Source organism: Anopheles nili, chromosome 3, assembly GCF_943737925.1.
Source record: "Anopheles nili chromosome 3, idAnoNiliSN_F5_01, whole genome shotgun sequence".
Taxonomy (NCBI): Eukaryota; Metazoa; Arthropoda; class Insecta; order Diptera; family Culicidae; genus Anopheles; species Anopheles nili.
The window spans coordinates 36149319-36220377 of record NC_071292.1 but is presented as its reverse complement, the minus strand read 5'-3'; the positions used below and the strand labels follow the sequence as shown (position 1 = coordinate 36220377).

The 71059-nt window shown below is 46.9% G+C and overlaps 5 protein-coding genes across 5 annotated transcripts; 2 read left to right on the top strand and 3 right to left on the bottom strand.

The window, feature by feature from the left end:
* Positions 1-34304: 34304 nt before the first annotated feature.
* LOC128724163 (protein gustavus) lies at positions 34305-36117 on the top strand. The gene is made up of 3 exons (XM_053817928.1): positions 34305-34393; positions 34979-35892; positions 35978-36117. The coding sequence occupies exons 1-3, from the start codon at positions 34305-34307 to the stop codon at positions 36115-36117; spliced, it is 1143 nt and encodes a 380-aa protein (XP_053673903.1).
* Positions 36118-40003: 3886 nt separating this feature from the next.
* On the bottom strand, positions 40004-46892 carry LOC128727227 (uncharacterized). The gene is made up of 3 exons (XM_053821114.1): positions 46850-46892; positions 41046-41164; positions 40004-40969 (listed from the first exon to the last, which is right to left on the bottom strand). Exons 2-3 carry the CDS (start codon positions 41143-41145, stop codon positions 40410-40412), a joined length of 660 nt encoding a protein of 219 aa, XP_053677089.1. The 5' UTR covers positions 41146-41164; positions 46850-46892; the 3' UTR covers positions 40004-40409.
* Positions 46893-55460: 8568 nt separating this feature from the next.
* LOC128724162 (putative gustatory receptor 28b) lies at positions 55461-56871 on the top strand. The gene is made up of 2 exons (XM_053817927.1): positions 55461-56681; positions 56758-56871. The coding sequence occupies exons 1-2, from the start codon at positions 55461-55463 to the stop codon at positions 56869-56871; spliced, it is 1335 nt and encodes a 444-aa protein (XP_053673902.1).
* An 862-nt stretch (positions 56872-57733) lies between these two features.
* LOC128725365 (U2 small nuclear ribonucleoprotein auxiliary factor 35 kDa subunit-related protein 2) lies at positions 57734-59906 on the bottom strand. The gene is made up of 6 exons (XM_053819106.1): positions 59698-59906; positions 59069-59645; positions 58748-58986; positions 58586-58689; positions 58258-58414; positions 57734-58178 (listed from the first exon to the last, which is right to left on the bottom strand). Exons 1-6 carry the CDS (start codon positions 59721-59723, stop codon positions 57758-57760), a joined length of 1524 nt encoding a protein of 507 aa, XP_053675081.1. The 5' UTR covers positions 59724-59906; the 3' UTR covers positions 57734-57757.
* A 1762-nt stretch (positions 59907-61668) lies between these two features.
* Positions 61669-68778, bottom strand: LOC128727222 (uncharacterized). The gene is made up of 3 exons (XM_053821109.1): positions 68653-68778; positions 65193-65340; positions 61669-62763 (listed from the first exon to the last, which is right to left on the bottom strand). The coding sequence occupies exons 2-3, from the start codon at positions 65338-65340 to the stop codon at positions 62201-62203; spliced, it is 711 nt and encodes a 236-aa protein (XP_053677084.1). The 5' UTR covers positions 68653-68778; the 3' UTR covers positions 61669-62200.
* Between the last annotated feature and the right edge of the window lie 2281 nt (positions 68779-71059).

The following is a 71059-nucleotide window of genomic DNA, read 5'->3' as shown; positions in this document are numbered from 1 at the left end:
AGCGACACCAGCCAGCATACATTGGGTTGGAAGAACTTTACCTCTATGCCACAGTTTGTCCCGCAGACAGTGGGCCCCATGCAGACTGTTCTTTGGAATCGAAATTGATCCTCAATTTTTTCAATGTGATGTTTTTTATTTGCCAAATTTTCATGTGATACCAAATTTTAGTTATCGAAAATACATCTATTCCATGAAATATAGTAAAATTATGACAATATACATTTTTATCCTCTAGATATGAACGTTTTAATACTTTCGATAAAATCGCATTTCTGTAAATTATAATTCTAAAAAAGTTGGAAATAATAAAGATACTAAAGTATCTTTCGTGTCATTTAGATAAGTGATGTTTCATAACCTATCATGTCATGTTTTATTTGATGATTGTGATCAGCATAGAATATTAGCACAAACTTATTAGAGCTTCCTCAATTTAGTTTGCTTTTATTATTTACGATGTGCAATTTACTGTCATCATATTTTCCTTTTTTTCCATCAAGCTGCTTGCACTAGATAAAGTTGTTTTGTTTTTTGTTTTATATTCTGTCCAACAAATCTTCGGACATTTTGCCCGGCGCAGGTTCACTGTGCCCTGTTAGAACGTATCCTCGAGCTATCATCGAGTGCTGAGGAGCCCCGCAGAGAACATGGGAGACGAGATGAGGAACGGTTAAAGCATTCCGGTTAGAAACCGGTTTTTTAGTCAAAGCTCAAGCGACGTTCGAGCGGCGAGCGTCATAAATCTGGCGCTCGTAGCGAAAGCCCAACGACTCCGGCTGGCTCCAGAACTGGTTCCAAGAGCCCAGTCCAGGATCGCTCCGTACCGGGACGCTCGGGAAGTAGGGAACGATGATGGGAAAGCCCTCGGCCACGAAAGGGGCTTGAACTAATCAGCCTTCACTCAAATGCTCAATGTTCTTCATGCGATCAACAAAGAGCTGAAGTCGCGCACGCCGTCTTTGCCATTACTGCTCCATCTCCATCCCTTCCCGATCCCCTTTTTTGCTCGGTTAGTCTGATCTTGTCCCTTCTCGGCCGCTTGAGTTTATGTTGCTTAGTCACCCCTTTCATCATCTGCTCCTTTCCTTTCGATCGCCGTTCTGAAAAGCTTGATGTGTTTGATTGTAAATTTTCTCTCAAGCTCCCCGCAGCTCCATCGTTGCGTGATCCACGTGAGATGCAGCTTTTGTACCGTCATTACAACTGTCCACCAGCGTAGCTCCCTGAAGGATCGCTCAAATTCTATCCCGGCTTATAGCTCATAAGGGAAATCGTGTGTAAACAAACAATGGCCCAGCAAAGCCAGTTCCCTCTACAAGTCAAAACAAGTCTTACATTTCGGAAAGAATTTCACCTCACCATAGCCTGAGTGAGCCTGCATGAATGGTGACGTTTGAGAGCCCGTCACAAAAGAGCCTTCTGCAGTGGTATTTTCAGTCGCAGAAGAAGTAAAACGCTGAAATATGCTAATAAAGCATAAATAGGTGAGAAATATTACACATTGCTGCACATGCAGCGTAACACAAGCGGGGTTAAAGCTCCGAAACCTTGTGTGACTGGTCGCTAGAGATCGCAAGAAGTTAGAAACGCTTGGTGAATGGCGCCGCTGATTGTCTCCCAGAAGGAGTTAGGAAACGGCCTTTTCTTTGGGTGGTTTACTGTGCCGGCTCGAAGGAAATGAAAGAAAAATAATCCGTCCCCAGAACCCTGGCAATGGTGCAGCATTTTATTAATAAACATGCTTATTTTTACCATCCAAAATTGTTACTCCATGGTGTTTATGTTTTGGTTGCTTTGGTTGTTCTTCTCCAAATGGGATCCGCCCGTTCGTTCCAGTGAATCTCCGCCGAAGAACACAGTGCCGTCTATTCCCGGCACCGGCGGTTACTAAGCGAGACCTCTTCGGAGAACCTCGACATGGACGGTGGTCCAAGGGCCTGGTGCTCCTAGGCAACTATCCTACACATTGTTAGCGTAAAGACGCGAATTACTTAAATCAATCTATTAGCTAGCGTGGAGATGCATCTCCCTTGTGACCATGATCAGGTGACGCAACATCACCTCGATTGGCGGAAGCGAAAACCGGAAGTTGTAGCTCATTTTCTATTCTTACTCGTGTCAGAATTTCCCAGGAATTTTTGTTCAAACTCGCCATACCTACAACTACAAAACTCGGGTATTCGATTTATCATATGAGATCGAGAACAAATCATGTGTCAAAGTTACTAGAGTTTTTACACTTAACCTAATAGTGGCCTAAAACTGGCGTGTTTAATAGTTATATAAGACATTCGCAAAGATCCAAAATGAAGTTGGTTATGAAGCAAACAGAGTACATTATTTAGATAGATTTAGTAGGATTCTTCTTATTTAAACCTTACAAATGAAACAATAAAACGACCTAGAATATCACTTTATTCAAACTGCAGATCCACGTCCCTTTCTACCGAAGGTCCCTTTCGTCGTGTCAATGTCAAAGTGATGCCATATGCTGAGCTCATTTTCATTCTCGTCGGTGTGGCTCTTATTTTGTTTTACTCAATTCCCGTTTCTTTTTGTTACTGCCTTCATCTCTTGTATTGTGCACCGCAAGAGGAATCTGCAGGAGGCCACGCTTTCGCGAGCCTTTGTCTTTGCCATTGGAGCTGCACCCCAATGCGGTATCCTTCGAAATGCACCCGGGCTTGAACCGCAGAGCTCGCCTTCCATGCGGGACTGAAGTGCAACACCACAGCAGGGTAAGCCAGTCTCGCGAAACCCCGCGTGTGTAATATAGCGCTTGATAAAACATCCATCCCAAAGGGGTCTCCGCCTCTCTTCAATGGTGGTGGTGTCGGTGTTTGTGTACTTTGGGTGCGTCCCCTCAAAACGGTTTATCAACAGTGCGTACGCTCCCACATGGCGGATGGTGTGGGACAATATGGCCGATGGTGTCAACGATGCCGGCGTTGACAACGGCGCTCGGTGAATCGGTCGCTTCCTTGTTGTCTGGGTCTCGTTGTTTGCAATGACTAATTAACCACCATTACGGCCATGCTGCCCGTTGGAGCGTGGAGAGCGCTTGTTTTGTTGCCATCGTTCCCTACAGCCGACTGCCGATTCATGGACGAAGAAAGTCTCTTTAATTATACCACAAATTTGCGTGAGCGTGCTCGTTACTCCTAGGTCAATAAGCGAACTGAGGGACAGGGATCTTCACACTTAGTCAAAGTTGAACGTTCGCAGGCAGTACCGATCGCGAGTCACAGGAGCAGCTTGTCGAGTCTTCCAGAGCCAAAAAGAACGTGTCGTTGGGTGGTCGAAATCACTGGATCCATTATGGTGTTATGGCGTTATGTCACCACTACAAGTTTGCGTTAGTTCGGGGTGACCATGAGTGCAAAAATCTTCCCGACGTCCGGTCAGCAACAGCTCTGGCCATAACGTGATCAAATACCCATGCTCCGGCGGCAGTCGTACGATCGATTACGTCCTTGAGCTTCCGCCGGCAAAAACTAAAATCAAAAACAAAAAATAGCCTAACGTACCGGCGCGTTTGAATGCCACTTTTTATGTGTCTCGGTCGGATTTTTCTTTTGGTTCATTTGTCTACCAGCCATTAAGGGGCTCGATGGCTGACGTCGGAGACGAACCTTCGCGCCGAGCCACTTCCTTGCAATAGTTGTTGTGGGTCCGCTGGTATGAGATTGATGTCTTTCTTTTTTGTTTGCATGCTAAAATGATGCGACCGTTTGGTCGCCTATTTTCGCCACATGTGCTCAAGCCCGACTTTACCGCCTGTGTCAGGTTTAACGCTGGTTGATCTTCCTCGAAACAAAACAAAACCCGACGCAACAAAAAAAAACTATCGAATTTCGCAACATGGAGTGCTCTCGCGAATTCCCACCGCGAATCTAACGCGGGAAATATTTTTTTATCTTTTACGAGCCTGTAGGATGAGTTTTTTTGTGCTAAGTCCGTACCGTTTTAGTTGGGTGTGTCTGTGGGGCCACATTATTAGTTCACAATGTGTTTTTTTGTTTGTTTCATAATCCAATTCATAGAACAGTGTTTTTTTTTTGTGTTTCTTCATCATTTCTTGTGCAATGCTTTGCTGGTTGATCCTTCATCTGCAGTTAGCAATAGTTCATGTTTATGAAGAGCCTTCGAAAGGATGCATCTACCACAACCAGAACTTAACGAGAATTGGCAATTTCAATGTCTTGAAACTATAGTTCTTGCAGCATTCTCGCCAAAAAAAAAGGTGCCATATTCCAGCAAATCCTTCGGTTCTCATTCGATTCTGACCGGGCGTAAAAGCTCATTCCACCTAATTCACTTGCACCAACAGGACAACTGGATTTCTGTTCGTGTGACAGTGCGAACCGTGCAGCAGCCCCAGAATAGGGGATGGAGTTGCATTAACGTCTATCCGTCCGTCAATAATTTCCACCCGATTTCTAGCGATGCCCTGCTCTTTGGCCTGGTGTGCAATGACATGGCTTTTAGTTGGAAATTCGCTACCCTCTGCGTTCGATGCTGGAAATCGAAACGCACACAGCCTTATCTCTGACCGATAGGATGCAATAACAGTGTGATGCTTTGGGTGGGTGTGTGTGTGTGTGCCATCCATCGAAAGGATTTGCACGGTCGGTTGCAGTGTTGAGCAGTGTTGAATTAATCACCACAGTACAGTCGGTATGAACATCAGCAACTAGGCTCGCGCACACACACACACACACTCACGATGGTAGGATACGACACACTCAAACATACACACTGACAGTGCACGTGTAGCTTTCGCGATCCTTCCGTAAGGCTGTGTGAAGTGTGTGTATTGTGCAGGCATACGGCCGGCGCAACCCTCTGCCTCAGTGAGAGGATGCATTTTATTGGATTATGCTCTGGATGCTGGCCGTGCCGTATACGGCCTTTTGCTAAAGAACGACGCAGGATAGTGAGTGCGGCGTATCGTTCACGCGAAGCCACTCATGCAACGTTGCCACGTCGAGCAGGGCATGCTCGTGCACTTTGAGCCGCACAAGCCTTCGATGCTGCTCCGGTGCATCGATGCACGGTCGTCGGCAGAACATAATCGCATGTGCTCTCTCCTTGTCTGCCCCGGCGCGTCATCATCATCATCGTCATCAGTGGGAGCAGCATCACCGGGACGAAGCATTAAGTGAAGGCAAAGATGCATTCTAAATGGGATCTCCACTTAATTCAATGTGCACGGCTGATTCGTTCCGACCGGCGTTGAACGCGTCCACTCAGGGTCGGCCGGGCGAGCGAAAAAGTGCATCTGCAGCGCTTGATAAATTAAAGCCAACGGAGAAGTGCACCACCACCGTTGCAACGCGCTGGTCGAGCCACGCAATTCTCACCGATTTCGTACCGCATTCGCGTCCCGGCTGCAGACGGCTTTGGTCCTTGTTTTGTCCCATGCTCCATTCAAACGTGCACTGCACATGTGTGCCCGAACGCGAACGCCAGCACGGCTCCATCCGCAGGCCGCACATGCTGCAGCAGGTTAGGCGGTCTGTAATTTTCATCGCTTCCTTTTGTGGCTCCGCTTCGCTCGACCGGGCGCCCGCGTCGGGAAAAAGAGATCCTTTCTATTTCCAGACGCAACGTTGCCATGTTTTACTGCAACCGCAGCACGACGAGGCAGCACGAGGCGGCAGCACTTGCTCGCTGCGACAAATTAAGCAACGAGGAAACAAACCATCAACTCCCCGGACCAATCAACACAGCATCGCCGTGCGCATCGCATGCTGCACTCACACACTCAAGCGAAAGCGCGGTTTAGATACGATCTTCTCTTTTTCTAAACACTGCTCCTCTGCACGGGGCTCGCCATCGAGGTGGCCATGATTTATTTTTTATTTACATTTCTTTGTCTCTCTTTCCATTTGGCCTTAGATTTTTTTTCGGCCCTGTTGTTAGCATTTCCCTTCAAGAGTTCTATTCCTGGATCGAGTTCTCATGCTTGGATTCTCTCCTGCTTTCTTTCTCTCTCGCTCACTCACTTACCCACACACACACACACATACACATGCTTTATACCTCACACACCAACAAAGCCCCATTGCGGCGTGATTTTGTACAGCTTTCTTCTAGTCGGATGGTTGCAGTACCAAGGAGCCAAATGGAGTTTTTTTTATGTCCAACTTTACATCCATTTCGTTCCTGCGTTCCTGCGTCGAAGTATCGACATCATTAGAGCCTGTGGAAAAACGCACGAACAAGGGTATTCCTTTTTTTGTTGTTGCTGGTTACCATGCCCGTTTTCGATTCACCATTGTGTGCCCAGGATTCCGGTTCGGGTTTCAGGTCCCGGCGTGGATACGCTGGGTAAGGCTTTCTCGGTCTCTTAATCGACATCCGGAGCGGTCTGTCGGGATTTCGATGCCAGGCTCAGCAGGCACCGGAGAATCAGCAGGCTTCTACATCGGGCTGGATGGTAGAGCGACCGTTTAACCAACACTCGAAAACTTGTCCCACAACGATGGCTCTAAAATCGATTCCACTGGTGGCAGTGGCTCCTGGAAGCGGTACAAGGAGCAAGTTTTTCAAGACCTCATCCTGCATGGAACAGCTGTTCTGTTACCCGTGGCCCTGTTGGAGTTCTTTTCTCGTTGGTCCGCACTCTCTCTCTCTCACTCTATCTCTGAGCCTGTGTGAATGCCCGTGGCATAAGAAACTCGAGAAAATGCGCCAGGACCTCTTTCAGCAGGATGCGGGCAATGGGACTTGTGTTCACAACATTTGGCATCCATTCCGAATAGCAAGCACTTCCAGTTCAAGTTCATCGAGAAAAGATGTACTTGTACGAGTTCTTGGCCGCTTCGACGTCGGAACGCTATTTTGTAGTTTTCTTTTCCATTTCTTATTTCTTTTTCTGGCTATGACAACCAATAAAATTGATGTGTATTCTTTGAACGTGTATTCGTTCTATTTCAAACAAATATCGAAGAATGTTCACTATTGGTCACGAACGAGAAACTACCTAGAACACGCTACATTTGTGCTAAACACATTCCGAAATAGCTAATGTGGGTTTAGTTTTGTCCAAATATAACTCGAATATGTGTACCGTGCGCATAAAAACCCCGCAGTCATTCAATGTACATAACGAAACAGAGGGCCCCTGTTATCGAGCCGTGTTGTTACTGGAAATGCCAGATATTGCGAGCAGTCTGCATTAGTGCTATCTGCTCGTTCCTCTTGCATTTCAAACCCATCATAGCTCTTCACTTATTCAACCCTAACTTTCCATGATCCGAGTCGATCCAAGCTCAGCCTCATCCTTCGCAGAGTTCTACCACCGTTGAATAATTAAGTTTGCCGTCGCTCCCAAAAATACGCAACGAGGGTAACTTCTCATTTTAACGTATTGTCTGGTTGCCATGTAAGATACTTGTGTACCATCTCAGAATTGCCAATTCTCTACACGACCAACCCAAATCCCAGTACAGTACAGAAGCGAAATGGGCCGTCACGAAAATACGTCTTTGCCGGAATTTCGGGAAAAACGCAGCGTCCCATTTTGTGCCCATTAGCCTCAAGAGGCCTCAGCCGATGCTTGGCAATAATTCTTGTCGTTGAATGTCCATTTTTACCATCCCCACCCACCCATTGAGTGGTAGTTACCCTGTGTTTACTAGTGCGAGATGAAAAGAGCCGTCAAATGAAACATATACCGCTCGCAGGATCGATAGGACTCGCTACGACTTAGCAGTGTTCATCTTTGTAGCATGTTGTCTCAATCGATTTTTAGCGTCCGAGAGGTGCTTAGAAAGGAGTTCGCCAACGCTAGAATCAATATGCCATGCATCTATCGCTACGGATGTGCTACCTTTCGGATGAGATGGAGGATGATTTTTAGTGGTTTGCTTGGAATGAAACGTACGCAAAGCACAAAATGAGGAATGAAGCTATACCGAACGTCATACGTTCTATGGAGAAACCAATGTATTGGGGTGATAATGGGATGGAGATTCTTATTTATATATTCTTATATTCATAAATTTATTGGCTTCATAAAATATAATTACTAACAACTGTCTTTTGTTTATTTTATTTCAATTGCAGGTGAGTGTGTCAAATGGCATGAGGGCTCGAGGAGATTCATGCTCAAAGTAAAATCTCAAATAGTCAATTAGAAACCAAACTGTATAGTGAGTTCAAAAATTCCGGGTGAGTTTTACGAAACATATATTTTGTGATTCTCCTTCTTGTACTCGTACTTAATCTTAATCATGGCAACTGCTGCTTAGACGTCGAAACATTAGTGTACTTCATCGAGACCAATGTATTGGTCTTTGTTTTCCAATTTAAGATAAAATCATATACTAAACCCCCTGCGCTGTTTAAAGAGATAACACAAAATGCCATTTGCTTTTGCTACACAAAGCGAAAGCTCTTCTAAACGATGACGAAATTTTCACACGACAACCGACACATATGCTTCTTCAGACGAGAACCATAGAGCTCGCTGGGAAGGGGTTTTTGACTGCCGTGCCGACCACCTTCACAGAACCGACTTACTTATGGTTGACGACAACGTCAGTGTCAAAACAGCTCGACACAGATAACCAGTTCTCGCTTCGGGTAAGATGATTTTGATATCGGAAGAACGAGCCATAAAAATTTGAAAGTCTTTCCTGTCGGAGCCTTCTTCATGCTCATTCTTTTTCAACTCAACGACCCAGTCTCAGCTTACGCCAGCACACTGCTCCAGAGCAAAATCCGGCAAAACACCTTTCGCTAACTTATGAAAATTAGCTTCTCATACAAAACACTAATGATCATAATCGCGCAGCAAAGAATACGAGCGTACGAATGTGAAACGAAAGAACTCCACACGTACGGTGCTTGCTTGCTCCCCATCCCGGAATCTTGCCCAAAATTTGTGCAGTGCGTTGATGATGGTCCAGCAATAATTCCAGCGAAAGGAAATTATACGAATCTTGGTGTGTTTTTTTTTTCGTCTGTTTTTTTTTCTCGACCACGCATCCTTGTCTGCCACACACGCATCTCTCGTACAGTCTTTGTTTCTCATTCTTCTCGATTCTCGCTCAAATCAGTCGTGTCTGGGTTCTTAATTTGGTTCTTTAGCTGCTTGCATCAATTTGGTCATTCTTCTTACTGTTCCAAGCGTTGCCTTGGCAGCCCGGTTTGAACGTTTCCTTTATACCTTTTCCAAACGATTTTAATCGAGTATTAGACTGAAAGGCAGATGCTGCAGCGGTGCGTGCAAGGGAGCGAGGGATACGGAGCAGCATCAGCAGCAGCAGCAGCAGCAGCAACATAACGAAATATAAAACGAAATACAGGAATGGAAATGGAATGGAAAGTAAAAACTCACCTTGTGCCTGCCCGCAGCCACTCGCAGGCAGCAACAGGCCGGTGAGCAGCAGCATCCATTCTTGATTCAGGAAAGTTTTATGAACTTCGTTTTCAGAACCATTCTCTTTCACTGAACTGGCTGGAGGCTGGAGAATAAAAAAGCACACAACCCTAGCCCCCCATGCTCACACACCATGCACTGCTGGCAGTCTTTGGCCAGCGAGTGGTTGACCAGCGAACCCACCGCAGCATATGTGTTAAGCGTTTTTTTTTTGTGGAGAAACACACACACACACACCAAAAAAAACATCCAGCTCAAAGTTCTTTCCCCTTTCATCTTCGATATTTTTACCGGTGGGGTTCGGTTTGGGATCGACTTTCTAAAACAGGCAGTATCAAATTCGATACCTCCGTTCTGGAGACCATTCTTTCCGAGGTCAGGCGACGGTTGGTTAGATGGAGGACATATGAAAAAAACGAGTTGTTTGACGTGCCGTTTTTTTTCTATTTCAAACCAATTTCATCATGCTCTCGGAGCAGGATGTGCGCAACATTTGATTTTGTAAACTCTTCCGCAGCTTTCCACTTGCTATACCACGGGATCGTGCTCGGTTTGAATGCGACGACAGTCAGTTGAAATAACGAACAGTCTTAATGTTTGCAAAATGCCTTTTGGATTATCAGCCCCAAAAGCAGCAGCTCTTGATCCCAGGATATCCCAGAATAGCCATGACGAAACGACAGAAGTCAGAACGAGAAGTGTGCCTTGAACGTCTAAAGACACGGGCGTCCCGAAACATCGCCGTTTCCTTGGTTTTCTCGCGAAGCTGCTTCTCATGGCTCCAATCACCTTCCACCTTTCGCTTGCTTGGATTGCTGAAATAGCTTCCCAGCTCGGTCCGATGAACCAAAATCAAGCAGCACGAACCGAGCGCGCGAGTCGAGAAATAGAGACGCGAATAAAATGTTCTTCGCGGCGCGATAGTATTTTCTAGCCACGGACTGGATATGCTATTTATCCTCGTTTCACTCGCCCAGTCGCCCGTTCGGTTCTCTTTGTTATTGATGGTTGAACTTGAGGCAAGGCCTAGGCCTAGGCCTAGGTATAACGTAAGGTTACACAAAAAAACCTCATTAGGCGAGCAAAAGTCGCGGCGTGCTCAGGGCAACGGTCCCAGCAGCCAGCATCCGATCCGCGCTGTCCAGCACGTTCCCTCAGCACAGGATGACACGTAGAAGAAGCGAATCGAATCTCACGCAGAGACGGATGAGCCAGCAGCTCCTAGAACGCTCGACCGCAGCAAATCATTCTACGGACTGTGAGGAGATTTTTTTCCCGGTTGTATGGCCATTTAGGTGCTGCTCAAACATGACAAACGCCTCGGGGGGGAGAGAATGAACGCCTTCCAGGCTTCGAGATGCAAAACGTGGCCTTTGGCGCATAGTGGTTAGTGATCGTTGCTCTCCAGCTAGGGCCAAGGTGCGGTCAGCGCCCGAGAAGTCCACCCCGACTCCCAGCAACCGCCACCGTAACTCTCGATTGACCGTTGCGGTTTGTCCATGTGGTGTTGTGTGATGGCGAGTGCTTGTTGCGAGCGGTTAAACCATTCCCTTGGCAAATTGGACAAGCTTCTTGTCGCGCTCCGGAACGCCGTTCTAAAGCTCGTCTCCTCTAGAGTGGGATCGTTAATCGTTTCTGCTTTCTCCTGTTCTGCCTTGCGGACCAGTAATCCCGGGTATCACGTTTCTAGGAGCCATTTGGAGAAGGGTTTATCATCAATGGCCGCATATCGTTTCCACGCAAATGGGATGGAAGGAAAGCGACCACAGATTGGTTTTGATCGAAAACCTCAAAATCCATCACCACTCAGATGGCTGTAACTGAGAAGTTTTCATTGTAGCTTCATCGATTCGCTTGTCCAGCTGCTCGGTGGGTCAAACCTAGAACACTTTTTTGATATCGTGCTAAGGTAGGCAACAGGATTAAAACCTAATAGTTTGCGAATCACTCGGTGATACATTTTCGCAGGATGGATTTTTCCTCGCCTTACGTGCCATCGCAGCGGCTATTACGCCGTTGGGTAAATTTAGTGGATTCAGGCGAATGCTTCAGGTACAAGCTGAATAACCCATCGCTAGCCAGTTGCAACCTCACGTCCTTTTCGATCTACCTGAGCTTACGTATACACACACCCGAGATTCGAATCTTTCCGCACCTGGTGCATGGGCGGCCATCAATGCATTCGTCAAACCTGGAGGATCATTCCTGGGTTCGTTTCGAAAATAGGCAGGATTTTACGATTTTTACGGCCGATCGTTTCGGGTGATTCAAAAGGATCAAGCCCGCACGTTCTTACGCGAAGGAACGTTTGCTCTATGCTTTTGTTGGTCGAAAGGATACAGGTAGAAACGACCATGACGTACAATAGTGACCAAGTGCAAGGGTACATGCACCCATGCACGGTTGACCTGCGCGGGATAGTGCAGTTCGCATGCACCGACCCAGTCTCGGGATTTGAGGTCTTTTTCGTTCGAACCAAATGTAGAGCTTTATCGCAAGCTACGTGGTCCAGGTGGCACAGTCGCTAGTGACTCAACTTCTTCCTGCACATTCTGTGTAAGTGATTCAGCCGACTTATTGGCAGGATTTGCATGATGATTCACAAAATGTTGCCGGCTCACGGCTCGCAAAAAATGAAAGGAAGAATGTGTTTGTTCAACACGATCTTCGATTCGATCGTGCATCGAGAGTTTCTACCTTTCCAATGTACGCTTCAGAAGAATCTTGCTCGGCTGTGGTAGATCCACGCATTCCAGCAGAGTTCAAGTTCAAGAGAATCACCCGCACGACATCCTCGGAACGTCCAGTATCATTAAAGCCGATCTCCATCCCAGTCGATCGAAGCAGGGCAGAAACCATTTACTCCGGACAAAGAGCCTAGCTGAAGTAACTGCTTGGAACGGCACGCATTGACTCTTTCGAGGGAAAGGCTGTTTCAACAGCAGCCTGACTCGCGTGGAGGTCCGTGAAGCAGTCGATGCCTTGTTAAATAAAAATCCCGTCAGCGGATCCAGCAAGAATAGAAGCAAGCAGAAACCTGTTTTTTCTCTTGCCCTTCACGAATACATCCTGCCAGGTTCTCGACCCCCTGTTACCCAGCCAGTACCGGTGGTGGCACAGGATCCTGCGGTGAGCGAGATATGAGCCCTCCACGCCGTAACGAAGGAGACCCAAGCCAAGGAAAAAAACACATTCACCTCCGAAGATTCAGAATATTTGTTGTTGTGTTCTGGTACGTGGAAAAGGCGTTTTTTTGTGCTGTTCTTGGCCTTCTTCGGGAGAACTTTGCTTACGGCAAGGAAGCAGACCCGATGTTGCGGGATATGCAGCTCAGGGGCTCAAGAACCTAGGGCCCAACACACACGCACACGGAAAAAAGAGAAAGCAAAATCTTCTCTATCACGACTTGGGAAAGATCTGCCCCAACGTTGTTGAGACGGGCGAGAAGCCGGGAAAAAAGTTACACCTTCGAAATACAGGTATTTCTCATAATGAATCAAAGACCTACCCTAAGACATGGCAACTGGTGCTGCAGTCCTAGTAGGCTGTAAATTTTTTGTTCCTTTTTCGTGTAGGACGACACGACACCATGGAAGAAGCTAGAAATCCATTGCCGGTGGATGGTGGCTTGGATCTTGCCAGCGAGGGCTACAGATGAGCTTTTGATGCACATTCTCCTTTTGAGGGTGTGTGCGTGTACATTCGGAATCTTATCGAATGTGTGCCATTAGATCACAAAGCAAAGAGAAATCGCCCTTTTTTACCTGCAACAAGGAATGCTCTACAGGCTAGAAAACGAATGCGCTTAGGCAAACGCCTGACAGAATAGGCCCAAAGAACAGAATGACAATAAAAACTTCTACCTACACCGTCCCTAAAATTCGAAAGGATGCAACAAGGTTTTGATATTAGTACGAGCAAGATGTGTGCCTATTAATGGTATTTATTATCCTTCAACAAGTTTATACTCTGATAAACGTAAACGTATTTGAGTGGAATGTATTCGCTTTAATACAATGAGCTAAACAGATTTTGTATCATAGTTTATTGTAAAAAAATAAAACAAACAAAAACGTATGTTGAGCATCAGTTAAAACTGCTATTTAATGTGTACGTTGATTAAATTCCAATATTACGACGAGCATCGTAGCTCTTACAAAAAATAGTAATGAAATAAAATGGTTAGTAATACAACATCGATAGAGAGGCTCGACAGTCTCATGTATCTCAAATGATGTTAGATTATCGTAAACGAAAGTATAATAATTAAATCATGTTTTCTAAACGCGCTTCTTGTGTAGAACACAATGTGCGTCAATGTATTCTATTTCTTTTGGATACAAACTATTTGTCTATTATTATATGTTTGCTATGTATAATGTGAATAAGTGTATGTAGCACGTTTTGAGCAAAGAACAGTATGGCTTTTTATTCTTAGTTTGCAAGCGATTGCTCTGTAGATTGCTTTTATACATGATTTCGATTCATTTGTCAAGGATATTCATCAGGATACATTTTTCCGCGTGGTGAGTAAATGGCTAAAACTGAGAGAGCAAGATAAATGTTCGATTGAAAGGCAAACTGGAGCCTTATGTATGGCAGACAGAGATAGAATGTAAGTGAGAGAAAAATAGACTTCTGAACGTTGAAAGCCAGAGCGTAACCACTGAAGGTGTACAAGAGAGTGAGTCAAGAGCGAAAAGTTCGAGCTAACGACCGCTCGATGAGACGGTGTTCTGCTTAACACACTGTTTCGCTGAATTTTCCAAAAATCTATTGGTACATCTTCCCCACCTCTCTGAATTTAATTTTTACTGATTCAAAGGAAGACATTGAACAAATACATTAGGTGTTTGTAGAGTCGATGATCCTGCGTATCCTCGGGCAACAAATGAACGCAGCCTCAGCGCCTCCACGGGTAGCAAGAGATGGAGTCAAAGCTAGAGAATGAGAGTATGCAGAGAGTAAAAGAGAAGGGTAAGAGACAGAATTGAGAAAAATCCACCATCGGATGCTCAAATTCGCGTGTCTCTCTCATTGCGCCGATCTCTCTTCGCTGAAGCCCTGCCAGCCTTGTACCAACGCACTCATGTCAAGCCAACTTCGAACCAACGCACTCATTTCGAATTTGTAAGTTCCGAGTAAACGAGCGGGAAACTCGTGTTTCATCGCAGCAGGCATTCACCAGTTGGTCGAAGTCCCCGTTGCCGGAAAATCGGAAAAAACGAGGAAAAGTTGCTCTCGTCAAAAATATTCCTCATTTGTTCCTTCGTTTCGCGTTGTTCGTTTGTTTTGTTAACGTTTCGTTTCCCGTGAGCAGATTTGGGAATGAAATAGTCCGACCGTGTGTTTGCTTTAAGTGTGCTGATTTTTCGAATCCATCGCTGCTAACGACAATCTTTCGACTCAGCGACGAGCCGATCAATCGAATCGAGCAGGAAACGTTCGCAAAGCTCCGATTTGCCTGCTAGTTAACGAAACCGCAGCAAAAGATTAGCAGCGGACTGCCGACCGCACGTGTACGCGTTATCGGTCGTTTAGTACGTGCATTTGAGTGTTGTTTGTGCATGTGTATCATTGTGCATTGCGGGGAAAATATGTATCTTTGTAAAAACGCAGTGAAACGAAAGGGCTTTGTGAAGCCTTAGAGAAGAAGAGCAGATACAACGACTCCCAGCTAGTAGAAATAAATAATAAAAAAATGGTATCTACTACTAACAATTGCACGCCATCTTTTTTGCCCACATGGAAGAAGTGTCGTAACGCGTGAGCATCAACAAAGAATCCGATCAACAGCGGGCTACGTAGTGAAAACCAAGGCATACTCAGAACAAAGTCGACGAACCAACCTGCGCTTGTGTGTGAGAAGAATGATCAGCTATTATCTACTCAATTGGTGCTAAATAGTAGGCTGCGTCGTTGCCAGCGATGTGTTTCTGCAGTTTTGTTTCACTTCGTTGATATCAAAACGCGCTTCCTAATCTCTACCGTCACGTGTTTAGTGGAATGCTCGGCTCGAAGAAGGAAAATATAGTACAAAAGTAATAATTTTGTTCGTAAGCGCGTAAACACGAAGCGATTATAAAGGAAAAGTTGATCAAAAACACAAAAGAGTAACGTGTGATAATTTTCTAGTGCAAACGTTCAATTTTGATCCGACACGGTCAAGACACCAGTCGAATGAGTCGCAATAGAAAACCCTCTGTTTTGCCTGTCCAAGAAGGAAAAAGTTGCATGTGAAGTTCCGCACTTTACAAACACGTACCGCCTGCAGTATTTCGCCGTATTTCTCTGGATTTTCGGCCAGCATCTCCGGGGATACAGCCAGTCGTTATCCCTATTATCTAAGCGAAGGCATCGAACAGAAGCGAGAGCAAAGCAACAGATCTAAAAACCATCTAAATGGAAGTAGCACGAAAAAGGTAAATCATTTTGATCTTTTCTGATCCAATGATATGTGTGGCTCTGTTCGTATTAATCATATTAATCAAGACAGAGGCTAACAAATCTTATTCTTGTGTCTGTAATAATAGTCAAAAGAGGTTTAAACAACCATCTTCATGGGATTTACTTGTGAAAATAATTTCAACTTAAATGCAAATCAGCATTTTAATCCCGACGAAATGTTAACCGTGGAAAGTGTAGCTGTGTTTCGATGATTTGTTCTTCTTTAACCTTGCTTAGAAATTGATATATAGCTATGACAAAAGTCCTTATTCGTAGTTGTAGAAAGTTTAAATGCTAGGATGCCCCACGAACACACGGTCGATATTCAATTCACACATCTTAACAAATATGTGTTGGTTCGATCTTTTATTTATCCATTGGATATTTATAACGTTCTGACCATCTTTAAAAGAAGTTAAAATGAAAGGTTCTTCAGAAATGGAAAAGAAAATGGCACATTGATATGTGTATAACATTCTTTACATTTCTAACAATCTCGATGTCAAGTCTATCAAAGAATATTGAAATTTTTATTGAACTGGTAGCTAGCGTAATTATCTAACTAAAATAAGGAGAGATTGCATTTAATATGGGCGTTTTCGAAACGCTAACCGTCTTCCATGCGGGAAAAAATCGGAGTAACGATCGCTATGAATGATGGATCGTTGGTTTTCATCGCGGCATTTTGTTCAGCCTCTCCGATTGGGACCTAGCCTTGTTTGCCGTACTGGCGATAAAGCGAGATAATGTCAAACAACCAGAACAAACCAAGCTCACCTTGGCAGTTAATTGTGCGCACAAGCACGGACATGTACGTTCGCCGCGTTCTAACTTCTATCAGAGACACGATAAGATACAGAACAGTTATCGTAGTGAACCTTTTCCTGGAGAATCAAACGTCACAGGTATTTGCCAGCTCAAAGCCCCTAGAATCAATGTTGTTGGGCAAGGAGACTGATAAGATGGAGGAAACCGTAAGTCCGCAGGGCTGGTGATGCAAATTGTTAGCTCGTCGAAGCGCTCTAAGTTTACTTTTCCCACAAGATTCACCCAGGTGCTGGGAACAGGCATGAAATGCCACAAATAGCGATACGATTCCGAACTAAACTCCGATTCTAAATGTTAAAAGTTGTTCTTTTCAACTATGGAAGGGTGTTTCAACTATGGAAGCGTCTATGAAAGTGTCTGTTATAACTGGAAATGTTTCATAAATCATCACTCCACAATGAATTAATTTCAATATTCGATAAACAACTTGTGTAATCTCATTCTGTGTCATGCATTTTAATAGTTGAGAAAATAGAAGCTTCAAAGCAGCTGCCTGTACTATATATGTAGCTTTTTGTAACTGCATAGTGTCTTAAAATCTTTATTTCATTTTATACGTAACAAATCGGACTCACGCGTTTTGAGTCCCATCCTTCATCCTAGAAAATAAAACACAAAGCAAACAAGTCAAACTAGTTTGATAGTAAAGCATCTTGGTGGAATTATTGTTCCGCAGCTGCGATGATCACGAGTCTCCAGATATTAATCGTTGATTTTGTCAATTTAAATATTAGTCAAAAGACACGGTTAACGATCAAACCAAAGACCGCTTCGATGCACATAGCGATAAATATCAAGGCCAACAGTGAGAAAGAATGTTTCACCATCGATCCTTCCTACTCATTATGAATCAAAGTTTTGCGTGGGGTCCATTGGGGCGTAGAACGGCACTCTTTGCGAATGCTTTTGTGTGTTTAATACGAACCACGTGGCGTTGCGAACCAACTGGCAATCGTTTAATCAATTATAGAAATATTGGAACTTCGATAAACGAACATTGGGTTGGTCCTAGTCCTCGTCTAGCGACTATTGAGCAAGCCTCAACAGTCTCGATCCCTTCATGTTCGCCGTTAGTGTTACTATATTGCGGGTTATTGGTGGCACCGATAAGTCCGCCGAACGTGGCACGGTAAAACCCCTCAAGTGTAAATATGACAGCTGTTGTGTCGTCGCCCTTTCCTGCCGGGTTCTCCGGTTGACCGGATCCCGGGGGTTTGTGTCGAAGCTGCTGCTACTCGAATGACAACAGCAGCAGCAGGAGCAGCAAAGTCACCATCAACAAGAATTCGCGGTGATGCGTATGCATCTAGGACGACGCATTGGCTTTGGGAAGGGGAAAACGAGGACACGAAACAAATGCATCGGGGTGACCATAAACTGCTGCTGGCACACATAATACCCAACTCTATGCTGGCTGCACAAGTCGTGCTTTGCCGTTGCCAGGGTTCGGAAGGATTTTTTTACGTTATTCGCCATCTGAGTCAGAGCGGTACGGAACGAGTTTTCCGATTTGCTGCGCATGCAACTGATATGACGCTGTAGTTCCAAGCTAAAATGGATACACCGACCCCGGTATGCTCTGTACCCTATCCCTATCCCACCATAAATCGGTCAATGGCCCTCCGTGCATCGTATTTATGTCCCTAAAAGCGTGTGGCAGGCTACCTATCGACCAAGCAGGCGAAAGGATTAGCTAATTAGAGTGCCGTAAACCCGTACGAATGCGTATTCTTGCAGCACGCGGCCGTACCCGTGTCCCGTAACACTAGGCATATTTGTGTCTGGTGAAAAATACGGCTTGCCATGTACGTCATCACTTGGCAGCACGTGGAATCGAGACAGTTCACGAGAAGTGAGCTGCCGGAAAGTGTCAGGCTGGCTTCTCGGAAACGGCCTCATGCAAACGCCGGCGCCATGAGTCAAGGGTTTTTTGGTTTTTCGTCCGTCAAGCGCCATGGAGATAATTTAGTTTCATGATCAATCTTCTTTTCATTTCCGGGAAGCGTTGTGAGACCGCCTGCAGGCGCAGGATTTTTGGTGGAAAATTTCCCCACGCCATTGCATTGGCGGCTCCCCAATGGGCCAAAGTGAGGGAAAAGTCAGCCGGATGAGTCACGCCAACCGACCAGCGAACCGGTTTCACAACCCACGGGGCTGGCAAGCTGGGCACAAAGCAAGGGTGCAACCATTTGCAAAAATAAAATAACCCAAACAGGCGCAGCTAGACATCGGTCGTGGTTGACGGGCGAACCGAGCAAATGGTAACGAGGTAACGCGACAACTGACGCGTATCCCGAATTCATCGATGGAAAGGCCAGGCGCTGGTGCTGGCGCTGGCGTTGACTAGCGAGCGTGGACCACGTGCTTTTCGCGCTTTCTCGAGCGCGAGTGCAGCATGATGCAGCCCACCAGCGTAAGCCCCCGGCCCCGGTTCCCTGGGAAAGGGAAGTGAAGTTTACTACGCGAGTTTATGATTTTTCGCGCACGATCGATAGACAAAGAAATTTATTTTGAAACTGTGAAACCGGTGATAGCAGCAGCCGGCGAACCAGCAGCAAACTGCACTCCACTCATGCGCAGGAACTGACCACCCAACCAAACGAAATCAAACCCAACAAATCCACCCAGCCATAGTACGCTACCACGAGGGCGATTTCCTTATATATCCTATCCCCCCCGTACTGGCTGACTGGCTGACTGGCCATGTCCACCGTGAGCTGGGGGGTTTCGCGCGAATCATTCAAGTGTGCGGGCTTTTCGGTGCGCGAATTTCAGCCCGCACCGTGAGCAAGCGTTGAAAGGGAAATATTGCACTCAGGCTTGCGGTTTCCGATTCGGTCCACGGTCCGGGTGGAGCATATTTTTACAGCAGCACATTTTTGCGCATCCCTCGCCGTGAGCGCAAATGCGTGTGTCGAAAGCAAAACGCCTGCGAAGCAAAACAAAAACAACTTTCCAATAAAGAGTCGCATCTTCTTTCCAATGCAACGGATGAATGGATGGGTGAGCGTTTGCTCGAGCGGCATCGATTGGGTCGATGGCTGCGAAGATGCTCCTTGGCCCATCCAACAAAGAACGGCGCTTATGCTGGGCTGTGGACCCGCATACGCGAAAAAAAAGGCGAAGCGAACGAACCACCAAGCACGCATAGCTCATCCCTTCCAGAGCGGACTTCTTGCATGCTCTTGAACCCGCCCGAAAAGACGGGGCACTGTTGTGTACTACAATGTGTACTGTTTTACTGCTCGTGTACCAGCCGGTTCTTGCCATCATGGCAGTCGAGTGTGAGCTCATCTCCCGCGGGGCAATGAACGAATATAGCCCTTCACGAACCCCGCATGGTTGTGTGGTGGCATTAACGAGCAGAAGTGGGAGATCTCAAGCCTTGTGGGAGTGTGTCGCGCGTTGGCTCGTTGATGCTGCCACTACCCACCCTAGCGCGGTTAAATTTGATCCATCCGGGCGGCCAAACGCTGGATAGGACAGACGAACAATTCTGTTCTTTTGCGTTAATTTCTTGCCGCAAGATACAAGCGAACGAACCTCCTACGCATGGGATCTACAGAAGACGCTCATTGATGCCTGGGAAAAGAACCTGCCGTAATCGTATCCGCGCACCATCGAGGGGCTTAGGGTTTAGGGCTTAGGAACGTGGATCTCGAACGTACTGCATCTTGATCATCCAGTCTTCCACGCGTGGGGGTCGACGCTTCGCTTTGCTGTCATCGGAGCCAAAGACACCGCCGTGAATTGCTTCTAAATTTGGAAATCAGTTTCTTCCTGTGTCGCTTTGGTCCGCGTGATCTACGGGGGCGCTCTCTTATTGGAAGGTGTTGTGGCTCGTGGAGTGGATTTGGAAATACCCCCCACCTGCAGCAGCTGGAGATTGTTGGAACCGCTGCGCAAACCACGTGGTAGTCATTAAAAGTACCTCGCGACGAAACAAGGCCATGACCGGACATTGCTGGGAAATGTGACGTAGTCCGGGGGTTGACGATTGGCATTCATTACGATGACGCAATGATTGTAGCGAGAATTAGCGCGAACGATGATGGGGAGGACCTGCTCATTTAATAGGTCGGCTCAAATTCTCGCAACGCTGGGGTGAGTGGTTTCGTTTGTTCTCCCCCGTTTAACCCTGATGATGTCTTCTTGATTGATTCCGATCACTGTTCGTGCAGGCAGTGCCATCAGGCATCATCATATCTCGCGGGTCATCATGTCGTCTACCCTCGCGTCAGTTCATCGTGAAGGTCTCTTCAGCCGAATGGAGCGTGGAAACGACGGTTTCATCTCTTACTGAGCAAACTCAAGGTGAACAAGCACCACTACGACTGCGAGGGCCACCGACAGACACAACACTATTCAGGTGGTCATTGTCTGGCGATCTGTCGCCTCTTTTTGTGTGTGCCGTAGTGCCGTAGCCGTTCGTACTCCTTGGCGGCTGTTTGAAGTATCAGGGCCACCATCAGTAGCAGCTCAGGGCTACTGCTGGTTGATGGTGAGGATGACGATGGCGGACAGTCATTTTATCACTTCCGTGCTCGTGGACTACCAAAATGGTCACCTCATGGGCTACTACTCTAACACATGGAGCAAGATGTTCGATGAGGTTGGTTCATTTTTCTTTTTACCAAATTCAATTAACGTCACAGAATTACATGAGACCCAGGCCAGGCCACACGTGTGTCAAGATTGATTCGGTGTTACAGCATGCAGAACGGTTTGATTTCAGTGAAACGGATGCATACGACGCAAACTGGTCTGGTGATCATTCGGACGACCTAAAACCCCGCTTTTCTGGACTGTAAAGGTCCGTTGGCCCACCCTCGCACCCACACACACGCACACACACGCAGGTTACCGGCGTAGCGGGGGTGGGCTAGCCAGCCGTGGTGGTGGTGGTATATAGGTTTCACAATTGAACAAAAGTTTCCAATGAATAATTTGAGATAATGTGTGATTATCGTATTTTCAGACGTCGAAACGCAACCAGCAGATCCGTGTGCCTCTTTTGCCTGTCCCGCTTTACGCGGTGTGTGCATTGGTGTGCGTTGTTCCGGACTCATGATGCTACATCGTGGTTGCCGATGCGCTACCGGTTGCTTTCTGCGGGTTTGCGGCTTCGGTAGCTCCGGCGTAAATGGTATCGAAAATAATATGCGTTACACATGTTGCCTCTTTTGATGCCATTTTGGATGGTTTTTGCACTCGCAGCGCGGTGTAGAAGAACGATGGGGTCGGTCGTTCGGGTCGGTTCGATCCCCTCGGCTGAGTTCAATCCCCGGCTGGGTGAGGGAAATCGACCCCGTCCAGGCTGGCGCTGGTGTGGCAGAAGACGGTCACGATCACGATCACGATCGCTAGAACGGAACCGATCCGTGCCAGTGAGAAAAAGGTGAGCCTAGCAAAGGCTCCACCACGCCACAACTACTTGCTTCGGCGGTTTTTTTTTCTTCTACCGCTTCCGCTTGCTGCGTTTTCGTGTGCTTTTTTTTCCTGCGGCAAAGTTTTGTAACTTTTTTTGTGTAACCCATCGAGGGAAACGTTCTGAATGGTGTTCCACACCGTGAACTTCGCCGCGGTTGGAGGCTCGAATTTGGCTTTCCGCCACACCACGTGTGGACTTGGCGCCAACCAACAACCGTCAGGCCAAGTGGCTAGCCTGATGCTGTCCCGAGGCTGAAACGTCGTTGCCTTTCGATGCGAGCGAGAGAGCGCGTCAGTGTTCCGTGTGGTTTCAGTTCACTAGCATGGAGCGAAAACTGAACGACTGAACGAATGAACGTACTGAACGTGAAACACACCAAAAAAATAAAAAACTCCCCGGATGATGCAGCCCAAGGCTCTACCAGCCTCACAGTGCCAGCCAACCGGAGGGATACCCGAATAATAGACGGCAAGACGGCTCAATTCAGCCGGGCAGGCTTAGCCAAGCGGCCAAGGCGAGGCACATGGCTAGCCACCGGAGTCACTGAGCCGGTCCTTGGGAGCGGAGCGAGAGAAGGCAACAACAGATCGCGAGCTGCCCGAGGCTGGCCAGCAGGGCTGCGCTGCTGGCATGGAAAATAGTCAAGGTTCGGTGTTCAGTTCACGTTTCACTGCTTTGAAAACAATATACATAAAACCGTAAGCGGGCCTCGGTGGGTGTGTGTGCATGCTTCGGATCGATTGATCCCTCGAATGGATTTTTATGCTACGACAACCGGCTCTTGTTTTTCACCGCTCTGCCGGAACCGGAGACAGACCATGGCGCGCGATGCTGATGCCGCCAGCCTCTGAATCGTGTCGAAATGCGCAACGACCACAGCAGCAGTAGCAACAGCAGCAATCCGATGCTCATATGTCCGTGCTGGTCAGCTGGCCATCGGGAATTGAGCTCACGACACTCCGTTGCGTCGTCGTGCGTTTTACACGTGTGTCAGTGTGTGTCAGTGTGTGTTTGTTCATCCCGCAGGTTGGCTCAAGCGGCAGGTGTGAACGTTCCGTCAGCTGGTCATCCCCATCTGTCTGTTTTGCGCGATGCTCGCAAAGAAAAGATGCGTGAAAAGAGCACAAACTCTCGACCGCGTGACGAAGGAGACGGTGTTGAGTTGCCTTATGCTCCGTTTCCTCCATTAACCAAACACTGAAGGTCAACTGGGATGGCCTGGCCCCCCCTGGTGTCCTCGTCGACGGATGATTTGGTGTCTCGAAGAGATATCTTTTCACCGCTTGCCTCTATGGTGGAGTGTTAAATATTCGAAACGGCGTATTCAAATGGCAGTGACGTGATCGCTCGTCATTTTGTCGCTACACCGTTGAATAAACATGACGACACCCCTTTCTTGCCATGGCGCTGTTACGGTAGCAACAATCTCAAAAGCGTTAGCCCTCCTCAAGTCGCCAATAATAATGAGAAGAGACAACTTTTGAGACACCTCTTCATCAGTGTGTCGGTGTGCGTTTCGCCTTGATCGATGATGATCGCGTTAATTCCTCGACGAGACCACCTCTGCCGGGTCGCGCTCTGAGGAAGGTCAGATCGGAATTAAGGCGTGCGGAAGACACACAAAAAAAAAGAAACACCACACGATCTTTGAGGAAACCACGTGAAGACAGAAACAAGCTGGACGATGCTAATCAATTTTGGCCTTAAACCCACCTCAGAAGCGCTCGAGGGGAAATCCCGGAAGCGTTGTCAGTCCGTCCGTCGAACTCCAGCTTCGTTGACCAGCTCGACTTGCTAGGGCGAAGATGGTGCCTTCACGTGCGTGGTGCCAGGCGTAAGCGTAGGCAAGTTCAATGGACTGTAATGGCCGGCATGACCAGCTGCGCGACTCTCAGAATCGCGAGTTTGTTTGAACTTCCTCGTACACGCGAAGGAAATGCCACGTTTCGTACGACGATGCGAGATGCAGCTTCCGCTTGGAACACATGCTAAAATTAGCCTTTTTCCCCGTGCTTGTTCGGTAAACGCGCATCGGAGTTCTCCTTTCGGAATCTCTCCTCTGCAGGGTGCAGCACTCGGTCTGAACGCTGGCAGATGCGAACTCATCTGACATTTGCACGCGGTAAAATATCACGCCGCCCGGTGGGGCTTTTCTCGCAACAAATCCGTTCACTGGTGGTGAACGCTGACTACGGCAGTACGCATCTGGTTTCATTAACATTCCTCCGTGCACGAGTGCTCGAGTCCTACCAAAGGGCGGAAGAAGAGATTCGACGTTTACACTGGTGTGACTTTTTTGGGCGAATGCACTTTCGTGTGGCGGTGTTATGGAAATCGTTCCGCAAAGACTGGCAGCTTCCGCGTGCTCGGGCCGGATGAAAATTTTGTGCTGACTTAACATCGTCCACTTGCTTCTGGACACTCCAAGAAGCACGTGCGTTTGCGCTATTTTCGGCGGACGGTCCTTGGACGATGTGTGTCACCTTCGCGGACCTAGCAGTTCCGACAGGGCCGTGGACCGTGTTCTTGGCACCTCGAACACCAGAGCTCGAGCAGGCGGATGGAACAGAGAGCGTAGCAGGCAACCGACCTGCATGACCGAGTAAACAGTTCAGCTGCGTTTGACAATGGATTTCCGTCGGTTTCGCTTGGCCGTTTTTACATAGCGAAGCGGCACGGCTCCGCGGTCAGCTAGCCAAGCGACGATGCTAAGCGATGCGATCAGTTGGAAACGCGTTCTCCACGGTTTGAGCGCGGTTTTGCCGCTGCGTGCGAGTATTGGTGAGTGCCTCTTGCGCCAATTCGGGGCTTATTCGGGTCGAAAATGGAACGCAATTCGACGCTGGTCTGGACGCATGCTTGGTGTTGTTGAGAACCACCAAGTCATCTTCTCGCGCACTACGCCGACGTCAACTACCGGCGAAAAATCGATTTGTCGTCAGTGCAACGACTTGACGCAACCAATCACGGAAGCGGCCATCGATCGCGGAGATCCGCTCCTTGCATACGAAATGAAGCGCTAGAACCTCCCGGTGAAGCCTCATGCCGTGGCTGCACGGTTTGTTCGTTTTTTCGGTTGCACACATCGCTGGGTATCTTTATCGCTTCGCCAAGCACGTTCGTCATGCCGGGCACACACTGCCCATCGTTCCACACCGTAGAGTCCCTTCGATTGCCGGATCCTTCTTCCTGTTAGCAAGACCAAACACCAAAAGGCGCACAAAGAAGTTCGACGCGTTCATGTGTGCCGGTGTCGGTGGGTTGCATACCAAGCAGCCCTGCGTAAGGGCCACCATTCGATGGCAGGATGAATCGTCGGTCCTTCGGCGGCATGTCCGAAGCCAGAACGACCAGCTTTTTGGCCGCACGCCCAAACGAAAGATGTCTGACCCCCAGGAACTGCTTGGTGTGGTTGTGAGTGGCATTTTGCTTAATAATTTATAAGCGCGTGTTGGCTGGCAGGGCGATATTTAATGAGGTCGCTTTCGGTCACAGTCCCGAGTCGAGAGATTATTTTACGTTTGACAATGACACGACCCGTCGTGCAGCAGAGTGTCTAGGCCGGCGTTCGTCCATGAATGTGATCTCTTTTTTTCAGCTCATTAGGATGATCATTCAACATCGTCCGAAGTCGGTTGGAATCGTGTGTAGGGGGTTTGAAGCTAACATTGGCATAGAAGTAACGTCTTAAAGGTGCTGATCATCATTCGAGTGACCGTACAGCGTGTGAAGGCCTTGTTCTCAGGTCGCAATAGATGGAGAGACGTGATCTTCAGCTTGTGCAGTTGATGCATACGTCCCTTGACCTCTTCCGAGTCCACGGCAGTGTCCTCGTGAGCGTTGATTGCGTGTGATGTACCGTGCCGAGTGCAGCTCATCGCCATACTACAGTATTTTTTTTTGACGATTTCAAATGGAACGATGGGGTCTTCCTCGTGCCTCGAAGGTTAATGCATACACGCACGAACACATACACACACTCAGCTTAACTGGGAGGGAAGGGATGTCCTTTGTAGGTTGTTGATTCGCTTCGGCTAAGCGTCTGAGAGGTGCATGCACGCGGGCGAACGTATCGATTACACAAATAATAATGTTTTAGAAGGCACAAAAAGGTACATGCCAGTTGAGGCTTCTAGCAGGTGGGCTTTGAAGGCCGTTTGGTCGATCGTTCTTTATCGTTCACGGCAGGTTTGTCAATTTATATGGGTGCTGCTGACCTTCTTACGTTGTTCCTACTTGCCCGAACTGAGGCGCGAATACAAGAGTGCTGTGCTGGGACCGAACTTCTCGGCATATCAAGCCCCGCATCATTACTGACATCTAATAACTGGACATTTTGACTCACTTCGCAGTCATTTGAGCTTGACAAATTCGGATAAGCAAAATCGTTGATCAGTGCATAGCGGGAGAAGTCATTATAAGTTGCTTGTGTGTTTGCGGGTCCGATTGTTGCTTCACACATTCGAATGTATTATTGTGCGAAGCTGGTACGATCGGGAATGATAAAGTCGTTGGCGAAAAAGGAACTGTGTCCACCTCCGCGCGATCGTCACTCGAACGGTCGTCAGACGTTGAGTTTGTCATTACATCGCACCGCCATTGCTACTGTAAATGGTGTTGCAAATAATAGAAGCAATAATACCGACCTTGGCCACATTCACATTAGCAACCAACCAAGCACACGGCAGACCGTTTTTCTCCCTTGGAATAATCGAAACCTTCATTTTGCATGCGTGCCTACCAAACTCAGGCGGTTTCTCTTTGGGTGACTGATGTTGGCGCGGCTGGATGGCTGGGGGGAGGATTTCCACTTAAGTTTTGTAGGTTCCAAAGAGCGACGAGCGAGTGGGTGTTAGACAGGCGCTTAGTCGTGTGTTAACTGTAACTTAGCACGATCTCGCTCTCGTTGGAATTTCGTCTGTTCCATTTTAGCATCGTTTTATCGTGTGTTACGCTTCCATTCGTACCTATCGCCAGCGAGTTGGACTGCGCCAAGATGTTACCAAGATGCCTCCTTCACGTCTCCACGAGCGCTGTGGTTGCTAGGAAATGGATCTGCATGAAGCACGCGTTTTCCCACCATAGCTCGCAGCATTGTTTCTCCAATCGACCGTTGTCGGCCCCTGTCTACGTCTCGTGTTATACAACGCGCTGCTGTTGCTGCAGCGTTGAGACGCGGGCACACGTGTGAGGCCAAGGTCCAACCAACAAATGTGGAAACGTGTCACAAGGAAGGAAAGAAAAACCACACGCCGGGGAGATAACGCATAATTGCGCCAATGTACCTCTTTTGCCTACCGCTACCACCGGCTTCTTTGCCGATTTCCGTTGAAGCTACACACGCTGGAGAAGCGTTGTGAAAAACAGCGTTCAGCTGGAGGCAAATAAAAGAAACTTCCACTCACGACGCTGGTGGCTGGGATGCATGCCGTTGTGTGTTTAATTTCCATAAAGCAAAAGAGCGTTAAATTGCTGCTAATTGTGGAGTGTGCCTCATCGCCGGCTGGTGAGACAACGCTGATGGTCGTAAAAGGCGAAGGACGGTGGACTATGGCTCGGAAACGAGCGCCATCGGTTCATTGATGAAGGAGGAAAAAAGGCATCACTAAAATCACCTCCGTTGCGATGGGATGGGACCAAACTGTCACCTGATGGTGGTGCAAACATCGATACCGTAACGTCACTTGAGGACGAGGCCAACCCTGTGGTTTTATGTAAAACGTGTCAACCAAGACCAAAGCATCTTCACCCCACGAGAGCCCGAGGACGACAGCAACACACGCCGACGAGTGCCGCCACTGAAACAGGTTTGCGTTTTCGTTGGTTTGCTCACGAATCCGCTAAGGTCGCTGTGAGTAGATCGAGCACGCGGCGCCTCCATCGTGGTGATGTCACAGTGAGACGAGCGGTTTTTTCGGTTTTGCGAGCATACGACACCTTCGGAGCTGTTTATTAGATTTGCATCGAGCTGTTCGCTCCATTCCGGGCTCGGAAGGTGTTTGCAATGGCCAATGCCAATCGGCTGAAGCTCTAATGCGAGTGGAGTGGAGATGAAACCGTCAGCTGGGCAGCTGGCAGTGGATGTCCTCGATAGGCAAATGTCAATATCTGTAGCAATAGCCAACTGCTGCTGCCCTGCTTGTAGCAAGCGAAAAAGGACTTCCTCGCGCATGCTATTGCGTTAATATGCCGATGCCGCACTAGCCAGGGGTTGGCCGTTGTTGCGTGGTTTGCTCAACCCCCTCACAGAGGTTCGCCTTCCCCAAGGTCGTCTCATTATGTTCAATCTGCATAAATTTTTTAATGGCCATTGTTTTCGGTAAAAGGTCAATCGCGAGCGGCGAACGCGATCGAGTGCCGATCTTTGTGCTTCGAGGGGCATAGACGCACAGAGGCACAGAGGCACAGAGGCACAGACGCATGGCCACACACGTTCGCACGTACGAGGTCATCTTAATGGCTCACGACACGCACCGACACACACTGAAACGGCCGGGCACAAAATGGTCGGTCGAAGTGATATGACGGTCATCGAAGTTGCCGCCATGCACGAGCCAAGGCAGACTCGAGGCTTGGCTAGGACGAACGAATGAGACTGTATAGGCCAAAACCACCACCGAGTGGCGCACGATCAACCGGTCCTTGTCTCAATGACTTTGTACGGGGTGCAGCCTCAACTGCGCGATCGTTGTGCAATGTTTGTAACTGTGACCATTCGTGCTGTCGCCTATCGTTTACCCGATTTTGTGAGGCTTACCGTAATTTCTGCACCACCATGAGTGACTGGCTGCGGGCCCTTCCTTCTCACTGCGTTTGTGCGTGCATTTTTCCGCACTTTTCTCCAACAGAAAAGGAGGCCCCATAAGCATTTTCTATGGATTCTCGCTAGTTTGAAGGTGCCATAATTTTAGTCTCAGTTCGGCTATTCGATTAGAACAAGTTCGGCTATTCGTGACACTCCTACGCCAATGTCTTTAAGCCTCTAATTTCTAGCGTTCGCCTTGGCAACACCTTGACGTTTAATTTCCCGATACGCACCTAGCAAAACTCACCACTCACTCACCGAATTCGTATCCAATGCCGGTCGACGGATTAAGTGAAGAAAATAGATGCATCGTGCAGCACCACACGCGCCACACGCAGTATCGGTGTCAGCAATGCTCGACTGCAGCTTTGGCTGCATTATGTAAAGCTACAAAAATGCGAAACCCGGCTGAAGTCAGTTGGGCGAGCTCGTCGCGGTACAGATGCTGTGCGAACCGCGTGCACAAGAGGACAGTGGTGGCAACCATGTCAACCAAGAGGAGAGGGTACGCAGCATAACCAGCAGCATGGCCACACTCATTGCGTTTGCCTTTTTGTGCGAGGCACGCATGACTTTTCCTGCTGCACGGCGCCATCACGCAGCGCAACATAAATGCGCGCGGTGGGCGCACTTATATCCGAGCTTGGCAAGGGTTTCCATCCACTACCACAGCCCAATTCAGAATGGTCCGCAGACTGCGCCACGATTTCGTTCGCAGATTGAAGGTTAACGCGTTCGGCGTCTGTCGCTGCGCCGCGCGGCTTTTGCATTTCAATCATAATGTTCGGACCTTACATAACCGTTGTGCTGCCAGCAGAGCAATGCGGTGCGGGTCGGGCAAACCTTCGCTAGCGTCGAATTGCTTCCCAAGGTCTGTGAGCTCGAGAGCTGGGGACCCAAGCCTGAGAGAGTCCGTGCGAGCGTGCTGCACATTGCGAACAATCGATCTTTGTCGCCTTCGCGCATGTTTTAGAATCGCTTTTTATTGTCGTTGCTATGCTGGAGCGTTTTTTTTTGTTGGTTTTTGCACATCACACAGCAGTTTCGCACTCCGTGGATTTAGAATTGTGAACGCCAACGGCCGAGGTCCGGTCTATTCATGTGAATTCGCACTGTAACATTAGTCATTCACCGAAGGGATTGATTGGCCTTTTATGAAGTCGTATTCGCTTATCCGTACTGCATGCATCCGTGTGCGGTTATCGTCATCCTTCCATGTTGCAAAGAACACATCGTTTCGTTCAGCCGATAAGCAAAAAATGCTTTTTCTTGTGTGTGCTGATGCAAACGAGTACATCGATTGACAAGGACAAACTTCATCACACAAAGCTTGTCATCGTTCGTCCGCACCATCGGATGCTGATCATGCCGAGTCGACGGCTAATAGGAGTTAATAATTAAATGATTCATAATTCGTGAGCAGCTGCATCGGATCTTTGAATGAAGCCGCTACACTATCGATACAATGATTCAACTATACGCCGTTTCAAAATGTTAAAGCGCATCAATAACACGTTTATCGCATGAGAATCGAGCGATATGCTTCTTGAATCATAAAACAACGTGGGCATTCACTAAATCACTCCCTGGGTCAACGGAAACCGGATATATTCGATCGCTCAAAAATCGCTGCTTTCAAACTTATTAACGGATGTGGTAAATGAATACGATCACACGATGGTGTGAGATCGAAATGTGTACTAGCTCGTTCTATTAGGTTGGTGTGTCTCCTTAAACACTGGCTTGATGACGAGATCCTTGATCGGTCGTTCCCAGGGTATCTCTCTTTCTGCTCTAGTGTAGGTAAACTGATTCCAATCGTATGTAGTCGATGGTCGAAAATTTTGGTTAAAGTGTCACATTACCATCCGCAGCAGTGTAGACCTTCGCATTAAGTGGAACGATGCACATAGTTTGGCCGGAGTTTTTTTTTACTCCGACCCAAGTACATTCAAGCTTCTTGTAGGGTCTCGAAGGTGCCTCCGACAGACAGCAACTCCGATGCGGTTCATATTGCATGTTCGCTTCAATGAATCCCACATCCGTCGGTGCTAGCGGAAGTGATAAGTAGCCGGTTCGAAAGGATCGCTTTAAACGACGATCGACCGAAAAAGTGAGCGTATTTGGAACACGTCAATCGTCTCTCGAGTACACATTAACTTATCGAATCCCTCTCGATGGTAGCAGCCTTTATTAGTGCGTGCAAGAGAGAGAGAAAGGAATGTGCTGCGGTTGAGGCGATTATGTTGCTACACCAGCGTAACATACACCGCAGATGTTGCTTAGTGGCGTTGCTAAGCTTCGACAACACCTCGCCGCACTATCTGCCAGTTGTCGTCATTTTGCCCCTGGACGCACGCTCTTCACCACGCTCTGCCCGTAATGATATTTATGTGTCCACTCCGGAGGCCGGACCATCGGGTAAAAGCTGTTCACCAGTTTGTTAAATTTGTTACACTTTTTTATTGCCCTTGTTTGCGTTGTACCGTTTGCGTTCCCGTCCACATAGGTTAGCACTGGCTTAGGCGGTTGCGCGTTTAACTTTTTTTGCGATTATTTTATATTTGCCTTCACTTTTTTCTACTAGCTAAAGATAATCGCAATCTCAGGGGAAAAAACAACAACGCTGTTCAGTGCGTGTGACCAAGACCGACGAAGTGGTGGATAACTAGAAAGAGAAGCAAACCTACTTCTCCTTTTGAGCAATGAATTATGACAAATTGGTACAACCTGGTGGCGGGGTGCATTTTTTCTGCATTTCATAAGGATTCAAAGCAGTTGCTAGTGCGTGTGCGTGTGAGTTCAACGCATGCAGTAAGGATAGATTTTAACCTACACGGTGATTGCTGATGCCATGTTTGTAGACACTGAGCAATGAGTGCTCAAATGCTCCGAAAAACTCGAAACGAAACCAATCTCAAGTCAAACGTTTGCAGAAATAGAATTGTATGGCATCGATTGAAAACTACGTGCACATTTCAATCGTCATGCTATTTCCACATATTGTGTGTTGTTTCAATAACACTCAAAGTCCTGCAGTAGAAATGACAGTAGTACGAATGTGGATTTCCACGCATTTCCTTTCATTTTGTTCATGCCAGGATGTTCCATGTATTATATTTAAAGATCATTGTTGTACATACGGCAATGCATCTTAGAGAATGCTAGTATTTTGTACATCCACAAAACAAACGATGGATTGTTATTGTCAGCAGGAAAGTTTACAAATTTTATCGATCGCTACTCAGGAGCAATGCCAACAATCAAGACTAACTTCGGGCGGACGGATCTATGTGCTAGAGCATCCTTCTATTTTAGCATTAAGTTCTTGCAGGAAGCGAGCGCTGGGAAAGGAAATATGCGGATTGCCAGGATTGCGCAAATGTACAATTGTGATCGATGATGCACATAAAGGGTATTTCAAAGTAAGGAGCGCAAAAGAACCCCGAAGCGAGCGACAGACATGCTGTAGAGGGCTCCCGCAGGCCAGAACGGGACAGCGCCAGGATGTGGCACCAGTGGAGTGAGAGCAACAAATAAAGGAACAGCACGGACGACCGTGGCTTTCTGTGTGCGTGTGTGTATATAGGGAAGTTTTCTCCCCTTGGATGATGCTGGTAGAGTTGTGTGACGGTCATGGAACAAGGAACGAATCAAGCATCACAGGAACAGGAACTGCGCATGATCCGTGTATATCCTGTTCGTGTTACGTTTGTGAGAGATCGTTAGTAAATGCAATGAAAGTATTTACACTGGATGCTGCCGCTGGTAGCTCCGGCGCACCATCGACGAGGAGAAGTACATAAGGAACGTTGGCATCGCAGCACTCGAATTGCGATTTCTCTCCCTTTCATCTTGCTGTTTGACATTTAATCGATACGATTCTATTGTACCGTTTTTCCCAGCGTACCTTCGGTGATTTTTTTTTGCTGCTGGCGGGCATTCTTTATCGCCATCGCCATTTGCGTAGATCCACACAGATGTGTATGTGCGTATTAATTCATGCATTAGTTATCTTTGTGCTCTCTAGCCCGACCCGGCCACCAGGAGAGCGGTGGGAAGCTTATCGTGTTTTCCCTTTAATTTATAGCTCTTTAAGCTTGGGTCCAGCTGAAACGCCGCCATTTGAAACAATGGTTAAGAAGATCGAATTGAACAGATACATGTAGCAACAGAATAAGAACGTCTGTGCTAAGGTTTCGTGCGCGCGCGTGTGTGTGTGTGTGTGCGTATTTATGTGTGGGAGAGTACGGAGGTGATGAGAATCGTACATTAATATCGCATGAAATCGCACACATCCTCTCGGTAAGCGAAGCATATACTACTACAGTGAACCTCGGATCAGCAACAAACCGGCAGGAAATTGCTAATGATTTTGACATTTAGTCGGCATTGCCACCATGAATGCAATCGATGCAATGATACCAGCGTTCTAAAGCAAGGGACATGCTGTGGCGTGGACTCATACACGCGTATGAGGGATGACGAATGGTAAATACAATTTAAAATTGGCTTGGCATTTGACTTGTTTCAACAAAATCCTTAAATTAGTCAACGTGTACACAGGACCGCAGTACTGGTGGCTTTAAAGCATTTCGTTAGTGGCTTTTTTGAGAATGTTGTTACGATACAAAAACATAATACCAGCTTTAATTGTAAATTGCACCCATCGTTAAAATAATGCATTCACACTGAATAAAATTTGTGGTGCGCAAGTATTTGTAAAAGCATGTTGCTGGTCCTATCGTATCCACCAAAGGGTGCAAACATGGTTCTCGCTGAACCACAATTGGCAGCCAAAAGCAGCTGTTCTGGTACCTTTTGGGTTTCCTTTCTCGTGCCGAGCGCTTTTTTTTAATATACTTTGTTCCGGACACAACAAACCATTCGCATGGGGATCTCAAAGAAGAAAAAAATAAAACTATTAATACACCTGCACACCGACTGTCTGGTAAAGGGCAATAAGTAATACCGAAACACGCAGGAAAAGTAATCCTTTGCATGCTCATTTCCACCTGCCTGAAGCAAGCGGAAGGCGTATCAAGCGATTTTTTGCAATAATATAGCAATGCGCTGCTTTGGCTGGCACATTATATTCGATCACCATGATGCGTAGAAAGCGATAGTGTTTCAGCTGCCCTTTAAGCCCCCCTTGACTGACTGGCTGACTGTGGTCAGGAACATAAAAGTATTTTTATATGAAGTATCTATAAGATAATCAGCGCCCACATCGTGGTGTCCTGTATGCTGCTATATGTCGGTCATATGCAGCAACGTCCTCGACATCTTTTGAGCGACAACGTCATTCACTGAAAGTTTGTTTACGTTCTGCGTGTGGAGGCATTCCACTGCTTCCTTTATCCATAGCTCCATAGCTGCAACATTTACTAACAGTAACAATGAGATCAATGAGAACTGGAAAACCGGACAATCCCGTCCATTTACTCGAGTTTCTTACTACGCCACTCCCACTACACCATCGCATTGGGTACGTTTGATTAACCTTGGCGTTAATTTCCCTCTTTACTTTTTGAGTTCAGCTTTCGTTCAATGAAAGACTCTGTCCGTCTGTGTGACGAGAATCAAAAAACGTGTTTTTATTTTTCTGGGCCACCAGTGTTTACAATTCGCTGATCACTACTGCACCCCAGAAAGGGTACAACCGGACGGTTATGTCGTCTAAGGACCGAACCGTTCATTGTCGCAGAGGACGCCAGAAGCGTGCGATTATTTTTGAAGCATTTTTTCCCCAAATCGGGATCAGCAGCGTAGGGTTCACGGGCTGGCTGCCTGGCTGGCTGGCCGTCAGCAGCAAGCAACAGTTCCTTTCCCGGAGAAAGGCATCGCCACATCCAAGGACAACTGCTAGGCAGTATTTTTAGTGTCGGGAAATTGGAAGGGTTCGGTGAATTGGGAACGGCTTGTGCCCATAAATACACTTATCCTCGAAGGTGAAAGAGAAAGCGCCCACTGGTGGCTGGGTGGAGAACTATTTTCTGAACGAACGAAACCAACATGCGAACACGCACCGAAACTGATCGAAGAACCTTTCCTGCTTGTCTTTCATTTGCAGATACAAATCTAGCCGGGGTCCGGTGCTAAGGTCAAGCGAACGTCGCCGTCCACAGAGTATATCGTCGTCCACCCCCGCATTACTGCCGCGCGTGGTCCTGAACCGCATCGATCCGAGAGACTGCGAGCAGCGTATCCGCGTGTCGTACAAGGTTGCCATCCGTAGCACCAGAAGCAGTCGCACTAACAACACCAGCAGCAGTCACAGTGGCATGAATATGGGCCAAAAAATCAGTGGCAGCGTCAAAACGGTCAGCCGCGACCAACCGTCCCCGTTCATTCCGAAGATACCCCGCGAACTGGCAGCCCACTTTCAGCGGCCAGCCCGGCTCGATGTGCTCCTGGACATGCCACCGGCACCCCGGGAAACGCAGCTCAAGTTCTCGTGGAACTCGGAGGACCGCTCGCTGAACGTGTTCGTGAAGGAGGACGACAAAATGACCTTCCACCGGCATCCGGTGGCACAGAGCACAGACTGCATACGGGGCAAGGTGGGCTTCACCAAGGGCTTGCACGTGTGGGAGGTGTTCTGGTCGACCCGGCAGCGAGGCACGCACGCCGTGATCGGTGTGGCCACCGCCGAGGCACCCCTGCACTCCGTAGGTTATCAAAGCTTAGTCGGCCTCAACGAGTACAGCTGGGGCTGGGATCTGGGGCGTAACAAGCTGTTCCACAACTCCAAGTCCTGCCCGGGCGTCACCTACCCTGCGATACTGAAGTCGGAGGAAACGTTCCTGGTGCCGGACAAGTTCCTCGTCGCACTCGACATGGACGAGGGAACGCTCAGCTTTATCGTCGATGGCCAGTATTTGGGAGTGGCGTTCAAGGGACTGAAAGGACGCAAGCTCTACCCCATTGTGTCCGCCGTCTGGGGGCACTGTGAAATAACGATGAAGTACATTGGCGGCTTAGATCGTAAGTACCCGCAAGACAAGCAGACAAGCTTCCCACCTGTAGGAACTGGGACGACTAACGAGCAACGTTTACGTCTTTATTTCAGCCGAACCGCTGCCACTTATGGATCTCTGTAGGCGCGTCATTCGTCAGAGAATCGGCCGGACGTATCTAGAGGAACGCATACCAAACCTAGCCCTGCCGCAATCGATGAAAACCTACCTGCTGTACCGGGATCGAAGATAATAGACCATCCAGTGGTAGCAGGCGCAGGCATGGTAGGAGGGGAGCGGGCGCGCTGAGCTCGGTGACGGCAAAACTCCATCGCTATCGCGTCACTACGAAAATCAACTAAACACACCTCTGCAGATACTATCTACCTATCTGCTGATCCTCCCAACTGACATCCCATCCATCCTTGGCGACAGCAGCAGCGGCACGAGAGGCGTTGCTGGTGTGACGTCCCTACACTACTCTTATCGTTATCGCCTTCATCTCTACACCGACTACCGAGGATATGCACTTCACTCCAACCTCCAACATGTGCCAGCAAACGAGAGGAATTCCTTGTTTCCAGTTCCGGTTCCGGTTCCGGTTAGAGCACAGGCAGTACGTGTGTCTGTGTGCGGCTGACGAGATTCGTTGAATCCACGTCGCTCGGTTATCTGTGAAAATGGTGGCGATCTACCATATCTCTACCCCGACGATAGAGCAGCAGGCAAGGGAGCGAATCCGAGCGTAGTTAAATGATCAACACCGATCGGGCGGTACCGCTGTTCGTAGGTGGAACAGTAGCTGTGGCGCCGTCCATCTGGGGACGATTTTGACGACTACTATTACGAATAATTTTATTGCTATTATTACGGACATTTTTTTAAAAGAAGCAAATCTTACAATTAGCGCTAGAAACAAAAAAGGAGCCACGAAGCACATGAAGTCGATATAGGCAACGGGGAGAACATGTTTGAAGAAGTTTTGACCACGTTTGCAGCCGTTCGTTCGGTTCAAAAATTTGGTGTGTTCCGGATGTGTAGTTTTGGTTTGTTTTACATCCCTGTACTATTTTGTGATAAAGAAAAGAGAGAAGATGACAGCGCAACATGATTCGAAGAGCTCGCTCGCATGTACGTGTGGTGTGGTTGAGTCGTCTGCTCGGTATGTTCAGGGAATGTGCTCCTCCGGATTATTGTTTCCGGCGTTTGTTCGTCCGACTGGTGCTGGTTGGGCGGAACGATGAGCATAAGAGGCAGAGTGAAAGCATTCGTCTTGGAACGTAAACGCCACGCATTCGCCAGTTCCAGCGCCAGTTGCTGCGCCCACCAGCAGAGCACATGGTCAAAAGCAATAATTATTGATAGAAGACGTACGACCGGGTACGATGGGAGATGGAACATGACGGATATGGTGACAAAACAGCCTTTCGCACAAAACTTACCACACCCGGAAAAGCACAACCTCTCAACGTATACATAGATATATAAAAAAAATATATATATATACATAAATAGCAACTACGCAACACCATTCAACAGACAGAAAGCCAGCCCATTCGAGTCTGTTCTGACGAATGTCTCGTTTTGGGATGCTACAGTGGCATAATGGACCGATAAAAGATGCAATAAGTTTTTCATTTTGCAGTGCGTTCGTTTGGTCCCAAATAAGGACCAAATGAACGTAGCCGAGCGGAAGGAATCAGCAAACTCCGGCGTAGTAGACGTCGGACAGTGTGAAACTACGGTTAACGATAAACACAAAACCTTAGCGTTAAAGATGTATGAGACGTGGGCAGGGAAAAGCCACAGCCACACTACAGTTCGCAGTTTAGAGCCTGACCGTAGAAGAAGCCGCGAACGCAGATCGAGGACCTCGTCTAGGCCTCGCAGTGCACAGTGACCGTGGACTTGACGTGGCCAGCTTTAGGCAGTGTGTGGATTTGCACTGGAACTTTTTGTAAGATAGCCTGGAACGAAGATGGGATTTGAAGAAAAGGGCAAACACAATCCTGTTGAGGAATTACTGCGCTTCCAAGAGACGCGACCGAGACAACGACGCATCCGCCGACAGATCGTATGGCGCCTCCGCTCCTTTGGTCTCGTGGCCTTTCCCTTCTCTATCGACGAGTTGCGTTCGCCCTCCCGCACGCAAATGGTGCGTGTTTTCCTCGTCACGGATATCGCGGTCCAGAACTGCCCTGAAACAAATCATGTTTTGTTTCAAACTTGAATCCTGCACCGCCTTGTGGCAATCAGTAACGCATCAGCATTGCGTTTCATCTCCCCTAAAGGGCTCCATCAGACGCGCCTTCCATCGCTGCCCGATATAATATCCCCTCTCCCCACTTAGCCTGCCCTTCTCCACTTTTCTCGATCCTGATCCTTAGTTCCCGAACCCTGGAGGCTTCATTGCACCATCCGGGATCCCCCTTGTCTATCTTCCATCCCATATCCCGGAGATCGATAAGAGTGCGCGGTTTCGTTGTGTGGGTCACCACCAATACCACGCTTTTCCTTCCCTTTCCACGACGGACTAGAAATCACGGCAAGAGTATCGATAAAACTGTGTTCTGTTTTTTATAAGCTTTTTTTAAACAACATAATAAAAAAATATGTAAAATAGTTTTTTTAGTGAAAAAGATAATTGATATTGATAGGATGGATGTGCATGAGCTATAGCATGAGCCGCGAGCGTACGACGGGTGATCGAGCGATCGAAAGGAAATGCGCAAACGCGCCGGTGTGAGTGGAAAACGAACGAACGGCAACCAGAAAGCTAGGAGGTCCTTAACACAGACGCAATAAGACCGAACGATCGTGTGCGTGATGAAGCATATTGATGAATGCACGGTGTAGGAAGTATGTGCGAGAAAATCCGACATAGAGAGAAAGATAGCAAGGGTAAGGGAAGTTGTAAGCGATAATACTGCCTGAGTGTGAATGAGAACCTTCGTCAAAGGACGATCGTGTACGCGTGGGTGTGTGAGAGAGTGTGCGGAGTTGCGATTGAATGATCGGCGATGGTGGAAGAAATGACTCCTGACGGTGAGAAGGCAGGACTGCGGCATGAATGCGCTAGGAAAAGGCAACGAATAGACGAGAAGATATCTTTCCGCATACGTGCGGATACAAAAGTATATATAATATAGAGAAAAAATGTGAAGAGGACTAAGCGAGAGTTTAGAAAAACAAAGAATTCACACAGCAGCTTGAACGCGAAAGAGCGCAGTCGCGATGATGTCGATAGAGCGAGTGAAAGCGAATCGAAGAAAGCATTATAAAGAGAGCGCGCCCTTCCGTTAGTGTGTGCATTTATCGAGTGAATGACTCCCGACGAAGATTCCTCTTGTTTAATAAATCTACTGGACTGACAATGTGAGAAAAATACGACTTCAATGTTTTGTTTTACTCTGCGTGTTTTACAGCTGTTTTGATACTCATTTCCAACCAATTTAGTCGCCCTAAAGTTTCTGTGTCAATCACATGTTGTGGGTTTGCTGCTTATAGACAAGTATCGAATCGCCAAATCATCCACATTAGCTTCTACACGCTGACTGGGTGAGCAGTGTCTTGATAATGCGTGTACATGTTTCAAATAACACCTAAACTAGAAACGCTCCTTTGCAAGGAACACTAGTACTGCTGGAAATTTAGATTGAATCTAATAAAAAAAAAACCCAAGTCGAGTAGTTCGGCATAATCTCGCTACAAAGCTATCAGCGCCTGAGCTTAGGCAATGTGTATTACACGTGGAAAACCATTAATTCCGGTGCTATTGTGACGTCACTCTTATGGAAGCTGTTGAGAGTAAGGAATTTGGCCACTCATCTTTATTAACGTTCTTACAGGTTGAGATCTTTACTTTTGTATCATCGTCTTCCATGTCGAAGATATTAATAAAAGTAGGACCCTTGGTACATTTCTCAAGATTTTTCGGATTGTAATGCTTGATTTGAAATGAAAGTGTTCACCTAAACACAAAAGCAAACAAAATAATACGAGTACCGTAAGAGCTTTCGAGCTTCAGAATGCACGGAACGCGTAGAATTTCATTCCACTCGTCCTTGGAAGGAATAGTAATCGATCAAATCGCCAGCCAGCGTGAAGAAACGCTCGCAGCAATAACGCAACACCATCCATTGTACAACAATGTTTCCGTACTTTTTTATTCTCGTTCGACCGAAAACAAAAACTTACAAATTTAAAAACAATAATTCATCCGATTTGTCATTCGTTTGCTTGTTTTTGCCAGGGGAGGGAGGATCTGGAAGTACCTGCACACTTGCGTGCGTAATCTTGCGTCTGCGTCTGCGTCTGGGTTTCCGAAAGGCCGGTGGCGTTTTTCTTACAGTACAATAAATAGGCATTAAACAGAGATAATACAACGCAGACCAAACGTCTGCACTGGGGCTGTCTCGATCGTTTGCATCGGGGTCTACAACCGTCCATCAACCCATCGAGGCGATTGACCGAACGTTGCGAAACATGATGCACTCAACAACAACTGAGCCATAGACACCTGCAGCACCGTAGTAGCAGTATCGCCTACAGACGGATGCCTGGGTTGCGCGAACGCACAAAGTTCAGCAGCTCATCGGAGTCCTCGCACACGAACGGCTTCAGATGATGACAGGCCACATCGTGCCACTTCAGCCCATCGTTGTAGAAGTTGTTCAGGATCGAAAGGCACGACTCATCGTTACCCTGGGCGGCTTCACGGTTATCAGGTTGCGGCTGTCCATAACCGCCGGTGTAGCTCCAATCGCCAGTGTTGCGCTGCGTTGTCGCACCAATCTTCACACCCGAACCGGACCAGAACCAACCGTTCTCGTTCGGAGGCTGAAGATCCGGTCGATCACATCCAGCGAAGTTGCACTTACGTCCAGACGTCCAGATGTACCGCACATTGCCACGAGCCACACGTTGCTTGATGAACTCGTTCTCCTGTGGCGTCTCCATTGACACAGCGTCCATGCAATGCCGGCGACAAATGTTCCGGGCATCCAACCAATCTACCTCCAGGCTACGCGTAGGTGCATGCTCCCAGCTGAAGAAGTACGAATGAGCGACACCACGAGCATCTCGGTACGTCGCGTGTCGCACACCTGTCCGAGAGATCGAAGATCAATTGGGACGCTTAATTGGGAGCACAAAATGGCCGCTAGATCACGTGATACGTACGATTGGCGCAACTTCTCGGATCCGGAAGGGCCAGACGGCGCTGAGCCAGGACGACAGTGGCCCAAATGGCCAACAGCGCCAGTGTCCGCAGTACAGACATGATGGAGCTGGGGCTGGGACTGTGATGCCGATGAAGCCAAACCAAGGGTGAAACAAGAAGAAAGCGTCGTTAGTATGTGTGTGTGTGTGTGTGTGTGGGTGGGCATGAACGAGGCCATTCGGGTGGTATTGTGTGCGAGGTCGATCGACCCAACCCATCCAGCCAGGGTCCACACCCAATGCGGGACAATTGCCATTTGTCGTTTTGTGCTCTCATCAGATGAAATTGATTGCGTTCGAAACCGACCCCGGCCGGTGGAATGATCGCTTATGATCGTGGCCCCAAAACACCGTGCGAAATGAATTAAATGCCGGATCCGTCCATCGATCGGTCGATCGGTCGGGTGTGGCCCTTTTTTTGCTTCGTGGGAACGGGGACACTTTCGGAGGCCATCTTGAAGAAATTTTCCACAGCTCGCTCGATTGATTTCCGCTTCCGTCGTTCCGCACAGCCGGAAGCGTACCCAAATACCCACTGTCATGGAGCCAATTATGGGTAATTGCGCGTGCCAGAATCGAGCTCGAGATGCGCAATTCGAATGCGCGTTCGCGCTCACAAACAACGCTCGGTGAAGGGCTAAGCCTCCGAAAATTGCCGCCCTTCAAGGCTACCCAACTCGCCCCGGTGGGAGATAATCGCGTGACCGATCGGCTTTGATAGGTATTGATCCTGCGCCGGTAGACTTTGACTTCGACGATCGAGTGATTCGTTCCGTTGCGCAATGGCCAGTACCGTGGGGATGATTTCTGCAACTTCTGTGGCTTCGGTAATGAGACACGTTCCAAGTGACGATGATGATCATGATCATGATGATGATGATGATGATGCAACGTCTCCTGCAAGGCGCTGCACTCGGTGCATCTGCCGAGTCCGTGATGCAACGACCAAAAAGGGCCACCATAGCTCAAGTGTGGCCCTTTCCGATGCCTTCGAAACATCGCTTTCTCTCATTTTGTGGGAGACTTTGCGACCCGCATGTTCCACTGGCGCACAATGATAAATGACAAAAAAAAAACAAAAACCCGCGCACATGTGGCCCCGAGTTTTGCTCTCGAGTTCGAGTTGGAGTTGCGACAGTTCGTACGCAGTTGGAATGCAAATGAGCGCCGTTTTGGGACGTGTGCGTTGGCGTGTGTGGTTGGTTTCCCAAAAAATTTTGCCCCAAAACGCAACGTGCGCAAAAGTAAAAGTTTTCCCTCACAGTGGGCTTCCGTTCCGTCCGTTGTCGAGGCTCTCTCTCTAAATCCAGCTCGCATGCATTGCGACTGCACTTTCGAGTAGGCACACAACATGCGCACAAACCGGTCCCAGTCCGGGGCCAATTTTGCTCGATTTTTCCCGTCCACAAACGGATCAACGTCGGCTAACGGCTCACCTGGGCTCTGGTTCGGGCAAGGTTCGTTGACATCGGATCCGGGAACGTCCAGAACCGGCCCATTCCATGGGAGAGTTGAATGGCGTGCCGATGAATGGATTGCAAAGCACCACCCGTTTGGCTCCAAGGGCCATTGTCTGTGTGTCTCTGTGTGTGGAAGGAACTCTAGCACGGCTAATTAACGCTCGCGGTTTGTTATTCAGGTGCCTATTCAGATGTTGCGGATTTCGCGAAGGAGATCAACACCGGCAAAACCTGTTCGTTTGCTCTATCGCGCGTCGAAGATCGCTACGTTACAAAATTGCCGCATGTGCAACTGCATCAACTGCACCGAGTTTGTCCGTCGGTGGGATGGGAACCTCTATTCTTTGGCCGGGGTCAGTGGGAAAGCACCCTGTTGTGTGTCTCGCTTATTTTATTACGCTTCCCAGAGACGAGGGAGCCTCAAGCAACTGTAATTTCATATTCCCGCGGTCGGCACGCAATGGCCCAACCGGAACGAACCTCTGTGAAGTCTCTGTGCTTCGCACCTGGTCCAGGGTGACACACTGCCATACTTGCGCGTCTGAGACGACCAAAAGGGCCTGCCCGAGGAGAAACCCGTTAGTGAGCGCGGCCTCGAATGGTAATGGCGAGCGAAGGAAGCGTCACCGACAAATAACGACTTGCGCGTGATGATCAGCGCTTCTTCACGTACATGAATCGCAACTCAGCTAAGCTGCAAGGGGTGTGTAATGTTGGTGAAGTAAAAAGACCACGTTTTCAGCACCAACTCAAGCTCCCTGGTCTTGCGACAACCGACATGGCGACATTTTACGATCCGTTGAACCTTTAGCGAGTTGTGAAGGAGGATCTCTCGTGAATCTGGCCTGCTCGTCCATTTAGCTGTCGTCATGAAGCCGTCCCATGGACATTACTCGAACGCGGGCTCTTTTCGTTCGTCCCACGCGCTGTAATGAGTGTTCGTTTGGGGTGAACAGCGGGAGCGATTTTCCCGCTGATTTAGCCCTGTTTTGCAGCCACATTGCGTCACCATCAACGGGAACGAGACCCACGGCTGATTGACAGAAAGCGTCATCAAACTTTCTACGTTACCCAACGGTATCAATGAATCAATTGTCCAGCTCGTGCCCGTGTGTTATTCAAGCGATTTGCGGGAAAAAGTTTGGCCCCGAATTGGCCCCCGGCATGCTTTCGCCCAGCTTGCCAACTCGGTTTGGTTTTCGATTTTTCCTGTGTTTGTCCACGTCCACGTCGTGGATCTATCGAGGCCCCCCATGAAAGGGGGAAAAAACACACAAAAAAAGGCCCTTTGCCTCGGGATGTTTCCCAAATCGCCTTGGGACGAAGCCGGAGTTTTGTTGCCAGAGTCCACAGGATGGACAGGCTCGGTTTTGGGCCGTGGCTTTCAAGGAACTCGTTCCGGTGGGCAAGGTTTCACTTTTCGAAAGGAACGCAGATCGCGCGAATCACGGCCGTGAATTGGAGTGGCCGCGAATGTCCGGACCCGGGTCGTGAGGAAAAACGGGTTTTGTCACTTTCTTTCTGCGCCATTTTACGCCGCCCCACGACGTGACCAAAACACTCCGAGTTTCCCTCCACCTTCGTTGATTTTCCTCCCAGGGACTTGTCGTTGGCGATGGGTCTTTTCATTTTTTCCACCCTATCCCTTTACGATTACCCGGACCACTCACTGGTCAGCATGAAAAACGGATGAACCACGCTCGATGAGGCTCTTCCGACACACGCTACATTCCAGGACGCAAAACACCACGCAAAGATCACCCGCCGGTTCGTCGCTTGATGCCGTCGCAAATCTCTTGTAACGAAACCGAACGCGAACCCAAGCGATCCCGGGGGCGATATCCTGGGCTAAGGGGTTGAAATGCGTGCCGAGACAAAATAAAAAAGCGCCGGATTGCTCGCTCGCACGTACGCACGCACGCACGCACGCAACCCTTGCCGACGGCATGATTCCGGTTAATAACGATCACCTCACCTGTCTCTGGCGCTGTTGATCTTGGCAGGCCCTTTTGCTGCTACGCGTGTTGTGCGATTTCGACCCGGACTAGGACCGGAAAGTGTTTTCACCCCAAACCCACCGCGGATCACGCGTGCTGTAGCCCGGGGTAGATCGCTTTCATTTTCAACGCCGAAATGGACCGACCACCTTCTGGACCGCCAGTCAAAAGGGAGTAAAAGTGATTGATCGGATCGGTTCAATTTTTTTTCCTTGCCTTTCTTTGCTCTTTTCTCGTTCAACTTCGCGTGGCGGTGCATTTCCCACGTGTACTGCGGGTGCAAGATCACGCAGTTCGACGATCGACAATGCCCTTGCCGATCGCGTGCCGTGCTCAAGTGTTGGACGAAGAAAAGCGTTGTAATCCGTTAGCGTGCATTCCTTCGCGGTTGTTTCAAACCGAAAATCCGAGCAAAATCCTGGACTTTCCTGTTTCGAAACCTGGTTTTCGAGATTCAACCACAACGTGTGGCGAAAATCTCACCAACGGATGCCTCGAACTGAGCAATCGCAGTACCTCACGGATACCTCCGATTGATTGACCTTTTGCCACCGTGCAGCTGCAAGGATATTCGCTCCACAGAGGTAGGGTGAAAGTCGTGAAATGTTACGACCACAGAACGACGCTTATCTAATGGCTGTGAAAGTGCACACAGTACCAAGATGATTGCCCGTCCTCGAAGGCAAACCGCTCGATCACGACAACCAGCCACTGACATTAATGTCGGCAACTCATCGTCGTTGATGCGTCCTTTTGCCGCAAGCACAACCATTGCTCGTTATTGCGCGCCTGTGTGTGTGTGTGTCTTACACACCCGCAATCAAACCAATCGAAATGGAAAGCCAGTGTTACCTTCCGTCTTTGGTGTTCCGTTCGGGGTGGCAAAAGGCACTACCGGAATACCGGGTACTGAGCAAGTGGCAAGACATGAATGGGTGCTTAACTGGCGTTCACCATAATGTTCACCACCGAAGCAATGGTTTGCTTTACGGCGCGAATCACAGCCAAGGAGCCCATCATTTTGCATAATTCAGGCAGTTCAAGCGGTACCGCTGGTTTGGTGACGGTATTCGGGCTCACGATGTGGAAGGTGGTTTCACCTTTTCCCAGCTGGCTCCAGCGTGCAAAACAGCGCATCCAAACTGCGGTCGATGGTGCTTTCTATTTCTACTTATCGGCGAATGTCGTCGGTGAGTTATTTAACCAGGGAACGGGCGTTACTCAATTGGGTGCTAATTCAAGCGCTTCCCGCAACGGCGGGAGGAATAGATTGCGTTACATCAGCGTGCGATCGGATGCCAGATTTCCATCCCATCGCAAAAACGCTGCTACAAAAAAGATGCTTTGCTGGAGTATCGTGATTAATGGTGATGCGCATAAAACCCATAATGGAGAGCCTAATTCATGCGAGCAATATTAAGAGCACGAAAAGTGATTTTATGCAAATGATCGTATGAGCCGCCTTATGTTGTTAACGTTAATGCATAATTTAGGGTGTCGAATTCCATACGTGAGAGTGTGGATATTTGATTGCAATTATTTTTCCCTGCATCAGAGTACTTTAAACACGATCGTCAAACGTGATCCTGAAATGTTGAGATACAGTGGGAGATCGTACACTATTGTGTAGCATAAATTCCACACCTTGAAGACCTCGAAAAATCTTACAGACTTGGTTCAATTTGGGTAGACCCCAATCTATCGATCAACAGCGAGCGCAAATTGTGAGCAAAAGAAGAAAGCGTATGATTCGAATTTCGTTCTGATGTCACTGGAAAAGCTCCTCGAAACACTTGCCTCGAGCACACACAAATAGCGAGAAAATGCTCCTACCCAAGACCCGCTGGTCAGGTCAATCGACCGATCGAGAAGATCGAGTTGAATCGACCCGTTCAGGTCCATGCGGGAAGCGAGAAAAACGGCATCAACAGCAAACAGCAACGGCTGGGGAAATGTAAACCACCAACATCGACACCGAACATCGGCAACACCTAGCACGGCAAGTCGGATATAACGGTTTCTTCTCCGGAGCCGTCGCACGGCTGGGTCGATTTCACCGTCGACACCGTCGCAAGTGCGGCCGTTACAGCCCAGTACAGGCAAGTCCCGCAACTTGCGCCTCGAAACACCAACCACACTGCACCCGTGTGCACTCTGAGCCACGCGCTAAAGAGAAGATCGATCCTCGAGATCGTCGCCCTACCCACGGTGTGGATGGCAAAATTCTTCCACTACGGCCTTCCCGGCTAGATCGCTTAAAACGGGACCTCAATGGACCGCGGTTGGCGGCTGACGGCTGTTCACTTACGTGTTCTTAGGCTCTGCTTTCGCACTTTTGCACTCACTACCGAGAAAGGGATCCGCTTCTGCTAGCACGTCGGCGGGTTCAACTCTAAACTGACAACTGATCGCTGGATCGCACCGCAGGTTCGGTTTATAGCTGATCGCGACCTCATCGTGGGTTCGGTTTATAGCAGAAGTACCCCCTCCTTGGGGTGCAGCACCTTCGAACGTCGTTGAGCCACTCACCATTGCGCAGATATGCCCGATTTCATTCGGGGTAAAATTGTTTGTTGTTTTTCTCGAGCCTGTCTTACTGTCGAGCATATTATCATTTCTGTGGGATATATTTGTTCAACGTTCAACACCGCCATTCTCTGCTTAGTTATGCTTCTATACTCGATTACACTTTTAAATATTTATAATTTAAGCTCAATATTCTTTGTACTAGTCAAAAAAACTTGTATGTCATAGAACGGTTGCGTATTTTTTTCCCTAAACATCATACGTTACTTTGTTCATTTTAATTTAGCACAAACCTATAGGCTTTATTCCTCATATATTTGCACAAAGATTTAATTTTAAGCTATCTGTTTTGCTTTCAAAAGCAAATTTCATTCATTTCTCCTGTTGGATTTGCTTTAAAACGGCTTTCGCTTATTTTATAGCAAATCAATTGGAATTGTAATTAAAACTACAAATAATTTTTCTTCATTGTTAACTCCGAAAGTAAATATTATACTTACCATGAATTGCTATTCGATTAAAACTACCACATGGTGGAATGTTTTTTCCTGATAAATGGAAGCAGGGGAAAAGAAAATTCTTCAAATTTATTACAGAGCAAACAACGGGTTAAGACATAGAGAGCTTTTTTCTCTACGATGAGAGCAAAACTTCGCTTCTCTGAAGAGAGAGGCGTTCGAGCGCTGAGTGCTGATCTGCTGGTTAATATGCCCAATTTCATCTGGAACAACGCTGATGCTGGTAATGTTTTTTTTACTACGTTATTATCCATTTGTAAAAGATGTAATTTCATTAGCATTAATCCATTTAGCTGTTCAACTCTTTCCGTATAAATAATAGCTTGGATTTTGCTCCCTTACAACAATGTCAACAATTTTCTACTAGCATTTGATAATATGCATATATCTATCTATTTTTACAATATACATTTTGTAATTGTTTTTTTTTATTTTTAAACATCTAAGATAAAAAATTTCTGTTGATTCTTATGTAATCCTAATTAAAAGTCGGTTTAGTTTGGTCTCGATTATCGTTTCAGTTTATTGTTAAATAATTCTCAGCCTATGCATAAACTCTTACTTCCTTTTCTGATCGCACCCTATCCTTGATCGCATGTTTACCGATCACACTAGACGATGGATCATTACACGTGGATGCATTTTCCCGTTCTTGCGTGCCGTCAGTGGTTCGCTTATGCATCAATATCGATTTTATGCTCCACCACTTATGCGCTGGACAATTGGATGTCTGGGACGAGCCTTGGGACACACATCATTACCACGTAATATTGCTGGAGCTGTTCGGATCTCCATCCAGCAGGCCACGCGGTAGCAGTTCATGAATATGCGATCAGCCAGACATTAGGTTAGTTCATCATAGAACCCCCTGCTCCGAAAAGCCACCCTTTAGTCGGCATGCCTGGTCATCGTTGACATTTTGCTTTTCTTTAGTGTACCATTAGCGATATGCTAAGATATGGTGCTCTAACCCGTAAAAGAGGCCACTAGGCGCCAAAATGTGCATCTTAAAATATTGATAGCGAGTAGCGAAGCAGGAGCTTTGCCTTTCACAAAACACCACCGTTGGCTGTATCACATCTTTGGGTGTTTCAATGCGAATAGTTATGGAATGGTTGTACTTCACACGTAACAGTGTGTTCACTTTATCTTTACATAAATTCCTCAACGGTGCGTTTAAAAGCAGCACGATTTTTGTTTTCTCGAAATAGCCTAAGCAGCTGTGAATTCACATTCTAACCCCCAGTGTCACTTGTTTGCAGAGTTCGCCCAAATTCCACTTTCTACAGGCGTGCATTCCAGTGCGCTGTTTGCTGTTGTATGCCAAACAACACCGTCCTGAAGCCCAGTGCGTGCTTCAGCCACTGTTCGTTCGTGTTCCGTAGACTACTTCCTAATGGTCGACGTCCGGGAACGGCGGCTTTTGATTTGTTTGGTTTCGCATGGTTTGGTAACGATATCCGCTTTAATTCGATTTCCTTCCACTCTCGCTCGGTGGTGCATGCAAAACGCAACAAAACATCAAACTATTAAACACCAGCCGCTAATTTTAAGCACCCACCAATAATGCCGTCGTCTTTGGTGCGTGATTTTTTTTCCCACCTTTAATTGGAAACCACAGCGATCGCGATCCCGCGTTTCAGCGAAAGCACGGACGGGACCATCTCGCAGCGCTATGACAAACCTGCCATTAGCATTCGGCTTTTAGCAAGTATTTCCAGACTAATAACATCCTCCATGCCATTACAAAACGGCTGCATTACGACACTCGCGACCTAGCGGACGTAGATTTCCTCTCGCGTCCAACAATTCGCACTACGTAATTTCTTCTGGTGACGGAAAAACGGAAGGGCAGATGTGATTGCCGGTCCGAGTGTCTCTCGGATGTGGCGAATGCCCATATAAGCGGGAATTTGACACCGAATTGGATGCCAGCAGATTTTCGGGCATCCATTGTGCCTCGCTCCCACACGCTTTAAGGAGACGGTAAAGAAACGCTGGCAAAGCAAACGACGGGCAGGCAACAAAAAACGCATCTGCAAATAGCGAAACAAATACCACGCAGGCCGAGCCAAACTAGCGAGATTGACATCACCACCCAAACAACGGCTAGGAAAACCAACAACTCCCAACTGCCTCACTCTGGTCGCATCTTCCCACCAAAAGCCTCGCGTGGAGACAATGTGGTTGATATTAATTTTCCCCTGCTCGTTGTTTAGCTTTACTCACTGCGCACTGGGTTGCATAAAAGCTCATTTAATAATTGCTCACCGTCCCGTGCGCCAGGCGGTCCCGTGCCATTCCATCTGGACCAACATTGCGGACGATCGAGTGGAGGTTGCTGGCGCACGGATCGGCACGATCACTTCAAGTGCGTTGAATAATGCTCCGCTCATCGAGCATTCCGACGCGTCCCGAGACAAGCAATGGGAGCTGATTTTTGACCAAGCCCATGATGCAACCCACAAGTGACCCTTGGCAGTGGGGCTGGGATGATGAGGCCAATCGCACCTCACGAAGGGTCAGAATTGATATTTTCTCTGGCACGACATGCGCGACCGATAAACGCGACGGAGTGCTCGAAAGTGTTTGAAGGAAGTTGCGTCATCGCCATCATCGCGCCAACGGTGACGATGGTACTTCTGCTCGAGCCGTCCCCTGGCATTGGGGTGAAAATGGCATCAACTGTCTTCGGAACCGGGTCCTATCTATCCATCCATCCGAAAACCACACGCTCATCGCAATCCGCCCATGGGCTGCCCCCAAGCGAAGATGGTGACTGCTTTATTGTTATTATTTTCGAGCACGGCCCCAACCCACTGCTTTCTTTTTCACGTCCCAGGTGTCGGGAATTTTCGCTGACCGACCTAAATCGCCGAAAGGGAACCGTTTCTGAACCTATCCGAATCCATGAGAGAGCCGCTCAGGTCGTAGGGCTCGCGATTGCGCCGGAATTCGAAGCCTGATGGTTGTTGCGTAACCACTTTCGTTTATACAGCCCCCAGATGGAGATGGTCGCTTCCGATCTCTCTACGAGGGGTCACTAGGAGCGTGTGAACATCTGTGGAGATTCAGGGAGCATCCGCCCGAACGAATTTCGCGCCGACTAATATGTGGGTCAGTGTTGCCAGTCTGAGTGCGCGAGCACAGCTAATCGAGTTCCGTGCTGCCAGTGCTTCCGCATGGAAGGGATTCGAGTGAAGGGATGCTGCAGCACGCGCACTGCGCATTTGAATGGCGCTCATCGCGATGTTGATTAAAACAAAACGCAGTCTCAAGTGCAGCGCGATGCCGGTTGCTGCAACCTTTGCTGGGTCGAAGGAAGGAATCATAATTATGGCACTTCATTACGGCAACGGCTCAAGGGAATCGGTGCTGCTAGCGATTGCGAGCGCGTTGAGCAATACCATCAATAGCCGCACAGCGAAGGCCCAATGCTGCCCGACCTGGGCAGCATATCTCTCTGGCATGCTGCTCAACGATCCATCATCGCACACATGCACACCAGAGCACGGATCGTCCACGGAACCCGCTGGGTTGACGGAAAACAACTTTCCATTTTGTCTTGGAGCATCTTTATTCTTTACGACGCCTGGCCGAGGAGAAGCGCTCGCAATCGAAATTCGCAATGCAAACGACATTCGAGCAGCTTCGAGCGATATTAGATGGTGGTTGGGCGGACAGCTCGAAACGGTGGAGCGTTAAGTGCTCGGATTTGGCATTGAGATCATGATTTCACTATTAAAATGCGTGCCGATTGGCACGGCAGTGACATAAATATCAATAATCAAGCAAAATGGTGCTTTTAGAAGCCGCTATGCAGAACCTCGCTGAAGCTCGATACCTTCCAATCGCCTAATTATCTTCGGCTGAAACCTCGAAATTGCTCGAACGATCTGGAACGATCTAAGCAGCCTGCGAAGCGCTGCTGATGATGGAGTTTTAATTTAACGACATTTTGTGACGGCGTGGGAAGCGTTCGATACGAGTACCACCAACAGAAGTATGTTCCCAAATTTGCTCACCAATTCTAACACTCGTGCGAGTAGCGATTGCGTAGCTAGCACACGGTACGCGTAATAATCGAGCAATTTGTTTCTCGCCTTTCACCTCCGCAAACTTTCCAATCGATTGATCGAACCCGCAGCACACAGCGGCTTACATCGATTGCAAATGGGCACGGATCTGATGCTCTAGTACCACACTGTACACTAGCTGCGAGGTTTCTTATGATAGCGGGGAGCAGCCAAGCACGTAAGTCTAATGGTAGCCTACAGCCCGCAGCTCAGTGGCACCTCCCCGGACGATCGTGATGCTCTGGTTTGTAATGAGCAGATTAACGTTACGCCACATGCTTGCACTTACCCTTTTTCTTTTTTTTTCTTTGCTTTTACCCACCAAATAAAATACCGTCACCCAAAAACCATCGTTACATGGGCCGGGAAGCGGTTACATAAGTTCCGCACTGCATGAAGTAAAAAAAAAGGCCCGCTGTTAAACGTCGGTAAACTACGATTGTTTTCCATGCACGTCGATTGTTTTCCCACCCTGTCAAGGCCGATAAACGAGGATCATGGTCTTGCGTGCGTAATCTATAAAATATCAATTATTGACAGCGAAAGGAGCTGATGAGCTGCGGAATCTCCTCAAGTGGCTGGCACAACTTGCGTAGTTACCATGGTAACTGACACTCTGGTGGAGTGATTTTCCACCCACTATCATTTTCCCGCCATCACCACGAACACCTAATCCTTAGTATTTAAGCTACTTTGTGCATTTTTACCGCTAAAGAAAAGGCAGATACCGGGGAACAGATAAAGCTGCATTGCTACAAATTGCACCGCTGTTTCGCTAAAGCTAGAGGCGGTATTTCGACTTTGACGGCGAAAAACTGATGCAGCCCCCCACACCTGGGATCGATGTAAGCCTCTCATCTGCGTACGAATTGCAAATCAACAACCCCATTCGCTTCACGCACGTTACGAACGCTACGTAATGGATGTGGGAAGCCGCGGTTTTAGATGATTTTCCTTGCGATAATGCTTTGCATGCCGAACAATAAACATTGCGCGCGTTTTCCACCATATTTCATGCGGCATTACGCTCGGAGTGCGGATAATTGCCCGCCCAAGGGTGTAATGTGATTATTTATTTTATTTATTTGTACGCCCCGGACAAAAAGCGGGTCGTTGACTAGAAAACGTTGATAAATGAGGTGTGATATTGTCCCGTGATTCTGAGCGATCTCCAGCAGCTCGTGTGAACAAATAGGCCTCTGTGAGCCTCTGCGTCACCGCACGTTTGCATGTATTCAGAAGCGTCAAAGTAAACACATTTTTCTAACGAACCACTTGCATTTTCGAGCAGCCGCAGCAGCAGCAGAAGCAGAAGATCGTTGTTCGTTGATCATTGATCGCACCTTCCAAAACTGGCCTCCACAAACCGGACGATGATGCCGGGTAGGATCGATGGTAGACGATGAAAATGAAAGTCATCCTGGTCCCGATGCACGTGCGGGGTAAACTGGTTGCAAAGTGTCCCTGTCTAAACGGCAGTGTGAAGTTCAAGTTGAAGTGATCGCCGACGTACGGAAAGCAGACAAACACCATGGTGCAGTCGCGCACGATACTCTAACCGGTTCCGGTTACGTGCCTACCATCCTTCACTCGCTCTCAAGGATAAGATCACCAAAAAACTGGCCAATTGGCAAGGCATGATCGTCTAAGCATCGATCGGACTCTCACTCTTTACTGCGGGTAAAGCATCGTTTAAACCACGTGACATCACTGGCCGTTAGAAAAATGCACTGAATTTTTCTTCTGTAATTCGATCGCTCGTGGCTTCCTCGTATGGAAATTACATGTACCAACGATAAGACCGAGGATATCACATTTTGGCACACGACCTAATGAGTGCCGCTTCCGTGGTGTAGTTGATTCGTTTTGTTTCTACCTCAAGTACCGCACTAATGGGGTTGTCCAAATAAGATGCTGCGATGGTTCAAGGACAACCGCGGCGTGACTGAAGTGGTTCACGGCCGAACACAACCCGCGATGGCTCTGATCTCGATCGTACACCAAACCATCGAGCCATCCCTTCAACGGCGGCACCGTACACGATCGTGGAGTGATCGGTGAGCGGATTCCGACTCTGGATGCTTCCTTCGTCAATGACAACCGAGGCATCGACAAAATGGGCCATCTGCCTTTGGCGGCGGTGGCAGTGAGATGACCCACAGCAGAGCCTCTCGTCGAATCGTTGATATTTTGCCCATTCATTACAGCAAGGCCACTCCGCGTGGTTGCGTTCCGGGGGCCGAGTTGTTCGCGCGAACAGGCCACTTTACCTCGGCGTCGTTACCCACACGGAGGAGAAGATCGAAACAAATCGGCTTGGCTGGGTTGGGGATACTAGAACTTGATGAATTTTTGGGCATCGGCAATTGCGTTTGCTCACGCGTCTCATTGCCGTTCACTGGCGCTACTCTCTGGTGTCCTTCCGGGATGACCATGGCTTAGATCAAGCAGAGAGATCGCCACCAAGATAGGAACTGCAGCTGCGTTATCACTTTTTGCAGCCTTTACACACACGGGTATGCACATGATCGCGAAGAGAATGTACTACCGCGTTTTCCGGGAGAATTTACGTTACCTTACCAATAATCCACAATCACATAATTTTTCAGTACCCAATGTTCTTCTGAAATGGCTCAACAACCGATGTACGATCAAGGTGTTTGTCTTACCTTGTTAAGGATTTTAATGGATTGGAATTTTTGGTCATGCGAACGGAGGAACACTCAGTCGAGATTTGAACCCGAAACCGCTCGGATGTTTGTACCACACGCCAACGCTTTCGACCATGGAGCCTCGTTATTTTCAACTATCACTGTTACGGTTTGCAAAAAAAAAGGCAACCGTCTAAAGCTACTGTATCTGTAACCTCTATTTCGATAAGACAACTTATTGTTGCATGATTTTAAACGCCCATCAAACGTGCTTTTAATTCCACCTAAAAGGATACATTGACCCGTGCATCTATTATCCTCACATGAACACATGTAACGTTCAATGTGTTTCACCGGTAATGGCGCTTCGACAAATCAAACTCCAGACGCTACAACCACACTGCTGCTTATATGCCATGCCATCCTTCGGAGCTAATGGATTTTCACATCCATCCAAGAGCGATGCGTGCGATAAGAGAGCATGTTTCGGACTGCGCTTTTCGTGTTGAAACATCGAACGGCTCATCGAAAGATACCCATCAGATAGTGTCGATGTTTATCCATCCACTGTTTGCATTGACGCGATGGAGCTATAAAGCAAATTTCACACACAACCATGTTGAATTGATGGCTGTCGGTGGGTGTCCTGTCGCCCGGCTTAATTACAACCAATTCCATAAATGGCCATTGGATGACACTTCACCCCAGCAAGCATTAAGGGAAACGATACCTTTCAAACGGTGTCTCGGTGCGAACCTAGCCCCACCTAACTAAATGCCCGCAATAAAGAAGAAAAAACAGCTAACCACGCATGTCAAATCCCTCGCTGTGTAGCCGTGTAGCGATGAAAGACGCAACAGAAAACCCCAACTCCATCGCTTCCGTTTGAACACTGTGATGGACAGATTGCTCACCTGGGTGCAGCTCATGATAGAGGGTATCAGTGTAGCGGTTTTCCACAGGACACATGCTTCTCCAAGTGACACGTTTTACGATGCAAATGGAACAAGGCATGATGTCGGGAGCATCACGACATTTACGGGGCTGGGACGGTAATAGACGAAAATTAGTGGCGCTCAGGCGTCGTGAGCTGTGCTAAACGGCTCAGTTCGGCCAACTACTCCAACCAAAGCACATCCCGACCTACCATGGTGCGAAAGTGTTTGCAAACGTTTCTCAATCCGAAGGACTTCTATGCCGCTCAGCGACCGGTGTTGCGCGTGTCCTTTCTCGCCGGCATGACGCCGTTCACGGTCGTGAAAGGCCCAACGGAGCTCATGATGTTACGGTGCACCCCGTTCGGGTACATCAACTCCAGCGTGCACGTGATTCTGTTCTGCAGCTGCTACGTGAACGCGCTCCTCAAGGGAGAAACCATCACGCGGTTCTTCTTCCGAACAGACATCAGCACATTGGGTGATGTGCTGCAGTTCACAATCGGCATTACGGCGCTTATCATGACGTTCTTCTGCAGCGTCTTCCAGCGCAACAAGCTGATCAAAGCGTTCCACGCGCTGGCGAGCATTGATCGACGCTTCCGGGAAATCGGCATGGAAACGAACTACAAGAGCACGCTGCACTACAACCTGCTGGTGATGAGCGCCAAGGTGACCATCACCTTGCTCTACCTGCTCGTGTGTCTTACCGTGTTCATCTCCTCCAACACCTACCCGAGTGTGACCACGTGGATGGCTTTCCTGCTGCCGTACTTCATGATGTCGATGGTGATCGTCGTTTTTCTGTGCTTTGTTCATCAGACCAAGCATCGCTTCCACCTGCTGAACAAGGTGCTGAAGCATCTGAAGCAGGCGGCACTGGAAAAACGGCTCTCTCCGCAACGCCGGCAAAGCTACTGGCACGCGATCAAGATCCAACGTCCGCTTGGAATCGCATCGGTGTACTCGAACAACGACAAGTCGATGCCGGACGTTGTGTCCACGGTGGCCGAGATTCAGGACGCGTTGTGTGAGGCATGTAGTTACGCCGAGGATTATTTCACCATCCAGATGCTCACGATCGTGACGATCGTTTTCCTGATCATCGTCTTCAACTCGTACTACGTGCTGGACGCCCTGCTGGGCTCCACCTCGCAAGATACTCCGTTCTCGAAAGGGCAGTTTGCTATGTTTTTTCTTTGCCAGGCCATGGTTTACGGTTTTGGGGTGTTTAACATCGTGTACGGTAGCTGTTCGTTGGTGCGGGAAAACGACAACATCGGTGCCAACGTGCATAAGCTGCTCAATGCGGCGGCAGGAGCGGACAGCGAGCTGGCGACTAAACTGATGCAGCTGTCCCAGCAGATGGTCCATCGGAAGGTGCGCTTTTCGGCTTGCGGATTGTTCAATCTTGACTTCACACTCATATTCACGGTACGTACGTGACCTAGCGATAGGATTCACCCTGTGATGGGAGTTGGGATTTATGCAGCAATATTTTCTTCTCTAGTTGGTAGGAGCGGCTACCACCTACCTGGTGATACTGATCCAATACGAGCTGAGCATGGACGAGAGCAAACACGAAACTATTGCAAGAGCTTTTTTAGGAAACGAAACGTGGTAATGGACGATGAGAATGAACATTCTTCTTTGTGGCTTTATGGTCCCACATAATGTTTGTGTAATTATAAGTGCATATGCTGGTCGTATGAGTTGCAAACACTATTACCACTAATTGGTGTCATTTGAAAATTGATCACTCCCCATGTATGTAAAACCCAAGTGCAGTGCATATAGAGCAATTACACATGTCAACCGATCATTAAACGGCCACACCACTACTGGTAGAGGAATTTGAAATCGTTGTTTGTTGTACCTGCAGGACTAATAGTTTTTTTTCTTACTTTTTAGCATATGTGACAGCACACGCTTCCGAGTTCATATAAACTAACCTGTGCTTAACATCAAGTGAATGCTTAAACTCATAAAATATGAAATATCATACCCTACCGTACGGACGATTCAATTTACAATACGGCTTATGACTATTAATAGTCGAGCCGATGAAGAAGTGGTTAACCCTTGTGTATATAACAAGTAGCCCAATACGAAAAAAATATAGCTCTGCTCGAAGTGATGAGCCAGATTATTGTTTTCGTACCTTAACTATATTTAACAAGTAATGTAACATTTACATTGCGAATAACAATTCACGTTATTGTTGGGATATAATAATGTTTCCTAATCATTTCCTTGCGTAAAAGCAGTATTATATATAACTACAGATGGATTTCTAATTCGGCAAAATATATCATTACTTTCAGAACAAATGGGCTTATAACAACAACATTCGTACTTCTTCTGTAGATAGCATTGGTTGTGTTTTTAATGTTGACTATCAATTAAATTAATTAAAAACAAACTTACAATAACATATTCATGCTGTACAGTCAATGATTGATATAAAACTGAAACTATTACACAGTTTTACGGTGCTGTTTTATTTGTCATTAATCACAGCTCTTGTTAGATTTTTTCTTCCGGCATTGTTCTTTTGTCGTTCGTTCATGAGTGTCCTTGTCGTGTCTTCGATTAGAGTCATGACCTCTTTTACTTTTTCCGCTTTTGCGTCGACTATGACTATGACTACGACTACGACTTCGACTACGACGACTTCGATTGCGTTTGCGCACAGACCGATTACGACTTCGACTACCAGATAAACTTCGATCTCTGCTCCGGCTTCGTCGACTGCGACTACCTTTAGTCTCAGTTTTATCCCTCCGTTTTTGATCACATCGTTGGTCTTTTGATCTATCCGAGAGTTTGTGATTTATTACCGCATTATCCTGCTCAGGCGACTCCGACCAACGACATTGGGTCGCATTACTAGCAGTCTGCTGTTCGTTCAGTGTGATTTCATCCCAACTTCTTGAATTAAAAATAAAAACCCACATACATAATTGATCGCAATTAAAATTATTCTGCTGATGTTGATGCAGATACATACTTTTGCGTCAGCGGTGTGGCACCCGATTTAATCGTTTTTCTTTGCAACGATCTGCATTCCTGGAAATGATTGTACACGTACCGGTTGATTGGATTTCTTAGGATATGTAGAAAGTTACATCCCGAACCTTTGGTGCATCGTTTCAGCTCAAAAAGTCCTGCAATTTTGATTCGACAGTTACTTGATGAAGCAAATTCTGCCCAAAACCAATCAGAAGCACACAGTCTACGTATCTTAAAGGTTAAGGTCAAAATGCATGCTTCATTAGAAAAAAGGCAAGTATGATTTCACGCTTTCAAAAAGGATACAATTGGCTATCATCATTTACCGCACACTGCCATTGGCCATACAATGGGGCTTCTAAATTCCACAAGCAGTTGTTTTTTGGCGTAGAATCTTCCATTCATTCGCAAGTAAGCAGCCGCAGAATTTCTGATGAAGTAAAATTTAAATTGATATAATACCTTCGCAAGCGCACGTCATTACTTACCGCAAGGTTTCATACTGTATGTAGACATTTCCTCTGAGGTGACAAACAGAATTTTGACACACAAAAATGTGTTGTATATTACCAAACACTTCAAACTCGACGACTATATCACGAAAAAACTCAGCAAAACTACTCTTCAAGTCATCCTCATCGAACTCAAGCCGAGAATCGTGCCCGTATTCAGCGTGTACCATATGTTCCAGTGCCGGGTGGTTGAAGAAGTTTGGAATCAAAATGAGCTGCGAAAAGCCAGGTTATATTCAGGTTGTAATATTTTTTCATGAAATTTGTCAGCATAGGGCAGCATATTTGCCAACATACCTTGCTCAAGCCAGGCGTGGGATGATTTAAACTACATCGAAATCCATGTCGACAAGCTCCCGTTTTCACGAAAAACTTACAATTCTCCACGTTTTCACGTGTATTGTATATTGTTTGGAGCTCTTTCAAATAGTCACCAATCCCGGCTGACGCAAACTCCTGCAGTTTAACTTGTCGTTCTAGCACCACCTTACGCACTTGCTCTTCTTGTTGCAAACGCTCAGTCTTTGCTTGAAGAAGCTGCCGTTCACGTTCCTCAAACTCCTGACGAATTTTTTCCCTTTTTTCAACATTATCACGTTCTTTTGCCTGCTGTTCTTGACGTGCTTGCTCGAACTTTTGCTGCAGTTTATGTTCCTTCTCTAGCCAAACTGCATTTCGGAGAGCCCGCTCCAACTCTTCTCGGTCAGCTGCAATCTGCTCTTGCCGATTCTTTTCAACTAACTGCTGTTGATACTCAGGACATGCACACCTTTGCTCTTCCAGAGCAGTTTCCAAGCTATCGCGTTGTTGGGCCTTCTTTTGTCTAATTAATTTACGTCGTTTTTTCTTAACAAGTTTTCGCCATTCTTTTCTCCTATCGAAAGATGTAAATTAGTAACAGAATAAGAAATTTTCAAATAATTTACCTTATTTTTCTATTCGTAAAAACCATGGTAGAACCACTAGTTGTAGCACGACTTCGCAGTTTTATTTCTCAATTTGTTTTCTCTTTTATCAACGATTAAAGTTTTCAACATGCAAAGCAATACACTTACTTAAGATACTTATGTACTAATGTTTTTAATAACATTATTGTATTTGATTAGCCGACTTCATGCCACAATAAAACAGTGGAATCTACATTACTGTTTCCGCTCTGCCCGGCTAGCGAACACTATCGCAAATTTGGCCGTAAAAATGTTCACAAAACCTGCTTTGTTTTGTATCCTTTTCTGCTTTGACATTTCAATTGACGTATCTAACTTCACAAATCATAAATATAAAAACCCACCTAACAGAATAATCAATTTTAGTTTACTTTTGACTGAACAGCCAAATAGTTAGCATTTGCACAACAATGTGATGCATTACTGTACAACTATAGATGGATGTACATCAGAAATATTATATTTAAGTGCGTATGCCTCGATGCTTGTCCGCATTTCCTAACTTTTTTGTATCGAGGAAGAATACGCACAAACTTATTATTGAGCAGGTCCGATTTTTATTTTCAAAAATTTTAAATTTAGTTTTTTAGTTTATTATTTAGTTTATTATATTCATTACATACCATTGCGTAAATAACTTCTTCTTGTATTGAAAATGAATTGCAAACTTTTGGAAAAAAAATTGTGGTTTTTAAAAAATGAATCGAAAACTTTAAAAGATACCTGATTGAAATGATGTTCATCATGTGCATACTTCTTCTATCTAGCTTATTAAGCTCAATTGAGTTCATATGGAATTAAACGGAGAACATTTTTTTTAATAAATTTTAATAATTTTAAAATATCAAATTATTTGTTATAAAATTGCAATAATTTCATTCAAAAATTAATTATGTCCATGTTTCATAATTACAAACTGTTTCATCGAAACATCGAACATCGAAAAAATAGAAACAAATCGATTTAATGGAGTAACAAAAATTCAAATCGAAATAAAAAACAAAACCTTCACTCAGTAGTCAACCCAGTAAGTGAAGAGGTATTATTAATTAATAGATTTATATGCACCAAGTATAGAAGTTAGCTAATGTAGAGGAAATGTATCGCGTGTATAGATGGATTGCCCAGGATGAATGATAGGCAGACCATGTCGTTTGTCCGTGAGCGGTTCCGGTTTCTACGGATGTAAACGATGTCCACTAAGTTTCGGATAAAAAATAATACAAATTCTAATAGTAAATAGAATAAGGCAGATGTAAAAAAATATAGAATGGAGAGAACAAGAAAAAAAGGAAATGTATGAAAAAAAATTAAGGAACAAAGAGTGGAAAAGTGTGTGTGTGTGTGTGTGTGTGTGTGTGTGAGAGAGAGAGAGAGAGAAAGAGAGAGAGAGAGAAAGAGAAAGAGAAAGAGAAAGAGAGAGAGAGAGAGAGAGAGAGAGAGAGAGAGAGAGAGATAGAAAGAGAGAGAATGAGAGAGATTGTATGGAATGAAAAGACGGATAGGAAAGGATCATGTGTAAACTGACGGAAGAATTCGTAGAGGTAAGAAGCAAATTTATTGGTATTGAGCATAGGATATACAGCAGGATAAGAACAATTTAAATAAAGAAAAAAGGAATTTGGAAAAAGAAAAAAACATATGGTAAACTTTTAGACAATGAATTAGTGCCTTACAATGTTTTATACACTGGCTTTTTACTTCTCATCCATTCTATTCATGATAAGTTAAAATTGATTACCTCAAGTAGTGTTGTCGGATAAATCAGACTAATCAACTAGAACACACAAAATACACACTTGCTGACAATTTTTGGCATGATTTTAAATTCAGCTTCTCAAATTTGTTTACCTCACATAAGCTTTAGATTAAACTCACCAATAAGGAACAACATTCGGTGAAATTTCATACACGATAATGAAATGAAAATGGTTGAGTCGAAGATTATTTCTTAAAAAGTCTATTTATTTAATAAATATACATTCAGAAAACATTTTACATGCGTTCCATTGTGTGATGGAGGTGGATATTGATTTTGCATTGGCTTAAACGGACAGGATTTTGGAAAAAAAAAAACATGAAACTGAGCTTTCAAAATCTGTTTGTCTAAAAAAATGATAACCCAGGCGCGTAAAACTGAAAGATGCAGAAAGAAACGGCTTGTAAATCGAGTCTACTAATTGACGGTTTGGTTCGTTTTCACTTTAATGCATATTTTACCAAATTTACTTTTTGTACTGACGCACTACACGAACAGTACTACATATTTTTCTGCAACCTTCAACTACTACATGAGGAAGCAAACTAAGCTTTTTTATCAGATGAGCAGTATATCGTGGAAATAATACAGAGGAGAAAGGAGGAGCGAGATTGAGTCCTCGAGTTTGAAAATGTGAAGCAGTGCTTAAGGGCAGTTTTCATTCAATGCTGGGCAGTTCTATTGCAATCCCCTGCGGTGAGCACTTTCACTTTTCCGATTCGCTTACAAACGAATGCCTGGGTTGGTTGCAAGAACGTAGTTCAGCAGCTCCTCAGAATCCTCGCAAACTACCGGCTTCTCATGGTAGCAGGCCACATCATGCCAACCGATACCATCGTTGTACACGTTGTTGAGGATCGACAGGCAAGACTCGGTCGTCTGGTTGATGTCGAACTCAGCGTTGTCCGGCTGCGGGATCTTCTTGTGGCCTGACTTGCTCCACGGGTTGTAGCCCCATCCGTTCGGGATCTGGTTGGTGGCGTGAATCTTCTCGCGGTTGTTCGACCAGAACCAGCCGTAGACGTTCTTTGGTTCCAGATCCGGACGACCCTCGCAGCCCTTGAAGTCGCACAGACGACCAGCTGTCCAGATGTACGGTACGTCATTTTGCTGGATCAGTCGGAAGATGAGATTGTTCTCTTCCTGCGTTTCTAGCGACACCAGGTCCATGCAGTATTCGCGGCAAATATTACGGCCATCGAGCCAGTCCACTCGCTTGTCGGCCAGAGCCGGAACATGGGCGCTGTAGAAGTAATTATGTCCACGGTAGCTAAACTGCTTCGGACCTACAAAACACGCCATGAGCAAAAGTGAGGAAAAAAAAGACAAACAAAAAGAGAAATCGTTATTAATCGCGACAATCCTTAGAGCACAATACAGGAAGACGGTTATCCCCAATAGCTAAAGATCACTGCCATACGACACGTAATCGTACGTCGCCCATCTAAATGTCAGCGGTAGCAGGAGTTTCTTTCGTGTAGTGTTCGACTACCGGCGACTGTGCCAGTAGTCGTGAGCAGGAGTGTGCCTGTTTCTAATCTTTGTAATCGCCATTTAAGATACGATCGTGCACGCATCGCAACACAAATTCCTACGCCAAATCTTATTGGTGACACGGCGTTGAGAGGAACGCGTTTCCCTCCTTTACCTTCTCGCTTTCCACAATCTTTCGCTGGATCACCATCATTGTCTTTGTGCCCGTTTCATCTTCTCCATGCTGCGTTATTTTTTTTTTCTTCTCTCATATATGAAGATGCAAAGTTCAAGTGCTTCATTAATTATTAATGAAGCACCATTTCAGGTTTATTTTTTGTGGCACGAGTATCCATCTGTGCACAGCGCGACAGAGGTAGTATACCAGTTGATTGGTTGGCCGGCATGTGGGATGCCTGGTTGGCTGGTTGGCTGGAATTATTATTGTCCCAATATCATCACGCTCCCTGCACGCGAACCCCCGGAAATCCGTTCACCAACCCACTGATTTTTCGTTGCGCAATCTCGCGTTCGCGAAGCCGTCCCGTTTTCACACTTTGAACGGCGTCGTAACGGCGACCATGAGAAGCAAAGCTAAAGCATTTTCAAATATATCGAAGCTATTTATACACGAATCATTCTCCGGCTAAAATGTGCCACTCCATTCCATGCTTTGCATTCTCTTTGGAAGACGATAATTTCTGTCCCCCCCCCGGCCACACCATGGTGCTGCAACCGATGGGAGGCTCCAAGTGGCATGGCCTCTTTCCGAATCAATCACGATCGGGGAGCACTTTTACTCTCACCTCAATGGTGCGCCCCACAAACGGGAGCACTTTCCTTTTCCATTAGCTCCCGTCCAAAAGCAAGCGCCAACGTAAGTAGGCCAACGGCGATAACTCGGTACCTGTAACTTTATTAAGCCAACGTCTTATTCCCCTGAGCCAATCGCCACGATCGGCTTTTCTGCGTGCGCTGTGGTCCGGTTATCACGACACACCCCGTCATGAGTGCCGTCCTGCGCCAGTTGCTAATGTAGTTCACAGTGCAAGAAATTGCCTCACCGACATCCTCCAGCTTGTGGCGGGGACGAGCACAACGCCAACGGAAACCGGCAGGCACCGGAGCTCGCTAGGGCGAGAAGAAAAGTGGCCACAACGTTCATCACAGGTCACTGCTGCAGCTACGGCATGAAGAAATCGTGCTTATTAACACCGATAAATAAAGGTCGAAAGGTACCATTGGAATCTCGTGGACACGTTCGCGATCTGCGAGATGAAAACAGCCCCCGGGCAATAGCGACGAATGGTTCGAAATCATCTCGCAGCTTCACCGCACAGGGTGACGGTTTGCGGTTCGCTCATGTCAAACACATACTTAGAAATCATTGGGCCCACGCCGGGCTGTGAGTATGGATGATGCTCCCTTTCCTTCATCCCCATTATCCCTTCCCACTCACGTCCCTTCGATGCTGGTGACCATGATGGTGCCAATTTATTATGAAATACCTTAGCTTACGTCGCTTACGTTTACTGTCATAACAGTAAACATTTGACCCGAGCAGGCCGAGCTGGCAGAGCATCCCGATATGTAAAAACTTAGGCAGTCTCCACCTCCACCTAAAGACCCAGAGTCGAGGGGCGCCAGTAGAAAGGAACACCCTAAAAGTCAACAAATTAGCGTAATCGAACTGGCTGTGCAACGTGATCTTTCTCAGCGTTCATCCTTTCGGCCCCAAGCATGCCTCTTTCTTTATCTTTCTCTCGTTGCTTCATTTTCGTTTCACATGTCGTGGTAATCTTGTACAACGGGTTTTGGCCAACAAGCACGGCTAAAACTCAAGGTCTCCTGAACCGGTGCCGTAATTCTCTCGACTGGGTGTGACCAACGCGTATGGCTTCTTTTGAAGAGCTTGTATCAAAAATTCAAATTAGCTGGAGATGTTTCGAGAGTTTCTTCTTTGATCGATCGGTTCGTTGAACTTGGAATGGTCGACATCAATTGAAAACAAAAGACTTCATCGACCGCACTGCATTAATTAAGCGACGAACCTCGTGAACGAACGATTGTGACAGCTTATACTTTGTCATTTGAAACGTTTTTGGAACTTTTTATTCGATTACCTAATTGTAACGTTATCTAATACTGAATTATTTTTAAACGTTTAGCAAAGTAGAAAGTTTGATCTGTCAATATGTTAGACAAGATTTAAACAAATATATATGAAAAATAGTGCACTTACGTGATGCGCATTTCTCCGGTACTGGCAGGGACAAGAATCGACCCGGTTTCTGCAGCGGTTGATTCGATTTGACCTCATTGATGGCAGGCTTTGGCTCGGCAAGGCATACGGCGATCAAGGACGCCACCACTAACAGCAACAGCTTCATCTATGGATTGAAATTAAACAACAAACACGATTTTTAGATGCATTCAATCGGGCCAGCGTGCACGAAACACAAAATAACTAATGGCCCGCGAAGAAGACTACCACAATTGACAAGAACAATCTGGTGGCGGCCTACGGTAGTCTGTGAATGGAGTTACCTTCATTTGTTTCTAGACACTAATTCCCCCACGGCCAAGCACGATCTAAGTAAGTAAGTAAGTACATAAGTAACTAGCTAAGTAAGGGACAATGTGAGCCAATGTGGTTCGCTGTACGTGAGCCATCGATCGTGATTGGATTTTTTTCAGTAATGTGACGCATGTTGTTTGTTCCACACGTCCTTGTCCCTGCTAAATGATTTGAAGGGCACTATTGTGCAGTTTTCCCCTTCCATATCTAAAGAATACTTATCAAGTGTCAAAACGTATGTAGCTAAAAACTGATATACAACATTAGCTCATTTTGAGTTACAAAAGCAACCGTCGCTTTCGCCCTATTTTACAACGTAAGCATAAGAATGCTTTCATACATCGCTGCACAAAAAGAAGACAACTAGGAGGTTGTCTGCATTGCTACCGTTCGATTAGGCCATAGCCATAGCAAATTCAATCTTGATCTTTCCATCCATACACAACAAACCAGCCTGGTAACTGATAGCTTCCAGTTCAGCCCATTGCGTAGCTCTGCAAACAATGGGTTTGAGAAAAGCAACGCAACAACTTTTGCATGCGCTAAAACTTCCCTGCCATCCCGCAAGTAGAGAGATATCTTTCCAGCGAAAGACACACCGTATCGTTGTTTCAATCAGCCACAGTCGACGACTCTTTGCACGTTGTTGAATAGCAAATGGTAGTAAAATTGTTCTTCCATTCCATTGAAACACTCTACCGAGGCCAAGCCTGGAAGGTTCACTGCCGACAGATAAGCTAATAGAATTGTAAAACAACGAAACATGGACAAAAGCATAGCGTAAACAGAAAATGTGTAGGCCCCTCAACTCGAATCGCTGGTGTTAGTGGATATTTCTGGTGGAGGCACAATGGTGATCAGTTCTCACTTTACAAACGATCATTCTGCTGCTTGGATCGATCATTGTTGTGCTATGCTTCTTATGTCTTTGTCGTCTTCTCGTGGTGGCTGAGCTTGTTCATTCTTCGCCCGATTCGGAGTGCAGAAATAAACGTTGGGGTTTGAAATGTATGATCTTTGCTCGAAGACATGATTCCACTTGCTTGCATTAAAGTGAACAGCTCCACTCAAGCAACCCTCGATCAAACTGGGTGTTTTATCGAAACGATTGTTTCCAGAACGTCAGCAAAGACCAATAAAGCACTATTGTTTCCAAGCTAATGATGATGACTGCTTCATTATCGTTGCCACCGCATGAATCCAAATTAACCTGGTAATCTCGCATGCGTCATCTCAGGAGGTTGATTTTCAGCGAGATTTTGCACTCCTTCCACTTAAGTCGCATCCGGAAACAGCATTCTTAATTTAATAAGCTTACGTGTTTGGATGTGAAACAGTGTTAGTGGTAGGACTATTTATCAGACGATAATCGTTTATTATATTATGAATATTTTTATTTGATTGAACCATTATAGCAAAAAAATTATTCGAAAAAGAAAAGTCATATCTTACATATAACACCTAGAATAAATACGATCCAATCTTAGCTCCAAATACTTTCGTTTGCTTATTAAGACAGACGTGTTTATCAACAAATATCTTGTTTAAGCATGATGTAAGCTAATAAAATTAAATTACCAATAAATACAACCTTTTTTGATTTATGACATTGTTTCATAAAAAGTTGATTGATTTTTGGGGTTTAATATGTACCCTATCAGATTGCCGGCTGTTTTATTTTCAGCAAAGTAGCTTAACAGCCACCTGGCCAGATAAAGCAATCTTGAACCATCGCAACCGCCGTAGTTTCGTGTTCATTATTGAATCGTGGCTTCATCGCAATCGAATTACCATACTACCAGTACAATGAACGACAATGTCGAAGAAGAAAGGTAACACACAGCATAACAACCAGAAGCTGCAATCGGCAGACAAACGTTGCACAAACTGAATTTGTGATAGATCCATGGTGAAGCAAAAAATTTCAAACAACAATGCGACGCTCTCTATAAACAGCATAAGCTCATTCAAATTTCCTTTCACCATGTCTTTCACTCCAAGAATTTACCCATTTTTGTAATCTTACAATTGTCTTTGATTGAAGATTCGCAATTAAAGATCATGTAGTTTGTTGTCAGGCAAACAATTATCTACACATTGCTAAACTTTTTCAAAAGAATTGTTTCATTTAAACTAAGTTCCACCGTATTGAAACTCTTACATAAAAAGACGCAAGCAGGTTTTCAGTCGATTCTTCTTTTGCATAAAGCCGTTGGTGAAAAACAGCATCATTAATCTTTGCCAGCACAAAATTGATGGCATTCCAGTGTGCCAGCAAAACGAAAACTAGCCATTGCTCATATTGTGCAATAGCACTACAGTAAGAAGAAGCTCCCTCGAGCCGTCCAGCTACATCAATCCTATGCAGAATTGAGATAAAATTAATTTTTGCATGTTCCAGTGACATGAAGATACAAAGCGTCACTCATCGTCTTCTTAAAATTGTCTTGCTTCACCACCACAAAATTGTCTTGCAAAATCCTTTGCTATTACGTAACTTTGCGAGCTTTCATAAATTATGAAGCATTCATAAATTATTAATGCAGAGTGCTGCAAAGCGACAAAAATGTTTAAAATAACTAAGCCGTTCACTATCATTTCATCCCTACATTCGGATCGCTTGGACCGAACTGAGTAGGCCATTCTCTTAGTCATGGACGTTCAACATCCTTTCTACTTTGACTCCTAGTCAGGTCCAAGTCATCGTGACGATTAAGGCAAATAATGAAGATCAGGAGATATGTTACGACAGCATCTATGTTAGCACCACCAACAGCTCCTGCTGCTAAAAAAAAGGAGCCAACACTGCCGCGAGACCTGGAGAATGTTACAGCTCACTAACTTTCACAAAGTTACAGTCCATTATCACCTGAACTCTATTTCCACCTGCACTCCAGGCAGGTCCTGAAGTATACCGTGTCGACTCATGATTATGTTCGATTCGTCACTAGCGCAGATTCTTATCCAAATGATGGCCAATTATTTGCGCAGGTTGTGAACCCGGATATAACGTTCAGGTCTTTTGGGACTCATACTGCACTTATTCTGATCTCGAGCACTTTCTGCACACCCACCACTGTTGCGCGTGCTAGCTCACTGTATCACAAGAGGATCACATCCTTACCTTTGCGCACTGTCTAGTTGTTCCTTGTGAAGACTTCAACCGAAGATACCTGTAGACTGCTCCCTGCTCAGCGCTTTGCACGGCTATGCTAAGCGACTCCGCCGTTTATCTAGACCGGTAGAGCCTCGAACGAAAACAAAAGTGAATTCACCAGGGTGTTGTGATTTTATAGCTAAACGCCCATCGCAAATCGCTGGACCAACACAGTGCCAACGCTCATCGGTGGAGAGCTTTACCCACACACAAGCACGCCCAAATCGCCGGGGATCGCGATCCACCCGGGATAATTCGGTGTGTAGTTGTGCACCGTTGGAACCACTGCCCGGCTGCCGTGGTCCCACTCCGGCGGGATGCCTTACAGCTCCGGCTGCGCTTGGAGTGTGCGAAAAAAAATATAGTGGGGAGCAATCGTGGAGCCCCACTAGGGACTTGAGGTGTTACACTGCCATCAACGCGTGAATATCGCTGGGATGTCTCCGCAAACCGCCGAAGCCAAACGATCACCATTCGATGTCTGCATGTATTGTATGCGCAACGATCTACCACGTGTGCAACAGTCCCACCTCCACCAGGCAAGATCTCTCGGACGCTGCCGACGCGATGGCTTCAGAATAACCCTATCGACATGGAGACCGTTGCCTCGAATCGTGCAACAAGATGCTTGCTGGTGAATCTTCGACCCTTCGCCCACCGGTTTCTTCGAGCACGGTTTGCCATTCTACTCGACGAATTTCGCTTTAGCACTCCACTTTGCTGGTGTGTTGGTTAAGCTAACCTGATCTTACGCGTACACTTCAAGTGCCAGGCAAACAAGCACCCGCTTAAGCCGCTTTTTGTGCGTTACAAGGTTTTGAACCCGGACAGGTTCTGATATCCTGGAAGCCACTTCTCCATTTTGATTTAATTGCTGGTTTGCGCATCATCTATCTTTCATTTGCAGTCATTATTCAACAAACCTCGCGCGGGGCCTGGAAGCTAATGGTTACGATTTCTTTTTTGACACACCAACCCGGAAGTGTTGCGCACCATCAAGAATTGAATCGTGCAATCAACGCTTTCGCTAGCTCTCGAATTGGTGCATGCAAATTTGGATGCGCGATCTGCCGCGTGTCACTATCAGCGGATTCGCCCGAGTGGTGGCGTCTCCACATTCCTCGAGTTGCTGCTAATTCACGTTTCGCATGCACCACGAGCGGACTTTCATGTTCGATGCTCGTGGCATGAGTGTGGAGGATGTCTTTTTTTTTGTAAAACGTCATCAAGCTCACGATTCTTCATTGTTTGTAATTTTTATCAACATTTATTATGGCTCATCGATGGGTGGTTGCTCCACTCGCAACTAAACGGATGCATCATCCTGTGCACATGTGATCACTTCATTGCCACGAAGCGGGTTGAACCCAGCAAGCAATGCGATCGGTCGATCTCATCACGTGCAAAGAGAATAATTTGAGATGTCATCCAGCAGCATCAAATCGAATGTGCATTGTATTAGACTTTTAAAACAGGGAATGGTTTCAATTCCACGGTTAGCACTGGTTGCTAATTATACACGAGCATGCGCATGCTGTGCATTCAATGTCGACCAATTATTTGCAATCCTCTGCCGTTCGCGTGTGATCCGGATGATCCGGGCACCCTATCCGAGCCCCGTGGCGTATGTGATCTTTACGAAGCATTCATTACTCATCTTTGGATCCGTTACCGAAGGCAGTGCGCAACCTCGGTAGGCATTTCAACTAATAATGCAGCACTTGATCGGGCCCGGTGCATGTAATTTTATACCTACTCAATCACACGCGAGAGGCGCGTAGACAAATGCGATCGATCAATTGAATGGTCGATCGATCGCATTTTCGTGCAGTTACGGCGGTGTGAGTGCGATAGGCGAATCTGCTCAAAATGGTGTCATCGTGACGGTGTTACTAAACGCACAGAACCGCTCGATGTGATCGATTTGATTCGACTCGCGCTCATTGTGCACTGACTGATTGGAATGCATCACGTGGCTGTGCTGTAGCCATTGTGAACACCTTTGGACGGCCACGATCATGCCATGCATCGTGCGTATTATCTCATCGATATGTTTGGCGAATTATGAACGGTACGAAGCGCTTCAGTACAAACACGAAATATAAGCTAGTTCATCATCCACTCATCTAGCTGAGCTGGGAGAGTTACATTATGGGGGTTTTTTGAAAGTCAGGGTTGATCTCGAATTACCGACATTGCGTCGTCGATACTAAAACGTCCAACTGGCGAATGAAAAAACACTCCGGGCGCATTGATTGGTTGGCAAAAAATCCCTGACACATCCGCTGAAAGTAAGAGAGCATCTGCTAGCTATATCGAGCCACCGCTCATCACGCCGGATCCAATGTCAAGCGTCGACATTTCATGCCTATCA

Coding starts and splice junctions, on each gene's coding strand:
- LOC128724163 (XM_053817928.1), top strand. CDS start 34,305: ATGAGATCAATGAGAACTGGAAAACCGGACAATCCCGTCCATTTACTC. Junction 34,394..34,978: donor CCACTACACCATCGCATTGG/GTACGTTTGATT, acceptor TTTCATTTGCAG/ATACAAATCTAGCCGGGGTC. Junction 35,893..35,977: donor GTACATTGGCGGCTTAGATC/GTAAGTACCCGC, acceptor TCTTTATTTCAG/CCGAACCGCTGCCACTTATG.
- LOC128727227 (XM_053821114.1), bottom strand. CDS start 41,145: ATGTCTGTACTGCGGACACTGGCGCTGTTGGCCATTTGGGCCACTGTC. Junction 40,970..41,045: donor TCCGAGAAGTTGCGCCAATC/GTACGTATCACG, acceptor TCTCTCGGACAG/GTGTGCGACACGCGACGTAC.
- LOC128724162 (XM_053817927.1), top strand. CDS start 55,461: ATGGTGCGAAAGTGTTTGCAAACGTTTCTCAATCCGAAGGACTTCTAT. Junction 56,682..56,757: donor ACTTCACACTCATATTCACG/GTACGTACGTGA, acceptor TTTCTTCTCTAG/TTGGTAGGAGCGGCTACCAC.
- LOC128725365 (XM_053819106.1), bottom strand. CDS start 59,723: ATGGTTTTTACGAATAGAAAAATAAG. Junction 58,987..59,068: donor CCACGCCTGGCTTGAGCAAG/GTATGTTGGCAA, acceptor GGCTTTTCGCAG/CTCATTTTGATTCCAAACTT. Junction 58,179..58,257: donor GCCACACCGCTGACGCAAAA/GTATGTATCTGC, acceptor TTTTAATTCAAG/AAGTTGGGATGAAATCACAC.
- LOC128727222 (XM_053821109.1), bottom strand. CDS start 65,340: ATGAAGCTGTTGCTGTTAGTGGTGGCGTCCTTGATCGCCGTATGCCTT. Junction 62,764..65,192: donor ACCGGAGAAATGCGCATCAC/GTAAGTGCACTA, acceptor CGTGTTTTGTAG/GTCCGAAGCAGTTTAGCTAC.